Source organism: Emydura macquarii, unplaced genomic scaffold, assembly GCF_026122565.2.
Source record: "Emydura macquarii macquarii isolate MOO-44397 ecotype Brisbane River unplaced genomic scaffold, CSIRO-AGI_Emac_v2 contig_2636, whole genome shotgun sequence".
Taxonomy (NCBI): domain Eukaryota; kingdom Metazoa; phylum Chordata; order Testudines; family Chelidae; genus Emydura; species Emydura macquarii.
In genome coordinates this window covers 41,326,156-41,398,244 of record NW_027132773.1, presented here as the reverse complement: position 1 = coordinate 41,398,244, position 72,089 = coordinate 41,326,156, and the positions used below count along the sequence as shown (strand labels likewise).

Genomic DNA, 72,089 nt, shown 5'->3' with positions numbered 1-72,089 from the left:
AATGATTACTTAAATTTGGGCCAATATCTAATTAATAGTTTTCAATATAGATTTACACGTGTGTTACTACTGAAATATCTACACATTCACACACAATCACATCTTTAAAAAAAGTTAGAAAAAGAATCAATAAATTGGCAGGTATCCCTGTACAAGTATTCTATTCAAAATAAAGAAACAAAAAGAAAAAGGATCTGCTCTTCAACTTGCTTCATTTTAGAAGTGTCAGAGTCAGGAACTGCCGTTGATTCTGACTTCAGTACCTTATGGTGTACAGCAGGTTTCTTCCGGGCAACTGGCTGACCAGGCATGGCCTACCCCAGGGAAAGTAGGGGCATCAGCTGACCTTGGGGTTGTCATGGCAGCCTGTGAGAGAAACACTTCTTCTGTGTTTTCTGCAACCTTTAATTTTGCAATTCGAGCTGTGGGTGCCCCATGGAACCTCCCAAGAAATCTTCTGAGTCAATCGAGGGATCAGATCTCTCATCCCAACAGCACAGTCCAATCCTGGCTATGTGTGGTCAAGCTTAACCTTTGGTCTGTTTTGGAGGCTCTCCCCCACAACTGGCAGCTCTTTAGTTCTAGACCACAAGCATGTGCTTAATTTCAAAATAGAGAGGCATGAGATCAACAGGAGATGATGCCACAAAACAGCTTCAACCTCCCCTGCCCTGTTACTGTTAACCCTGGGGTACACCTGACTCAGTCTGTTGAGGCCATGGACTTGATTTATGACCTACAGAGAACTGTTATTGTTTCTAGGCCACTTACATGTCATTCAGAATGTTCTTAAAATGTTCTTAAAATCCCTCTCTAGGGACTCAGCAAGCAAGAAATGGGGAACTGGGCATTTGTGACTTAACTAAGTAAAAGGTTACTTTTACTTTTGACCAACTATAAAGGCAGGTTGCTTTTATAATCCTGTTAATCTAAATAAAGCACATTCAAATTTACACACATTACTATAGGCCCATATGCCTTATATTCATGGCTTATCCTCATGGCTGTTCAGCCATTATACCCAAAATAAAGCTTTTAATCTTTTTCCCCTCATAGTCTCCCACTCCTTCCTTTCTCATTCACCATGGACATTGCCACCACCCTTCCTATCATTCAGGGCCATAATCTGGGCATCATCTTTGACTATGCCCTCACTAATCTCTACATCAAAGTCAACTCAGTCTTGATGCTTCCTGCATAACATATCTAAAACCTAACCTTTTTTCCCCATCCATGTAGTCTGATAAATAGAACTGAAGAAAGATGGTAAGTGGTCAGATTTAGTTTAGTGACACAAGGGGCTGAGGAATACAAAATGGGATTAGGCTGCTACCAGACTAACTGACCTCTCATCATATAACGGTCTCTATGCATACTCAGTAAAGATCCTTCCTCCATCATTTATTGCTAATGAAACAATCCACAAGTAAATTTTTCATCCATGTCCTCATCATCATCAATTACTGCAACATCCTTCTGGCCTTGGCAAATCTTATTTTGCCCCACTTATATCCACTCAGCATACATTTATATCCAGACTCATCATTTTGAGTACACCACCTCTCTGCAGAGAATCCAGGATCTTCAGATTTAAATGTATGAAGCTCTGCTGCCTGAGCTAAATGTTTCAGATCTCTGAGCCAAGGCTGTAGCAACCCCTTTATATATGTATCAGCCAGTAGAGGGAGACAGAACATCACACTGAGTAAGCATGGGTTACAGCAGCACAAAGGTTACTGAAATAACAAAAGCAATCCTATGTAGAAAGGAATGACGGAAGGGAAAGGCAAAGCGAAGGTTTTCTGCATTCATAAAGTCTTTAGCCCTGATGAGGTAGTGTCTGTGGGGCAGTTGGGGGGTAAGACAGATCATTATTTATAAGGCAGGTTTTAGAACACGACTGTAGATCCTTTTCAGATGTTTCATCTCAGGTTTCAGTTAAATTAACATCTGCTCTAACCAAAAATATCTGTAACGAAAAATGCCTTAGGAACCATTCTGATTGTTGATGGAAATTAAGAAGAGGCATTTAAAAGCTGCAAGGTCTCCCCACAATATTATATTTGAGGTAGACGTAATGCTTCCATCCCAGATTACACTTCTGGGGCCCGATTCTACCCTCATCTATACTGGTGCAATTCATTAATCATTCCATTAAAAATCACTGGAGTTACACCATCATGGACCAGTGTCAGTGAGAGGAGACATAGGACCCTGTTCTTTCAGGGCCAGATCATGTAAATCAGCACATGGCCCAAGTAGCAGTGGTGCAATGGTATCAGTCGAGAGGAATCCTCTCTCAAGCTGAATAGCAGCTACAAAGCCTCTTCACAGCTGCTTTTGCTGTCTTCAGACTCCAGTAGCTCCATAGGTTGCCTGTGACCACAGCACAGAAGTACACCCCTGGGCCCATCTCACACCAACCTACCCATGCACAGCAACCCAGGGTGGAATTGGATGCCACACTCGGAGTGTGTACATCTCTTGCAGCCCCTACCCAATCCTGCCCCTGGCACGGTGGATCTACACAGTTTCTGCTTTCTGTGGTGCCTTCTGCACCACAGGAGTGCAGTTTTCTCCTTAAAGGAGAGGAAAACAGTTACTCTTGGGAAGCATCAATTACAGTCTATGGGATCATTTTCTGCCAGGCTCTGTGAAGAAGATGCTAGTCAATCCTATATATATATAGATAGATAGATAGATACACACACACATACATACATATACACACACACATATATATCCCCAGAAGAAGTTTTTGTTTGCAAATGAGGATTAGTGGAGATAGTTTGGACCCAAGAGAACAGGTGACAGACTGTGGGTCAGAACTTTGAGTTTTTCCTCTTCACACGTTTACTGTGACATCAGACTCTCAAATTATGATGGCCCTGGATCTATTTCCAGATATTGATATTGTAGGTGGAGATAGAAACAGGGAAGCATCTAGATGAATATCCTATACCGTGTAATCATTTCCCCCCACTCCCTCTTCTCACCATTGTTCTTCACACACATTTTCTGGTGTAAAGTTGTTTTATTATTAGTTTTCATATTCCTATAGATCACGTTACAGGGAGTCAGAAAGGGCATGATCCAAAGCAGTTAGTGAATAAATTCCCATTAACTTCAACGAGCTTTGGATCAGAACCTAAGTGAGAATTTTGGATTCTAGCAAGGAACCAAATTAGTTTAGTTCCATACCCAGATATTGCTCAATACCCCTTCATATGTACTGGTTTTGACTGGAGATTGTACAGTTACAAAATTTTGCCTTGTTGCTTAGATGAAGGGGACCGTACACAGGATGAAAAGATAAGCAATTCTGATCTGTGTATTTTTGTTAATATCTTCAATGCCCTATTCAAGTTTTGCTAATCTATTGGATTCCTTCAAAATAAGCCATGGTGAGCCAGAAATGATGCCTGATTTTTTTCTCTCTTTAATATTTAGTTTGTTTGGAAAGACTTTGTCAAAATGATACAGTGGGCTGCACACTTTTGTACTGTGTACTTTGACTCAAGATTGTTCAAAGTATCTGTTAACATATTCTATGCTGATAGTGAATGGGCCAAGCTCTGCTCTCAAACTGGTGTAAATCTGGAGTAACTGTTGGCATCAATAGCTACTCTGAATTTACACCTCTGCAACTGGGAGTAGAGTTTGGCCCAGTGAATCTAAAACTAAGTTTTGAAGAAGAAGTGTAGAGTAAATCTCCCAGAGCTTGAATATCTGGAGGAGGAGAGTGGAAGAAAAAACTACAGAAATTCTACATTATTTGTTCTAATTTACTATTTCAGCTAGATCCACCAAAATATCTCCCTAATGTAGTTGCTTGAACACAGCATGAGAAAAACTTGGGAAATGACACATTTCCCTGGTGCAATTTAACTGTCATTTGAACAAATTGGTTATATTAACTTTAATCTGCTCTGTACATTTTCCCTTGTGTACGTGTGTGTGTTACGATAAAGTCTCAGATACATTTGACATATGCTCCCATACAGGGTGGGAGTTTTAGATATGTATTTTAAAAAATTTTTAAAGAACATATTCAAATTTGAAATTTTAGACAGATAGGGCCAGATTCTCCAGTCTGATAAGGCTATTTTGTGTCACCCACAGTTATGCAGTCTTAAAACTGTCAGAGGTAACTGATGAAGAATGCCCTTAGTGAGGGGAATGGTCTATCAGCAGAAGCATCTCTTTCACCTCGTATACCAGCTGCACTGCACCCCCAGCATAAGAAGAGGGAAGGGAATGACAGGGGCATTTGATTGGTAGGGCATGGATGGGCGTATAATTTGCTTCACTAAAGTAAGAAATTCCAGGGACACTGGAACTTTTAAAAGTGAGAGTTCACTGGATACAATTTGTGGGGCACAAATATTAGTTTTGAAATATCTTTAAATCTTCTGAAATGCAAGAAGTTACATCTATTATTACAAAATTTCTGGGGGAAGAATAAGCCGCATCCCTTTTTCAGGGCCTGATCTAAAATACTTTGAAGTCAAGAACAGTCTTTCTATTGACTTTAGTGGTCTTTGGATTAGGTTCTTAGTTTTCTTCTTTCTTGTCCTCGCTTCTCCCATTATTTCTAATGTGGCTGCACTATGGGATATACCAGTGTTTACTAAGGCCTTGTCTACATGGGAAAGTTGTACCCATATAACCAATTTGGTTGAACCAATGCAAATCCTTGTGTGGATATTCTTATTTCAGTATGAGTGCCTTATTTTGGTTTAACGTAATCCTGTTCCCAATTGGCTTAAATTAATTGGAAAAAAAATTGTGAAACTGAAATAAGTGTGTCAACATAGGGGTTTGCACAGATTTAACTAAATCAGGGTAAATTCACACCTTAGGTTAAACTGGTGCAAATTTCCTATGTAGACAAGGCCTTGCACTGATTGGATATGATGCCATTCTGTAAAGCATTAGTTTTTAGAGACAATACTTCCTCAAAGAAGCCTGGGCAGTTGTGAAAACAAATAAAAATGTTTTTCATGATTAGCAGCAGCACATTCTCCTAGTCACCATGAACAGCCAGCTGAAATGTACTTTGCCCCCGAGATGTGGCCCACACAATGGACTGTGATGGTTGACGGGAGCTGCAGACACTGACTTTTGAAAAAAATCAGACTGCTTTATATAGGCACTTCTTTTATGCCCCAGAAAGAAAGTTTTTCATTTTAAGAATGTGAAAATGAAATGTTTCGGCAATTTTGAAAGATTTTTTCTCTCAACATCTTTTCAAGTCAGGAGATTTGTTGAATTAAAAAATTTCACAAATAGCCTTGCTTTTGATAAATTAGTATTGAAAAAAAAAGTTTCATCAAAAAATTCCAAACCAGCTCTACTGTGCTCCTGCTGGCAGGGAATCATGGCCAGTGGGTCTATGTAGTGGAAACCCACCTCAGCAGGGTCACAGTAAGAAGTCCCTTACAGAGCTTGACACACACAGTTAAGGAAGAAGGCTGTGTTGATTAAAAAACACAATCTGGGTTTGAGGGGAAGTGAAGGGAGCTGTAAAATATTTTTTTTTAGTTATATATAGCAAATAAAAGAAAGGGGAAGTTGATCATAATGAACCTAAATAAATAGTTAGGAATTGTAGAAAATTGATATTACTAGATGGAAATGGTCGTATGATCAGTAATAATGAGAAAAGGTAGACGTGTTCAATAAATATTTCTGTTCTGTATTTGGAGAAAAACTGATATCATATAGTTATAAGACTCTTTCCATTCCACTAGTATCTCTGGAGGATATTAAACAGAAGTTACTAAAATCAGACATTTAAAAAAAAAATCAGTAGATTCAGGTAATTTGTATCCAAAAGTTTTTAAAGAGCTGGCTGAAGAGTTCTCTGGATCACTAATGTTGATTTTCAATACTTCTTGGAGCACTGGGGAAGTTCCAGAAGGCTGGAAGAAAGCTAATGTGACAATTTTTAAAAAGGGTAAACAGAATGACCCAAGTAATTATAGGCCTGTTACATGGACATCGATCCTAGGTTAGATAATGGAGCAACTGATATATGACTCAAATAAAGAAATAAAGGAGAGTAATATAATTAATGCTAATCCACATGGGTTTATTGAAAATAGATCCTTCAAACTAACTTTTTTTTTTTTTTTTGAGATTACAATAGTGTTGACATAATAAACTTCTGTAAGGCATTTGACTTGGTACCACACAACATTTTGATTAAAAAACTAGAACGATATAAAATTAACATGGTATACATTAAATGGATTAAAAACTGGTTAACTGATCAGTCTCAAAATGTAACTGTTAACAGGGAATCATCATCAAGAGGGGATTTTGCAGTGGACTCCCGCAGGAATTGGTTCTTGGCCCTACACTATTTAACATTTTTATTAATGACCTAGAACAAAACATAAGATCACCACTGATAAAGTTTGCAGATGACTCAAAAATTGGAGTGGTAAATAACAATCATTGATCGTTTTGAATCTCTTGATAAACGAGGCATAAGCAAACACTATGCGTTTTCAGACAGATAAATATAAATATATACATCCAGGAACAAATAAAGTAGGCCATACTTCCAGGATGAACTATACTCTGGGAAGCAGAGTGTCTGAATAAAAGATCTGGTGGTCTGTAGTGAGGAGGCGTGGCCTCCCTCTGAGACTGACAGGGAGGGATCACCACCTGTCTCCTTCCAGGGAGGAGCCAGGAAGTCCACGCCTACCACACTGGAAGCAGAGGGGCAGAACAGAAAGTACAAAAGGCAGGCCTTGCAGCTCAATCGGGCTGGAGCTTCCTACCTGCTGCCAGAGCAGGAGTCCGAAGGAGAACTCTGCTGTCCTGAGGATCCACCTCAGCTGCCAGACGCTGAGGAGCTGCTGGGACTACCACAAGTGGTATACCTTAGGGAGACTCAGGATGACCCCAGGACTGAGGTACCCCACAAAGGGAGGGTAGGAAGTAGCCCAGGAATAGCTGACTGTAGTCCAGCTGCATTGCTACCTACATATGGGTCATTATGTGGCATCTAGATCCCTGTTGACCCTGTGGCAGAGCCTTCCATCACTATTAGGGTCCTGGGCTGGGACATGGTGGAGTAGGGTAGGCCTAGGTCCCCTTATCCTCTGCTGTCAACCCCACCCCGGGTGAAAGCCTCCCAACCGGAAACCAGGAGCCTGCAGGAGCCTCTTCCCTGCCTGAGGGCCTGGGCCCCGAGACTATTTACAGCTCAGCCTTTCCCAGAGGGCTTGCGCTCTGGAGACAGCTAATTTTCCCCTTTTTACAGACCGCCATTATAAGTGTGGGAGAGGAAAGAGGCGTGACCTCCTCCCCAGATTGACAGGGAAAGATGGCCATGCATTCCTACAGGGTCGTGATGGATAATCAGCTGAACATGAGCTCCCAGTGTGACATTGTGGCTAAAAAACTGCTAATGCAATCCTAGGATGCATAAACAGGGGAATCTCAAGAAGAAGAAAAGAGGTTATTTGGCCTCAGTTTTTAACACTGGTGCGACCGCTGCTGGAATATTGTGTCCAGTTCTGCTGCCCACAATTCAAGAAGGATGCTGATAAATTACAGAGGGTTCAGCGAACAGGCATGAGAATGATTAAAGGATTAGAAAACGTGCCTTATAGTGACAAGCTAAATAGATTGAGCTCCTTGAGTCTAACAAAAAGAAGGTTAAGGGATGACCTGATTGCAGTCTATAAGTACTTACCTGGGGAACAAATATTTAAATGGGCTCTTCAGTCTGGCAGAGAAAGGTATAACAAGATCCAGTGGCTGGAAGGTTAAGCTAGACAAATTCAGACTGGAAATAAGGCAGAATTTAACACTGAGTAATTAACGATTGAAACAGTTTACCAAGGGATGTGGTGGATTCTCCACCTGTGAAAATTTTTAAATCAAAATTGGATGTTTTTCTGAAATATCTGCTCTAAGAATTATTTTGGGGAAGTTCTATAGCCTGTGCTATACAGGAGGTCAGACTAGATGATCACAATGGTCCCTTCTTGCCTTAGAATCTATGAATGCATAATCTGTCCCCGGTCTCAGAATTCTCCTTGCCCTCCATAGCTAGATGAAACTTCAGGGGGAATTTTAATCAAACTGTAATTTGGTCAAGATGTGAATTTAGAGTAGTAGTAGATTATTTTTTCCAAACGAGGGAAAAAAGCAGTAGGAACACCATCTGCAATCAAGAAAGATTCATTCTGTAACTGGTGGATATTTAAAATTGATACATGCAAATGTTTTAGCATTTTTTTAGGTCTATGGATATGAGGCTAAGGCTCCAATCCAACAGTTTGCAGAATCCAGGCCTAAGGGCTAGAGGTGCAAGCTACGAAAGCATTTAAGCACCAAAATCCCTTTTTTAGGCACCACTGCAAGCCAAAAAAACTCCCACTTGGCTTCTGCCTAACCATGTAGGCATCTAAACTCACGTGGCACCTAAATTTCTGCCTCTGGGCATGCTCAGTGCAGCCTCACTTTAGGTGTCCGGACACCTATAGCCCACCTAAGCCCCAGAGTGATCACAAACCAGGGAAGGCAGGCATGCAGCCTCCTAAAATGCATGCTGGGCAATATCTCCTAGTCATGCTCACAAGCCTTACCAGATCAGGTCCTTCTGGTGAGTCCACACAAAATAGCTGGGAGGCAGGACCTTATTACCTTTAGCTGCAGGATGTGGGAGATGCCTGGTTCAAGTCCCCTGCTCCTCCTGAAGGGAAGAAGGAATTTGATCAGGAATCTGCTACCTCTGGATGAATGACCTCACCATTAGCCTATAGAATATTCTGATATGGGCCACTGAAAGAGTTAATGACTCTATAACTAGCAGTTATGGCACTCACTCACGGACGTGGCAGAGCCAGATCTACCACATCCTGAGTGAGTATCCTAACCACTAGGCTAAAGGTTATAAGGGAGCTTCTCCTGGCTCCCCATGCTTTCCCCCACCCCCTTCAGGCTCTGCATGCAAGTTTGATGGCCAAATGCCTACCTTCCCCCCGTTTGTGGGCTGTTCAACAGAGATAGGTGCTGCAACTTAGGCACTGAACTTCATGAAAGGGATGGGATTTAGCACACATTCTTCATCAGCATCTCCCATGAGTTGATTTAGGCAACTCCCCCCTGTGATCTGGTTTTGCGTCACATTCTAAAATGCCCTATTCCCATTGATTGTAAAGGTATCTAATTCAGGCTTTCTAGACTGCAGTTAGTTCCTGTGATTTCTATATGCTACAACAGTTAATGTCTCAATGCCAGAGTCCCTCTGTGGATCAAAGGTACTTAAGATCCCTAACTTTCATTGAGGATCTAGACTCAAATGACATGGATATAAAGTTATAAATTCTACCAAATATGGCATATATACACATATCTAAACTGCTATAGCTATGTGCTACAGCCGTATGTTAAGCTAACCAGCTTGGGTAAGTGCTGTATGTAAGAATAAAAAGTTCTGCTAATTGGTTCAGCATTCAGCAACTTCAACTGTATACCATTATGTTTTGAATGACATGCCACTGTGCGACTGAGATGGGTAGTGTTGGCTTTGCTTATGAGAAGATCAGTTAGCTGGGGGGTAAATTGGTACCATAGTAGTTGATGAAGTACAGGTAGGAAGTGAAGAGAAACAGTCAAAAGAAATGAGTCTCATTCAATTATGTCACATGAAGGAAGACAACGAAATATAGACAAATTTTACCAGTGCTTGTATACAAATTCTAGAAGTCTAAATACTAATGTGGGTGATCTTGGGTGTGTGGTATTAAATGAGGATATTGACATAATAGGTACCACAGAAACTTGGTGGAATGAAGATGATCAATGGGACATGATAATACGAGGGTACAAAATATATAGAAATGACAGAATAAGTCACACTGGTGGGGTTGTGGTACTGTATGTGAAAAAAATAGTCAAATGTAATAAAACTCTTTAATGAATTAAACTGTACTATAGGACGTCGGTGGATAGAAATTTTATCTTGAATAATGAGAATAGCAGCAGGAATATACTATTGACCACCTGACCTGCATGGAGACAGTGACTGTGAAATGCCGAGGGAGATTAGAGATGCTACAAAAAAACAAAAACAAAACAGAAAACCTAATAATAGTGGGGGGATTTCAACTATCCCCATACTGACTGATAACATGTCAGCTCTGGATGGGATGCAAAGATTAATGATAATTTTATGACTGCTTCTTCGAGCAATTAGTCCTGAAACCAACAAGGGGAGGGGCAACTCTTATTTAGGACTAAGTGAAGTACACAATCTGGTCCAACAGATGAATATAGGTGAACCGCTCAGTAATAGAAACCATAATTACATATAACATCCCTGTAGGGGGGAAATGCCAAAGAAACCCACTATAAAAGCACTGAACTTCAAAAAGGGGAGCTACACAAAAATGAGAAAGCTAGTTAAATGGAAATTGAGTTACAAGACTGAAATCCCTACCAGCTGCATGGAAACTATTTAAAAACACCACAATAGAGACTCAAACTAAATGTATACACCAAATAAAAAAAAAATTTAAGAGGACCAAGAAATGCCACCATAGCTAAACAGTAGAGTAAATGAGGTGGTTAAAGGCAGAAAGACATCCTTTAAAATTGAAGTCAAATCCTACCAAGGAAAATACAATGGAGCATAAACTCTGGCAAGTCAAGTGTAAAAATAAAATTAGGGAGGCCAAAAAGGCCGGGAAAAAAAGAATTTGAAGAGCAACTAGCAAAAGACACAAAAATTAAACAGCAAAAAAACTAAGTACATCAGATGCAGGAAGCGTGCCAAACAATCCCTGGGGCCACTGGACGATCAAGGTGCTAAAGGAGAATTTAAGGACGACAAGGCCATTGCAGAGAATTTAAATGAATTCTTTGCATCAGTCTTCATTGCGCAGGATATGAGAGAGAGACCCACACCTGAGCCATTTTTTTCAGGTGACAAATCTGAGGAACTGTCCCAGATTGAGGAGTCAGTAGAGGTGGTTTTGGATCAAACTGATAAATTAAACAGTAATAAGTCCCCAGGACCAGATGGTATTTACCTAAGAGTTTTTAAGGAACTCAGATAAGGAATTGCAGAACTACCAACTGATATATGTAACCTATCACTTGAAACAGCCTCTGTAACCAGATGACTGAAGGATAGCTAATATAACTTTTTTTTTTTTTTTTGTAAAAAAAAGGGTTACAGAGACAGTATTGGCAATTACAGGTTGGTAAGCCTAACTTCGGTACCAGGGTACATTGGATGAAACTATAGTAAAGAACAGAATTATCAGACACACAGAGCAACACAATTTGTTGAGGATAAGTCAACATCACTCTTGTAAAGGGTAATCATGCTTCACACATCTATTAAAATTCTTTGAGGACTTTGTGGACAAGGGTGAAACAATGGATATATTGTGCTTGGACTTTCAGAAAGCCTTGGACAGGATCCCACAACCAAAGGTTCTTAAGCAAAATAAGCTGTCATGGGATAAGAGGGAAGAGTCCATTCATGGATCAGTAACTGGTTAAAAAGACAGGAAACAAAGGCTAGGAATAAATGGTCTGTTTTCACAATGGAGAGAGGTAAATAGCAGGATTCCTCCAAAGATCTGTACTGGGACTGGCACTTTAACATATTCATAAATGATCTGAAAAAAGGGGTAAACTGAGGTGGTAAAATTTGCAGACGATACAAAATTACTCAATATAGTTAAGTCCAAAGCTGACTGTTAAGAGTTACACAGGGATCTCCCAAAACTGGATAACTGGGCATCAAAATGGTAATGAAATTCAGTGTTAATAAATGCAAAGTAACACACATTTGAAAAAAATAATCTCAACTATACATAAAAAAAATGATGGGGTCTAAATTAGCTGTTACCACTCAAGAAAGATCTTGGAATCACCTTGGATAGTTCTCTGAAACCGTGTTTAGTGTTCAACAGCAATCAACAAAGCTAATAGAATGTTAGGAACCATTAGGAAAGGATCGATAAAACAAAATAATGCCACTATAGAAAGCCATAGTACACCCACTCTAAATACTTGAGTGCAGTTCTGGTCGTCCCATCTCAAAAAATATCTGTTAGAATTGGAAAGGGGCAACAAAAATGATTTGGCATATAGAACAGCTTCCATATGAGGAGAGATTAAGAAGACTGGGACTGTTCATTTTTTAAAAGAACTGACTACAGGAGGATATACTAGAGGTCTATAAAATCATGAATGGTGTAGAGAAAAGTGTTATGTACCTCTTCACATGACTCACAAAGCAGCAGTCATTCAATGAAATTAATAGGCAGCAGATTTAAAACAAACCTAAGAAAGTATTTCTTCACACAACAGTCAACCTGTGGAACTCATTGCCAGGGAATGTTGTGGAGGGCAAAAGCATAACTGGGTTGAAAAAAGAACTGGATGAATTTCTGGAGGATAGGTCAGGAAGAGGGTCAGGAACTCAACCCCAAGGTCTGGGTGTCCCTAAACTTCTGCCTGCCAGAAGGTGGGACTGAACAACAGGGGATGGATCAGTCGATAATTGCCCTGTTCTGTTCGTTGCCTCTAAAGCATCTGGCACTGGTCATTGTCAGAAGACAGGATACTGGGCTAGATGGACCATTGGTCTCACCCAGTATGGCCACTTTTATGTTCTTACACAATATGACCTCCAATGTGGCACACACCAGGGTTGATACCCTAATAAAGAATTTCTACGAGCTGCCCAAATGAGCCACAACTGAAAATCCTTAATGTGGAAGTAAGGCCAGGTGCAAGGAAGGCAAGGCCTGTGCTGACTGGACCACAAAACCTGTGGATTGGAAAAGCCACTAGTATGCTGTGAAGGAGGATGGGCATTTGGGGAGACTATTTTCCCCTGTAAGGATGGTATTGCTCCGCTCTCCAAAGCCTGGGGTTGGAGCTAGCAATTACTATGTGGATAAACTGAACAGTCTAAAATATTGTTCTAGGAAATTCCTTTTTATTGTTACCAAAATGAGACACTGGTCATCTCCACATCACAGAAACTGCGCCCATTTTGTTCAGCGTGTCATTCTGCATGCTCAGATTGATCACTTCTGCTCAGAACCAATTGGGTCTGATTACCATTCCAGATTTAGTATGTTTGTTATTATTTTGGTATCTTTACTGAGCAGCTTTGAAATTACCTCTGTTTCTAATCAATTAGCCATTCTCCTACTTACATATGCATAAATACTCCTGTCACAGTTCAGGGCAACTGCTCCTGTACTTCCCCTTTGTGGTTCAGCAAGGATACCCAACCTCAGGTTTCCAGTTCCCCAGTCATTGCCTTTCTTGGCTGCAGTCATCTCTTTCACTTTTGACTGGGGTATTTCCAGGCTAAACAGATCCAACTCAGTTGTGTTATTCCCAACAAAAGAATCTTCCTAAGCACACCTGCTTTGCTTCTCCCCTCAGAGACTGTACACAATGTAATTGTCCCAGTTATAAGTTACCACACAACAATACGTCCTATGCAAGCATATTTATAGTTAGGATATAAGCATTACAGGGTAAACAATAAAAGAACCTACACACATGCTAATAAGCTTACCCAAGATCCCACTAACTGTCTCCAACATGGTTTCTGGTACGTGAGTCCTTCAAAAAAAAAACCCAAAGGGATTCTTTTGTGGTCACAAGTTCATAAAAGGCTCAGCTCGGAACTAAACACACTCATGACAAGTTTAATCCATCCTTTATACAGTTCAGAGGTTTTTGATCCCGAGTTTCCAGGAGCAGGTAATCAGTAGATAATGGGTTTTTCTCCCCAGATCTTCAAAAGGCTTCCCTAATACCTCCTAGGAAACCAATTTCACACACATTGTCCCAAACAGTAAGTTCCTAACATATATGATAGCCAGATAGCCACATCCCTAGAAAGTTACATAGAATCCTACAATAACAGATAAGCACTTGCATTTTTAATACAAAGGACCCCAAAAGGCATTAAACCTAATTCAATAAGATTTAACTTAAATTCGGTAAAGTTCATTCAGGTATTGCAGGAAATTGCCATCTGTCACAACTCCAGTTCAGACTTTCTATACATTTCCAGGGAGCCTTGCCATTTTTATGATAGACTTCTAACATGTAGAGAAAATAGTTGAAAAAAAATGGATGTAATTGTCTCAAGAGCGTAAGGCACTATTGGAATGGAACTTGAGATCCGGGATCAGTTCCTGGCTCTGCAACAAGTTATGTGACCTTAGGCAAGTCACCTAATTTGTCTGTACCTCAATTCCCCGTATGTAAAACAGGATGAATGACTATCTGTTTCTCCTTTGTGTTGCTTGTCTATTAAATTAAAAGCACCTCAAGGCAGGAACTCTCTAGATGTGAGTGTAGGGCTTTGTACAATAGGGGTAGGTCTACACTACAATTAAAAATCTGCAGTGGGCCCATGTCAACTGACTCAGGCCATGGGGCGCAGGCTGCGAAGCTGTTGAATTGCAGCATAGACTTCCAGGCTCAGGCTGCAGCCTGGGCTGTAGGACCCTTTGAGGTGAGAGTGTCCCAAAGCCTGAACAAAAGTGTCTACAGCGAAATTAAACATCCCCACAACCTGAGCCAGCACAGGTCAGCTACAGGTGTCTAATTGCAGCGTGGACACACCCTTAGGCTCTGATCTCAGCTGGAGTTTCTAGGTGCTACTGTTATACAAATAATACACATTGAAGGGTCAAACCTTGTTTTGGAATGGTGTGCCAGTATATTTTTTGCTTTGAAAATGTGGTCACCTATCCCTACTTACACTGAATTGAGCATAATAATCTAAATAGGATATCACAGATTAGAGCAAGAAACAAAACAAAAACAAAAGCATTCAGTGCTGGAGGTTGCAGTTTTCCATATCATGAATAAATATAACGAGTTCATTAAAATATAACTTGCAACAAAACGTCCAGCTATTACTGCTACAGCTTGTGTCTGCAGTATACTGTACACTGGTCATAAAATTGTTCTTTATTCCATGGGTAAAGACATGATATTTAGGATGGGCCATTTTCTGGAAGCAATGTTGCAGTATATTGCCATGTTAATATAAGCCACACTTGAGAGTTGCAGTATAAAATCATTTCGATTTTTTCATAAAACCTCTTGGCAACTGCTTCCCATCGCACTGATTTTTGAAGAATACTTCAGATTCTCTCTCCCCCATCATGGCTTATTAACATACAGTAATTTGCAAAACACAGCTATTTTGGGATATTTTTATATCAATATTAATTAACTCTTGAGTGCCCTGAAACACAGAGCAGCATGCAATGAAAGGAAGTGAATTTGACCTTCTAGACATTTCTGATGAGCTCTGAATTGTGTGTTTCCATAAGGGCAAGAGAATGCAAGTATTTGAGTTTCCCAAGCTCGCATGCTAAGTGTGAGCAAAAATAAAGTCAAGGGGGAGGGAACTGACTAAAGAAAAATAAAAAACTAACAAAGAAACGTGTGCTGATTGTAGGAATCATTTTAGGGAAGTTAGGTGCCATTTCCAACGGATGACATTAGGAGAGTTTGGCACCCAATTCTGTTTTCTACCTTTGGAAAATCCCATTTAATGGATGCTGTTATACTTTGTGTCCCCTGAGGACCCCATATCAGGAACAGCCTGCATTCTCTTGCTCATGTTGATATAGAAACGGTAACAGATGCAACATAGTCTACCCAAAATGGATAGGGATTGAACATACTGTGCATAGCACATCAGCATTCTTCTAATAGTCAGCATAGAAAATTCACTGAAAACCTCATTAGATGCTTGCTGCATTTTTGCCTAAAAATGAATGTAGCAATCACACCTGCTGTGTGTGCGAAGGAGCAAGAGTATAGTGGAGATTTGGATACGTTTTTACTTACTGATAAATTTTACAATAATTGTTGCTCTGGAGAGGTGATTGAGTCCTGTGTGATCAATGGGCCTACAAATTTACCCTAATTGTGAGCTCAACTGTAAATAGTAAGTAAAGTTTATAGGTTATTGAGAAATTTTATAATAACATAAGTTGATGGAAAAAGGTACAAGAGGGAGACAGAAGAACTGAATTAGTCCAAACAAAAAGTTTAATATAATTCAAGGACTATGTTATGATCACACTGAGTAAACAAACAAAAATTAAAGACAGAAAATTAATAAACCAAAATTGGTATGTCAAATATTAGGCCTAATGGTGGACAAAATAATCAGGAGATGGGCTATTTAATGCATCAGCGCCTTTTGAGGTCCTTACAGAAAGAACTTGGTTATTGGAGCAGATTAACCATCATGGCTGCCACCCTCACCATCTCCTGGGACCCCAGACCTTCTTTGTCCGAATCCTGAAAGATGTCCTGACCACACTGGGCCACAGAGGGTCTCAAATGACACCACCAGCTCTAGCTAAGTCCCCACCACCACCTGTGAGGTGAGACTGTCTCTCTCCCCCTTCCACCAATGTGTTCTTTTCTTTCTCCACCTTATTTCTTCCCTTTGATATCCCTCTCCTTTTTCCTTCTGGCTTAGCTGGCCAAGACTGTATATTTTACAAACACTGCTCTAAGGCTGTGACCCGAACAAGGCGATTAAAACCAATGCCCTAAATAGTACACTACTGTTTCTCCACCAATGAGGTTGCAAGTGAAAGTAAACATCAGACACAGACTCCATTTTCTAACTTTTCTTTCTATTCTTTTCTCTTCCTTTTTGTTTTGTTTTCTAGGAAATGGCATGGGATTTTAACAGCAGCTCCAGCCTTTCTTAACTAAAAGTCCCAAAAAGGGACAGTTATTACCATCTAAGACTTTCCAACAAGGGTTGTTTTTTTCCCTTTTCACATACTGTTTCACTTACCTTCTCTACCAAACCTTGTTGTAGTTTTACCCCTTTTTAATTTTCCTCTACCTTGATGTCTTTTCTCAGGCCATTGGGTACTTGCCATTGGGTCCTAGCCCCCATATGGCTTCTGGGTCTATTCCTTGGTACCCTGCCCACTCTGGTCCTGTTCTTTCTGGCCATTTGATTCCCCAGGCATTCCTCCCCCTCCTTAAAAGGAAAGGGATCCAATCTGTTGCCATTAATACCAATTAGGGAAAGATCTTGACTACCCCAAACTACTTCCATCTAAATGTTCCCTGAATTTCCATAGGCACTTGGGCCACTTGACAGCTTTTCTCCTCCCTGTGAATATATGTCAGTTTTACTGTCTCTCAGCAGCATCCAATAGTGTTTCACCCTGTCTCTCCTGACCAACGAGCACCCAACAGCAGAGTATATCAGGGTCGTTCCTAGGCTCACAGAGATGGTGAGTGTCCATTTTGACTGCCTGCCAGGGATTTCAGTCCACCCATAGAACTCAGCAAAGTTGCAATCTACACAGGGGCAGTCACTTTTCAAGTGTTCCAAACCCCTGCATTGGTAACACACAATTTGATAGCGTGGGCATGGAGTCTCACTGTCCTATTTTCTTTTCCAGTGTCTTTATAGACACTGAACCAAAACAAAACAAAACACAAAAACCCTAAACTACCAAACATGGCCACCTTCACCAGCTCCAGCTAAATCCCAAATACCACCTGTTACGTCTTTCCCTGCCCCTCTCAGGTGCCATTTTTCTTCCCCACTTTTCCTATCCCACTCCTTTTTCCTTCTGTCTAATAAAAGTCTGGCTTAGCTGACTAAGACTGTACATTGTACGGAACACACAGGCCATAACATTTCATCAAGTAATTCTTCCATGAAGCCCGGTAATTTTTGTGGTTGAAGGGCACAACGCATGTAGCTGTCAACCATTTGACTTGATCAGTACAATATATTTTGCTCATTATCTGGACTCTGGAAAAGATTTTCATGGAAAGTTGGACACTGCACACACATTTGTGCCTTTGAAAAAAATCTTCCCCTCTCTTTATAGGATGGCATACAATATTTTCTACAGATAAATTCATAATAAAGATGATGCTATTAATGGTAGATATAGCAAATTCATTTTCCTCGAGGTTTTAAACTGTAATTTCCCTAATGTTTGTTGACATTTTGAAAGCCATTGTATAGATTCAAAGGAGTGTAGCACATTGTCTGATTTAAAAGCAGCTGGAAGAACCATCTGAAAACAGGAGAAATTACAATAGATAATATTGAGATCCCTGGAGGAAAATATCTTTTCTGTCTGATAAATGATAAATGCAAAAATCCATCAGATGTCAACAAATGGTGAAGTACAAAAAAAATTATTTTATATCCTTGTTCCCTAAATCTCAAAGCTAAGGTTCTTTTTTTGCTCATTGACATGTATGGGATTATCTTAATTAGCTTTCCACCGATCCCAATAATCTTCTGCACTTCTTTATATTTATGTTCTAAAATTGGGGACTAAAATCCTGTTATTTTCATCTGTATATAATCACCTCACCTAATACATTCCATCAGGTGGGCAGAACTAAGTTGTTCATATGCCAAAGTAAAAGGGTTTTTTGGAGGGCCTAAGTAAGGCTTCACTTATCCTCCTTTAATTTAATTTCCACACAGTGCTCACTGGAGTGGACACATGGCTGAGTCGCTTCCTTGCATCAGATTCTGCCTACTCCACTTTCCCCTCCCTTTACCTCTATCTGCCTTGTGGGTGCCATTTATGTGGAAAAGAGAATCGGTGTGTAGAGATTACTTTACTTGATATTAGATCTGAATGCTACATCCAGGCACTGCTCTGATAACAAGTTAACCATGGATAATCTCTGAGGCCTTGGAGAATAAAACTACCTCTGCTCTGGCAGACTTCTCTCACCTTGGGACGCAGAACTATGATGGGAGAATTCTACCACCAGAAGCAAGGGATATGGCATTACTTCTTCACAGGAAGAGATTTTCTCACTGAATAAAAGCATCCTTGCCTATCTACGCTGAGAATCTGTGTTTCCCAATCCTCTTTTTCTTTGGCTGTCCCATCTGTGCAGCAGGTTCTCTCAGGGATCAGACCCTATACAACCTTTGTTTTAAGAGGTTAGTGAGCCCATGTGCAGTAACAATAGCGAACAAGCAAAAATTCATTCTAGGAGGGTGTGACCAAGGGACCTTTTCATGCCAACTAGCAGAGGGCACAGAGGGTGCATAGGGTTTTACAGGGATCCCCAGGTCAGCTATATACATATTTCACTTTAGTGTGGCATGTGAGGTCTCTACTGAGAGCCAATAGCCCACTGATCATAATCATTGTGAAATGTTTGTATGTACAGATAATATTATTTAAGGAGTTAAGTAGCTATACTGAAAATTATGCTATTAAGATCTTGAAGAGAAGTCAGGTCACCAGAAGTAACATGCCTCAGACATGCTCCTTTCGGGCAGGATGCAACAGACACATCTCTCCTTGTCTGGTCGTGTGTATTGTGTATTGTCTGCTTCACAATGGAGATCTGTTTGCACGCTGAGCCAGGTGCCAGTTCAAAGCATACAAAAACTAGGAGAGAAGATCTACAGGAAGACACCAACAGGGAAAGGGGGGTGCTCTGCTTATGAAGGAAAACAAGAGATGGAACTTGTACATTGTGGAAGGAAAAGGAAGACACTGGGTCCCTTCACCTAGGAGACAAACAGACAGCATGTCTCTCAGAGGCTTACAGCCAAACTTGTCTGTAAAATGCTGCAAGGATGTTGGATGAGCATTATTCTACAAGACATGAGTATCTAGTTAATTAAGTCTAGGCGCTAAGGTGTGTGTTAATTATATATGTAACCGTTTGTTTCTAATACTTCTACTTGAATCTCTATGCTTTGTTAAATAAACTTGTACTTGATTTTACCATAAACATATCTAAGTGCTGTGTGTTAAGCGGAGCGGTGGTTTGAGGTGGAACTGATATGCTGGGGTGTGCTGTCTCTTTAGAAGCAGCAAATCTGTGAATGCTGTAAGTGTCCAGTGAGGCAAAGAGCAGGACCCCCCTGGGAGATGCTCAGAGGGCTCAAGGGATGTGCCTATCACTAACCTGCAGAGAAACGGTGAGGCCTGTGCAGGCCTACAGGGAAGTGCTTGTGTTGCATGTGGCCGGTGGATTTGGGGAGCTGAGCTCCTGCAGGCAGCTCCTTCACACTGAAGGCAGGTGGGTAGCAAGGTGCCTCATGTTTCTGGGTACACTCGGGAAGCACCACAGAATGTTTTATATTCATAAGCAAAAGACACCTGACACTAATACAACAGACAAGATGATTATGTGCTTTGCTGCTGAGTCTGGCCTGGGATAGAGTGTGTGGGCCCACATATCAGAGATGACCAAATACATCACCAATAAGCAAAGATTTCTGGAGTATCCTGAATCATTCAGTTTGCAAGAAGGTTTTTGGTTTTTTCCCCAGGTTCTCTGGAAATAGAATCCTGTACCACTGAAGGGTGGTGGTGTTCGAGGCTTTTTTTACCTTGGTTCTAAAACTAGCAGTTCCACTCCTAAGGTCCCTAAAATTAAAAATGTTGATCTTCGACATTTTAATGTCATTGGAGCTAGAAAAGCTGCTACCATTACATGTGAGAACTACAGCGCACTTATGGACGACCTCTTATGCCATGAATGTATGGAAGGCAAAGAAGTCAAAAACCTTTCTAGAGCAAGTTAACCACTTCAGTCTGTGAACTCAGCCACTGGTTCTCTACCCAGCTATCACAGGCCATCTGTAAACCAAGAAGGGGGAAGCCATTGATATGGGCACCTATGGGCCACCTACAAATTGTTGAAAACAAAAGGGAGTTCTACCAAACCAGTAATGGAATGGCTTAGCAGAGGAAAAATAATTTCCTCTGTAGTTCCTTTAAAGTTTGAAGATGAAAACCTTGCTTCCACAGGCTAGTGGTGTCCAAACCTCAATAGTCCAGGGATAATGTTTAATACGAGTTATTGGCCTACTTTCCAACTACCTCATTTCCAATTCCAACCCCAACATTACAGACCAAGGTTGTGACCAGCAATCCAGCTTGAACTGACAACTAGGGATAGTCCTTTGATCATCATGGGTGGGGGGTACATGAAATCCAAGCACTATAAGCATTGGCATCTCCAAAGCCACTCTGGTGAGGAATGTCTCCTCTTCAAGCCGAGACCCTGCAGAGCAGTCGGAGGAGGGGGTACACTAGAACTTAGATTTAACAGGACAGTTATGTGCAACTGTTTCAAAATTATAGGCATCTCCACACTATTACTTTGGCACAACACATAATTCCACCCACTTTATGGGATTCTGCATTTATGAAAATGAACATCTCTACTCTTCCCCCAAAAACCGACTGGCTTATTTTTTATATAAAACGATTTTTTTTATAAACTCTCTCTCTTGGTTGGTATCTTCTTTCCTCTCTATACAAGATGGATGTGCACTGCTTACAACTAGTCTACTGCACAGATGGGAAAGATTAGTTGGATTCCATATAAAACTTTTTCCTTCCAAACATGACAAAAAGGAAATTAATACAACAGTCTTATTGTATTCCTTTGTTAGGGATAATGAGACGGTGGGGTTTTTGGGGGTTTTTTTTGATGGCCTGTAATGGCTAAAGGTGTTACTACAATCTAGTTACTGTTTAATAGTTTTAAATAAGGTTAGGGGTCTGGTATAAAGAGACCTTAGCTTGCTTAGTATTATAACAAACACACTATTGATTTTTATTAAAAATACAAAAAAGGAAAAAAGTTAAAGCATTTGAAATGTAACTTATAAAAGCTTTTATGTGAACATCTTTTTATATACAATACACAAGGAGATCTGTAGAAGCACGTTCCAGAGAAATTAAAAATATATGAACTAAAACAAAGGACAGATTCATAAAAATATATTTTAAGTTTGCTTTGAAAACAAACTTCAGCCTCTCCAAAATAGCTAAAGGATTCACAATTATGGAGAAGTTTAAAACTAAAAGTTATTCCTACCACTCTCCAACAACGAAACATGGGAATTTTCAGCCCCTGTTGCCTATAGATTGAAAAGGAAGTGGGCAGACTGAAAATATATGGATGAATAAATCAAACGGTATTTTAAAAATAACCAATAGAATTTCTAAATGAATCGAAAAACTTGCAGGTAATTATTATAGTCTCTTGAAAGCATGGTGTGCGATGTGCATGTGGATTCATGCACCAGTTCAAACACTAATAGCCGCAGCATTCTGGATAAAATTATGTCTGAAGAGAACTGTCTGGGAATCTATTAAACAATGGAATATAGTACTCCAGTTCTGAAGCAAGAAAGGCATGAAGCAGTGTTGAAATATCAGAGAAATGGTTTCAATTTAGCAATATTTCTGAACTGTCTACACAAGAGTGAACCCTTAATAAATCTAAAGGTCAACTTGAGTACCATAAAGAAGTGTTTTGTGATAATCTTGGGTGCATGAACATTACTCAAATAAGTCCATGAATCCACTCAAATACAATTCAGTGTTAAAGATATGAGTTCAAAGCAATATATGGCCATCCATGACTGAATCTCAATAAGACATGCCAACACAGCTGAGTTTGACACAAAAGAGGAGACTGTTAATAACAAATCTGCAAATCAACTGCATAAACTGTGAAAATACATTTTTTCTGATTAAAATAAAAAGGACAAAACAAGCTGTGTCCCCAGACAAAAAAAGGATAGAGTTTAGGAATTAAAATCCTAGGGAATGCAGCTGGTTACTGGAGCATAACTAAATCAGCGATTGCCCATGGTAACAGGAAATTTCAGTGTGCAAGGTATGAACTGAGCTGATTCAGGAAGGTTCTTTAAAACACATGCCTCTAAATAGACTAGCAAAATGGCAGGATGTATACCATCAAGTGCATCACAGAGATCCAGTCACACAAGTACAATGATTAAACTTGAATTTATCAGCAATAGATTGTTTGTGACCTTGAAGGAGAATACTATGATGTGCTTTAAAGCCACACTGAAATTTCTCATAAAAAACCATTACTAGACAAATGAGCCTGCAGCTGAAGGGCAATCATTTCTATAATATCAGACAGAGACAAAGAGGAGGGAGAGAAATAGGTCCATTGCTGGCCAGGCTCTCTAAAGAAAGTAATAGCCCGTACAGACGAGCAGGGAAAAACTATGTTCTATATATCATGAACTGTCCCAGCAATCACAGAGCCAACAACATTAGTTAAAATGCTGGACCAAATGCAAGTAGCAATTTTTCCAATAGCCATCCTAGTTAAAGACCTAGATAAGAAGTCAAGTAGAGAGAGTTCACCAGTAGAATAACCTCAATGGGAATGACAATTAGAAAATGTTGATCTGGTAGATTAGGGCACCAGTAACACTTCTATTGAGAATCCAATTGTGCCATGCTTTCTTCACAAATAACTCCACTGAAACCAGCTGACCTCCTGGGAAAGTAAGATACTATTCACCATGAGTAAGAGTGGCAGGATCAGGCCCTCACTGATTTATTGATGTGGGACCATAAGTGTGCATGATCACAGTCACTGTGGCTGTTATGAATTCCTCACACCTGGCAGCTAAAGGATTGCTCACACAACATGGGTTTGTCTCCAGTGTCATTACTGGTATAAGAACAGACTTGACATTATTTTATCAGCAATGAACTGAGAACTAAAACTAGAAAAAAACAGCACAGTATGGTAACTAAATTATGCAGTCATTTTCCTCTTGGCCTCAGCGCAGTAGGTATATAAAATACTGTGTATTGACCTATTCATTCCATTCATATTGGAATTTACAGGAAGGAACCCTTTAGGATCAAAGAGGATCAGAAGAAAATTAATCCAATCACAGGAATCCTAAATCACCCAGGGAGAAAAAAAAACAAAACCAAGAAAGCACTAGGCAAGTATCCAGAGGCCCTCTTGCCTCCCCAAGGGTAAAAACTACCTCTGCACAAAGAGCCACTTAACTCCCACTTAACTTCCTGGGAAAGAGATCCAGACTTAAAAGAGAGGGATTGAGAATAACTGGAAAAGTCAAAGCCAAATGAATAGGTCAGAGCTAACAAATCAGACGGGGCCTTGCCAGATGACTTTACCAGATTTATCTATACCTGGTCAGTTCCACTGTTGCTCTGATTACACAGCCCAAAGATCCATGACACATTAAAGTCCTGTGGCAAAATATTCTTCGCTTGTCACAGTTCCACTATGCTCTAATCCTGTGTTGGAGATGCTCTTCAGTTGGCCCAGCTAATGGGTCAGAACAGCTCTATCCATAACAGGTTAATTCCTTCTTAAGAAAGGTGACTAGAGACTTTCTGAAAGGAAACATCCTTAAATCTGAGGCAGTCACAGGAGTATGTTGTACAATTCTTAACACTATTTCAAGGGCAAAATAAAGTACATGGAACAAAGTCAGAATGGAACCTGCGTAAACCATGTTACTAAAAACAAGTGGCTAGAAGATGTATTCATGCTAATAGAAAGACCAGAGCGATAAGGTAATCAAGTCAATCTTTTATTGGACAAGCTTATGTTGGGAAAGAGAGAGACAAGCTTTCGAACCACCCAGTGTGGCTTGAAAGCTTGTCTTTCTCTTTGTCCCCCAACACAAGCTGGTCCAATAAAAGATATTACCTTGCCCGCCTTGTCTCTCTAATATCCTAGGACCAACACAGCTACCACTACGCTGCATACAATAGAAAGGCTAGTTACAGGGAAAGAAAGATCACACACACAGTCCAAGAAGCTGATGTGAATGTGTTCTGAGGTGGAGAGGGCTGAAGACAGATAACACCCTTTTTATTTTGTTCTTATATCCCTTCAGGTCAAGTCCCCAATCCCAAGGACTTAGATGTCATTGGCCAGTGGTTTTCTGGTTTTGATTCATTTGAAAATACATCATTCTTTTTTGAAAAATCAAATTTGTATGCATATCAGTAACTGATTTCAACATATGCTTGGAGCAGTCTCTTGCCTGTAGACTTCCCCCCTGCTATTGTTGATGAATATAAAAAAAGTCCTCACATTTAGTCCTGTACTGGAGGTTCAGGCATAGGTCATTCAAGACCTCTTTGTATCACCATTTGAGTCAAGTACCTTTGGAGAGCCCTGCAAAAGAAGAGTATTTCCTGGCCTCTACAGCATTTTAATACACCCTTTCACTCCCAGATTGCAAGTAAGTTCAATATATTTAGGTCTTATGTACACATTGCATAAGAAAATTAGAGAAACAAATTTCAGGGCAAAGACATCTGGTGCCATGAAGAGAGACTGGCTTGAGGAGCTAGAGAAAGTGAAAGCACATGAGCCATTGCTGCAGTTTTCCAGGAGATTCAGATGTGTATTGAGAGCTGTGCAAGTGGATGTTTTCTCATTCCCAGCCAGTCTCAGCAACCTCACTTCCATTGCTTAAGTTGCAGGGCCCAATATCTGTCACATCATAAAGGCTGGAACATGATACCAATGAATTCACTTCCACTGGGGTGTCCCCAATTCACGATGCAGCCACGTATGCCGTAAGATTTCTAGTCAGAGGCACTTGAGGGCCAGCAAATGGACCATTGCTGATAGAGTTATAGGCTAAAAGCAGAGATTTGAGTAGGACCCTCAGTTATTTCAGCTCAGTGTTTGAAAAAGGTTAGGCTAGAAATTGTTGGATTTGGCTCACACTCAAGCAAACCCACTCATTTCTGAAAAATCCTCAAGTACTTTGTAGTAGACCCACATCTTGTACTTGGGAACAGTAAAGAAAAAGAAATAAGGTAAAGTATGACAACAGCCATGGTTTTCTGGTGTTTTTACAATGGCTCAAGGGAGAGAAGAAACAAACCTTCCAATTCCTTGCAACCTGGTCAGAAAGAGGACTAATGTGATGGAAGGATCCACCATCTCAATAGCCTCATTAATAACACTCATGAACTGTGATCTAGTTACTAGCCAGTCCACATGAACAGCCAAGCAAAGCCGATATTGGTATTCCTATACAGGTAAAACTCCCATTGACTAGGTGAGAGTTTTGACTGATTAGAGGACATAGGATTCAGCCTGAAGAATCCCAAATAATCTTTCATACTTTACTTTCTACATCATACTTTCTACCTACAACATTTACTTTCTGCATCAAAGATAGCTAAATCGGTGGCCACTGAGCAAGTTGCATTTATTCTGGCATTGTATGCTCAAGATTAGTCCAGTCTCAATTTATGTTGAGTAAATACAACACTCAGAGCATTCCACTTAACCAAACCTTCCCCTTTTGCAAAGTCACATAGGTGCCCTGTGTAAAACTAACAATCAGTAAATCCACTCCATAATTCCTATTTCCAGCTCTCAGATGGAACTATTATGAGCAAACATTCCTAGGAGTAAGTTTCCAGCCCCTGCCTTCCTTCTTATATATGGGCACAAAGCATGGCTCCATAACATACATGTGTGTCCATACAGGTAGAATTCCACAAAAAAAGTGTTCAAATTGGCACCCTCAAAACCTGATGAGGTAAATGGATTATGCTGATGCTTTTTCTAGTCCTTGCTCTGGCTGGTGTTAAGATGCTTAGATGAGGGTGACAAGAATATATATGGAATAGAATAGAAACAAATAGATCTGATGCACACAGGTGTTAGAACATTTAGAGGGTACAAATGAAAGCCACATAGAGACAAATGAAAAAGTTGCCCTTGCTTTCTTTCTCAAGTGGGGAGAAAATATTACAGTCCATACAGCCTTAAATTCTCCAACAGCCATAGAAAAACAAGGACATGGGGCTGGAAGGAACATCCTGGGTCATGAAGTCCAATTGAGGCAACTCTGTCATATAATCCTGTTCATAAACTTATCAAGCTCCATCTTAAAATCAGGTTTTGTGCCCCCACTATTCTTACTGGAAGGCTGGTCTACACCCTCTCCCCTCCAAGAGTTAGAAACTTAATTTCCAACCTAAATGTATTCAGATAATCTAGATGGGAGTAACAATAATTAAAGTTAAGGTTGAAGTGTGTTTCCCCACTGTAAAGCCTCACCTTTTTTATTCAATTGCTCACAGTTTTATCCAACAAATTTCTGTTTTGCTGAAGTTTTTCCATGTTTGCAGTTAGCCTATTTTGGAAACAACTTTGAAAAAAATTGTTTGAGATGACTTTGAGTTATGCAAATGTGAAGAGATACTTTTTTCTAATGTATTTCAGTACAATGACCCACGTAACATGAAAACAAAATTAGTGATAGAGCTTCAAACTTAGCTTTGTTGTAGATTACTAACAAGCAAGAAAGAATATGAAGAACTTGAAAGAGATAAGAATGTTTAAATTCTGAAATTTTGTGCAATGTTTCTAAGTTGTTTTTAAACACTGTAAGGATGGTTGCATTATGATCTAGCTAAATAGATATGTACCTACCTACCAACCATACAGATGCAATGTGTAAAAGAGATGCAAGTCATCCTCCATTGCAAGAATTTAGATGTGTGATCCTGCCTCCATTTAAACCAGTGGCAAAGGTTTTATTCACTTTAGTGGTGCAGGAGCACACACTTAGTTATGTGTGCTGACAGTTGTCGCCTGATTTTGGGGATTTTAGTAATTTGAATGGGGTTATAGGCTCGCTAATTGATCTGATCAGAAAATAATGAGGTTCTTGTCCTGGAATCAGGCTCCAGAAGAGTTTTATAGAGACCCGGGATGCACTACAGGAAGGTTCACAGTGATAGCCAAATTTGTATAATTTTATAAGCTTTTATTAGGATAACTTAAAAAGATAGACAAAGAACTGATTAAAAGAAAATGAATAATCAAATGGATAATGGATAGGATTAGTCTTATTTTAGAGACTCGTGACTGCATGCTTTGGATTAATATACTCACACCTTCCCCTGATGACCTGGTTGAGAAAGATGTCTGGTTCCTCAACTCCTGAGTAGAGGAGTGAAGTAGGCAATGCTCGAGGACTAAGAGCTATAAGGCTAAGACTAACACTACAAAGTATAAAAGAAGAACAAACTCTTAACACTAACTAAAAGAAGCTTCAAGAAGGAGTAGCTGACGATTGCCCCAAGTAACACGATTTCCCCTTCTTATACCCTGACCAATATGGGTCCTCCTTCTAAGTCCAAACTATTAGGGTACATTTATTCCATAGGCTGACAGCTTCGTGCGTATTAATGACATATCCACATCCTTTCCAGATGGTTCCAGACGGTTCGTTTATCTCACCTTGGTTATTTCTGGCCCTTTTGTGGGTTCTGTGGTGTATCTGTGAAGTTTACTCAAGGCATAACCTGAGACAGACCCCCTGTTTTGATGCCTCCTGACTTACCTAGAGTAAAGGTTATAACCATATATGTCTCATCCTTTAACTCATTGTTACTTATCTGGGCCAAAGGTCCCAAACATATGCATGCTAACTGCCTTAGCTTTCATTCAGGATGTGCCGTGTAAGGTACCTTGCATTAGAGCTATAATACTTTAATATAAATCTATGACTATTATAATCACACAACAATACTTGAATCTATAAGGAAAGATATATATCTATAAGGAAAGATATATCTATGCAAGCAAGCAGGCTAGTCCTGTAGGCTACTCAGTACTCTCTTACAATTGAGTTCACCTAAAAGTGCTATAACTCTGCAAAGGGAATTACCTGCATTCCACTGATTTTCTGCAGAAAAGTGTAACACTTGCAATCACACATTTGGATAACATGGATTCTAAATAAACAAATGCAAAAGGAATAAGAATGACAGGATATTAATGTCCCAAAGCTCACCAAAATATGTGAATCATTGTAAAAGGAAGAACTAAAAAGCATAATCAGTTGCCATATCAAATGAGACCCAGATCTTCTGATGGTAGTTCCTGTGGGGGAGGTCAAGTTCCTGTGGGGGAGGAGGGGTTACCTCTCTTCAGTGGCTGAAACTATTCATTCAATTGATATTACACACTGAATAACCATATTCCAGATGCTTATGTACAAAATCCTCTACAGCTAAAAGCAAAGAAACCAATCCCTGTTGTACGTACAAAGATCCTGGTGTAGATCTCATTTTAACAATGTTGCTACCCTCTCTTTGGATCAATGCATTAGAGAGTTCTGACACAACGGTGTGTTGGCCCAATAACCCAGTAAGGCAAGGTAATGTAATGTGAGCTGTGTAAATGTATCAGTGGCTAGATATAGTCTATAGGTGCAAAACATCCTAAAATAGTTTATGGAAGTGGATCAGGTTTATTTCCTTGGACAGCTGATACATAATTCAATATAATATTAATCTGTGTAGGGTCTTTCTCACAAACTGCATCCCCAAAGTGCTTCACAGCATAAATAATAGGATTACAGTCTGGTGGGGAATAAATAAGTGATCAAATATTTTTTCAGCTGAAATTTAAAATTAGATGGCAAGTTAAAAAGAAAAAATACTGAAAGTCAGTTTCATGTGGCAGGAACTACAGTGAAGGGTCTTAAACCAATAACAGCAGGACTGACTGGGGGTAGGGGGAGGACCAAGGAGATGGCTAGCAACAGACAAAGGGATGAAAAAGGTGAGGAGGCGAGAGAGTGAGACCCGTGTGGTAGTCTGGATTATTTTAAAAGTCAAGAGCACTGGTTTTCGGAGGTGCTGACAATTATAGCTCTCAGGGACTTAAAATAGGATGTTCGTCTGTTCCGAAAAGTGTGTCCAAGAAAAGTAATTCTCAGCTGGATCCTGAAGTGAAGCGGGAGCCTGTGGTGAGGACGGAAGATAGATGTGATATGGCTTTGTTTCTTTATACAGGCCTGGCAGCCGTGAGCAGCGTTCTAAACATGCTAGGGTCTGGTGAGGTGAACTTTGAGGAGACCATAAGGAGAAGCGTTGGAACAGATGAAATGCGAAAAGAAGTGGATTTCAGCAGAGGTGGAGTGAAGGCTCCGGTGCTCATATGTAGTGTTGCACAGTTGGTAAGAGGAAGCAGGGCCGTATTATCCATTAGGCACAATAGGCACAGTGCCTGGGGCCTACGAAACTTTCAGGGCCTACGAAAAAAAAATTTATACATAATTTTTTATTTTTATTTACAAAACTATTTATTAATCGCTTAAAATCAAATTAGTTATTTCAGTCGGGGGGCCTACGAAGGCAAGTGTGCCTAGGGCCTACGAAGGTCTTAAAACGGCCCTGAGAGGAAGGGCTGCAGGAACAGGAAATATGGGAGGAGATAGACTTCAATGTACAATTGACAATAATAGTGTACAGTTCATAGCCAAAAGCCTTCAGTCGGATGGGTGGGTCTCTGAAGTTCAGTGTGAAATGCTTTCTTAAGAACTTCAGAGTCCAGCTGGTATCATCTTGGCTGTTAACGGTACTTAGTGGCTCAGTGATTCCAAACTAGCACAGGGGCCTCCAGCCATACATTTAACACCTATGCCACACATTTGTCATTTGTTCCATGATTCAAAATCCCAAAACACCATTCACAATCAGAGGCGCTAGATACAGGCAACACCATTTATCAGGCAAAACAGATCATCCCCAGTTGCTCATGCAGGAAATTGAAGCTCTTTCTTTAGTTTCTATCTGGAACATAATGAATAAATGTGACTAAAGTTACGGTATTTGTACATGGGGAATTAATCACAAATTTGTCTCTTGGAATGTTCATTGTGATTTGACAAATCAAAGGTGAAATTACAGGCTCTTCAACACAGTTGGCCCGTTTCTCCTCTCACTCATATTCGTTTGTCACTGGTGTAAAAACACTGATTTCAGTGAGGTTTTACTTTTGATTTAGCTGAAAGGAGAATCAGACCCAGTGGCTTTGCCCGGGCTCTCTTTCATATCTGTACTCAGGTCTTCAGCAAAGTAAGAGGTTATCCAGCTAGATAATGGGATAAACATCTCATTGCGATGCTGCTTTCCCATGAAGCATTACTAACATGGAGTAAATCCAGAATCCCAGCTGAAGACAATGAGTTCAGAGTCAATGTGGAATACATATTCATATATAAGGCCAAAAGGGACCATTGTGATCATCTAGTCTTTCCTCCTACAGGAGACAAGCCACAGAATTTCACCTAAAGATTCTTTTCCCAAGCCAAATAATTTATGGTTGAACCAGAGTGAACATTTAGAAAGTCACTAAGTTTTGATTTAAAGACTTCATATTATGGAAATTATGGTCCAATATGTTCTGTGATACCAAGCAATGGCTCCCTGAGCAGCAAGAAAGTTAACGAAATAAAAGTACCCAGCACTTTGAAAGTAAACCATTAATGAAGCGATTTGTCTCAGTATTTGCTTATGTTATACAATTCGGTCAACTTTGTCTGAAAAATTCCACTGTCTTAGAATCTCAAAGTGCTGAGATTCCGGATCCCAGCGATACTGGGTGAATAATTTAACATCCATTCCATAATGTACGCAACAAATGTTGCTAAATTTCCCTAATAAAATGCTTGTCAAATAATTGCTTTCAGTATTCCAGATTCTGTTGTGAAGAGAGTTGAACTGAAATTTGGCTTTCAAATTCAAACAAATGTTTACGAATCAATTGTGCTATTTACTGAGCTCTGCTTCTGGATAGCTTAGCGGTCATTTGTATGACTATCAGCTGTGTACATTGTACCTGTGTGGGGGAGACGTTGCACATGGCTGACACATCACAGACGAACATTTAAAGATGAGTGTATATTTGTAATAAATTCTTCAAGTTGCTAGAATCTCCTTGATCAGATCACGAGTTTGACAAATGCATTAGATTTGTATCATTATACACATTGTTTTGGAAATGGTTTAACTCTTGGGACTGATCACTGTTTTTTCTGTGTGCGCACACTGTTCATTCTTAGAGCTGTGCCCATTTTTATGTATATGTTTAGGGCTCATGAAAGTGCTGATAAGGTGCAGGGAGCTTGCAAGGGCTCAGGTACCATTCTTATTAGGAGAGCTGGCCCGTGGGCCATTGTAAAGGAGGAGCTTCATGTTTAAAAACTAAATGTTTAGGTTGTCATAGCTCTATTGAAGTCAAGCCAGCTGTGTTGATTTACATCAGCTGAGGAGCTGACCCTTACCTTCAGTTTCAAATTTAAAGAGTGCATCTATACTGCTCGCCTCTCTCCATGGCATGTACAGTACGCGCCGAAGTAGCCCCAATCACACATGTAAAGCAGCGTAGCTAGTGGGGCTTAGGTGAATAGAGCAAAGACACATCCAATGGGTGTGGGGATGTATGTCAGTTCCTCAGGGAAAGGCTCCAGCAGCTCCACACTATGGAAAGGCTCGGCCTTTCCCTGCTGTCTCCCCCCTGCCAGAGCCTTGCAGTGTAGGCACATCCTGCTTTACACTGTAGCATGTACCTGCCCTTACCCCATACGCTACCACCAGTGGTGCATAGTGTCTCTGCAGCCTGAGATTCTGCTTTGCAAGGGCCCACAGGCTAACTTTTGTAGCCAGGGTATTTATTACTTGAGCCCCAGCTGCTTCTGCCACATTAGGGTATTTATGAACCTCAAACTCACATGAAAAGTGAAGAGACAGGAATGTTCACTGCTGAGAGACCTTGACTCCATCTCATCGGCCCCGGAATTGCCATTAAGCCCCTAGGAGTCAGCTACTAACTCAATGGATAGTTTTCTATAAGTGACTGACAACCTTGACTGCTCCTTCCCTGGAAAAGGTTAGTGACTCCCCAAGGAAAAACTCCTCACAGCCTGCAAGATGGTGCAATAGAGTCAGACCCTTTTGTCAGTTAACCTTTTAACTACAAGTGGATCAGTTTGTTAATGGGAAGGTTCCATTCGTTAAAGCCTGTGGTATTGGTTTGGCATGACTTGTCCTTTGAAACATTTATCTGATTCAGTCTCGCTTGTGACCTCCTGTAATTAACATGACATTATCTTCTAGGTCACACACATAAAGCAAGTTTCCTTTAACTTAATAGGCTGAATGTAGGGAGATATTTTCCCTACAATTCAACTAATTTAAAGACGATTTTAAAATATGAGATCAAGGAAATAAAGAAAAATTCCTATATTCTGTTACATTGTGGTCTAGTGATTAGACCACTAAATGGGGAGCAAAGACTCCCGGGTTCTGTTCCTGACGGTCATTGACTTGGCAACACTGGTGAACTTGGGCAAGTCTTTCCATTTACGTCAAACTCTTTCCATTTACGTCAAAGGCTTATTTTCCATGAAATAGATATAATTATCCTTACCCACCCGACAGCAGCATTGGAGAGTTTGGATTAATGGGCCAGATCTGCATCTGTGAATGGTCAGAACTCCATTCAAGTCAATAGGAGCTACACCAACATACACCAACTAAGGATCTGGCCACTCCTTCTAAAGTGATTTAAGATCAGAAATGGAGGGGCATGGTTTAGCCAGCATCATAGATAAAATGTAGATAGCATTTGCTGCCTTCCTGTGTTCCCACTTGATCCCCTCGCGTTCAGAATGACATGCAGTTCCTGAGGTTTTCCATGCCCATCTGGAACTCATCTGATTTGCGGTCAACAGTGGAAGATGATGAATTTCCTGGTTGGTGAGCTGGAAGCTTTATTCTCCTCTCACGCTCTCAGTAACTTTCTTCATGAGCTTGAGATGTCATGGGAACTTCTAAGAAGGCTTTTAGTCCGCATAAGCAAGCAGCTGAATCTACCCATCACACTCATTACCATAATATCTGAGTCTCCACAGTATCAGGCACCTGAGACACTCCACACAACCTGCAGGGAAGAGAGACAGGAAGAGCAGAAAGGGAAGGCAGCAAAAGGTCAATAATAGGAGGCAGCTGTCTCGGATTTATATGCAAGATAGAAGTTGCTGTTTAGGAGATTAAAGAAGAGTAAAAAATCCTAGAACAAACAATATTAGTGGCTTCTGTTTTAAAAAGGAAAGAAAAGTGCTTTGCAAAGCACAGAACAAAAAATGCTTGTTTTCTAAACATAAGTCTTTTACTAAGAAGCAGAAAGCAAAGCTAATATATTTAATAGGATCGAATTGCAACAGATCACTGATTCTGTTCTCACTTACACCGGTTTAAACCAGGAGTATCACAGGATAACTTGTCCCTGTAAAACAGGAGGCCCAATTGCCCTGTGTCAGAGCAGGTGGGCTTGGTTGAGCCAACTAACAGGGGCAGACTACTCTAGGGGGCTATAAAAGCCTGTCAGATGGTAGGAGAAGGAGCAATTGGGCCATGATGTGTCTGGGGAGCGGAACTACAGAGCCCCCAGAACAAGGGGCAAGGTTCCCGTAGAGGTTGCTATTCCAGAAAAGCAGCAGAGCTGGCTGAATAAGGCGTGGTTGAGGAGGGAGCTGGCTGGGAGTGGGCAGTTGCAAGAAACAAGATTGCCAGAGCCCCGGAGAGAGGAGGCCATGAAATCGTAGGGCAAAGGGTGAGCTAAAGATCTGTGAGTTTTTAATTTGCTTATATTTGGACAATAAACCTTCTTAAAGAAGATTCAGTGTAGCTGTGTACATTTGTCAGGCTGGGGAGAAGCCTGGCCATGTCACAAGGAGTGATTCCACTGATGTCAATAGTTACATTGGTGTAAAAGTTGTGCAAGTGAGAACAGAATGAGGCCCACAGTACAGGAGGAAAGCCATTCCTGCGGTGATGCATTGTCACGATTGTTTCAACAGGCACATAACTGGTGTATGTTATCCTGTTCCCTATGCTGGTCGATACCATCTCTTAATATAGCAAAATCACTGTATCTGTTCCTTTTATGCCTGTTGGTGGGTGGCTAAGGCAGCATGATGGTGACCTTCTCTTAGGCCAAATGGTGTAAGCATCCGACAGGTGAGGCTCTGCAGTGTCAGAGAAACTGCCAATCATATATTTCCTCTGTTGCAGAGCCTGCTATTTGTGCCACTGCAGCATGGGAGCGGACATGTGGGAGTGACTATCCCATGGGCTCTCACTTTGACAAATAACCTACATGTTCCGTCTAACCTGTGATGGTCTGTTCCTCTAACAGGGCTGTTGGTAATTGATATTCACTCTAGAGGGCCTGCCCCTTTGTGTGACTTCACTGACTGAATGAGTGGGTGAGCTGGGGTCAGTGTCCCCCATCCTTCACTGAGGCCTGGTCTACACTAACAATGGTGGTCGACGTAACGTGGGTTACGTCAACAACCTAAAGTATGCATCTCCACTGGCATGTCGGGTCCGCTGATCTAAATTGCAGTAAAATTCGACTTAATAAAACCACCTCTGCAAGTGGCGTAGCACGGAAGTCGAATTCTATGAGTCGAACGAGCGTCAGTGTAGGCAGAGCGCAACGAAAAACAACGTCATTGGCCTCCGGAAGGTATCCCATAATACTCGGTTGTGACTGCTCTGGACATTCGCACTCTGCTGCACTGTGGCCACATAAACAGGAAGTAGCTCCTCCCCTCAAGCCCCGGGAAATGTTGAATTCCCATGTCCTGTTTGGTCAGCGTGGAGAGAGCTTTGTAGCTGAACTGCTCATAGCGACTGCACACCCCACACACACTCCAGCCTGGAGTCGACCTAAGGTCTTGGATTTTGGCAGCTTGTGGGGTGAAGAGTCTGCTCTGGCTCAGCTCCAAGCCAACAAAAGAAATTTAATATCTACGAGAAGATATCGTGTGGTATGTGGAGAAGGGCCACAACAGGGACACGCAGCAGTGCTGAGTCAAAATCAAAGAGCTGAGGCTGGCATATCAGAAAACCTGGGAGGCAAACAGTTGTTCTGGCTCGTCACCAAAGACATGCTGCTTTTATGAGAAGATTCATGCGATTCTTGGCAGTGACCCCCCACCACGCAGCATTGATACCTCCAAAGAATCCCAGTCCAGGATGAATGAGGACTCCGTGGACAAGGAGGAGGAGGACAGGGGGCAGGAGAGCAGGGAATCCATTCTCCCAGAGAGCCAGGACCTGTTCATTACCCCAGAGCAACACAGCCGAGAACAGGACAGTGTTACAGACGGATATGCTAGGGAAGGCACATCTGGTAAGTGTGTATAGCAAATCACATTTCTGTGGTTACTTCCCAGTCTAGCTTCTTATTTTTTGGGAAAAAGGAGTTTGTGTTTTTGAGGTGACGGGCTTCCTGGGGGTTGGTAAACTTCAGCAGAGGGTTACCCTCTGAACAGACTATTTATGTGCATAGGGATGCTCTGAGAATCCTCATTGGATATCTCCAGGAAACTTTCATGTAGGTACTCTGCAATCCTTTGCAGAAGGTTTCTGGAGAGGGCAGCCTTATTACTTCTGCCATGGTAAGACACTTTTCCCCGCCACTCTGCCATTAAATAAGCAGGCATCATTGCGGAACATAGCACAGCAGCATAAGAGCCAGGCCTGTACCCTGATGCTTGCAGCAAATCATCCCTTTCTGCCTGCATTACCCTCAGGAGACTGATATCACACATGGTCACCTAGGGAAGATGGCGCAAGTTTACAGTACCCTACCAATATACTCACTGTTTGTTATTCCCCTACTGTGGATGGTGTCTCTGGGTCCCTACACAGACAATTCCTAGCCATGATATTGTTGGCATGGGCATTATGGGTCCGGGAACTGTTGCCCCCCACTTTTTTTCTCCCCACTAGAACATTTCACCCACACCCTCTTCCAATCCCTTTTGATCAAGTCCTCCAAAACCGGTCTTTGGGATGTTAAAGGGGAGCTCAATGATCCTTCTCCTTGATTATGTGTGGATTGGGGAAATTAGTGCTATACAGATTTCCCTGTAATGGATGCAAGGGCCCCTTTCTTACCATGTCTGGAACAGCACTCCAACCCGTGCGGTGGGTACAGATTGGTATGCGGGTCTGGCTTTGCCTTGTGAATATGTAAGGACTTCTTTTTACATTGTAACATTTCTTTTATTCCATGGGGTCAGCTAGGAATGGCAACTTTGTGCTTTTCTTGCCTGACAATGGACACCTGGCCTTCACCCCATCTTCTACTTCCACCGAGCGCCTTTCCCAGATCAGGAAGTGGGAAAAAAAAACAAAAACCCAAAAACGAAGTAATGCACACCTCTGCAGCTGCTGACACAGCTCAGAACCTGTAGGATGTCCTAGTCAGAAAAACATGGACATGGAACACAGAAAGTCAGCACAGGAGCAGGAGCGTGCAACGCAATAGGAGATGTGTATTATGAGGGATCAGTCTGACATGTTGAGGCATCTGGTAGAGCTCCAGGAAGAGCAGCAGCAGGACAGACTCCATCTGAAGCCTCTGCAAAACGCTCCGCTAACAAGCTGTTTCCCAGTCCCCACCCCCAAGAGCTCTAAGAGGAGGCTGAGCAGGGTGCAGTATGTGCTGCACTCCACGCTGGTGAAGGCAAGCAGAAAGAGACGATGGCCCCTTTAAGAACTAGGAATGTGAGTGATTTGCTGTTTGCACAGTCATACTTTGCACTGGCTGCCCAAGCAGCTTTATAAGAATGTTAAATTAACTTCCTTCCCCTCCCCCGCCGCCCGCCGCACCCCCCCGGCGTAACTGATCACCAATCAAACTGTACTGCTTTAAAAAAACCTCTTTATTCATGAAGAGCTTGGGGATTGCCAGCAAGAAAAGAAGGGGAGGGGGCCAATGGTGTGAGGGTGAGGGATGGGAACGGAAGGCACAGCACTGACAGAGACGTACATTACTGTGGTTCATTCCAAAAACGGGTTTTCAATGCTTCCCTGAGGCTCAGCGCTCCGCGATTGGCTCTTAGTGTAGCACTGGAATCTGGCTGTCCAAAATTAGCAGCCAGCCTTCCCCCCACCCCAGTTTGGGAACCCCATTGCAGCAAACCCATCCACTATGTCCCAAAGCCACTACCCTTCTTGGCAGAAGTCTATTGATGGCCCTGCATACTTGCATCACAGCAGGTCCCACGGTGAATTGACCAACTCCAAATTGATTCTCAACAGACCAGTAGCAGTCTAGGGTTGCCAGCTTCCACAGAGCAATGGCCACTCACTTCTCCACTGTCAGAGCAGGTCTCAAGCGAGTATTCATGCACTTCAAGGAAAGTGGCCTTTCGCATATGAAAGTTCTGCAGCCACTGCTCATCATCCCACACCTTCATAACGATGTGGTCCCACCAGTCAGTGCTTGTTTCCTGGGACCAGAATCGGCACTCCACCGACTGAAAATGGTGCATGACAGCCTGCAACAAACGGGAATTGTTCGCTTTATGGCTTGTAGCAGGGCGGCCTCAGTAACATCGCAATTTTCCATGCTGTGTCTCCTGTGTCAGCCTTGAAAGTACTGCAGGATAAGTCGTGAGGTATTTGTGATGCTCACAATGATAGTGCAGAGCTGAGCAGGCTCCATGCCCCTCCGACAATGGCGTAAGCATGGCAGAGACTGAAGGGTTTAGAAAAATGGCACGAAAAAGCGTGTGTCCGTTTGTTTGGGACAAGAAGGGAAGAGGAGGGAGGACGTTGCATCATGGGAGGACGACAGCCTTCCCAAAAGCCTCTGCATCTAATTGCACTCTGGGATTGCTACCCACAGTGCACTGCTTTGATTGTCGACCCAAGCGAAGCTAGTGGGGACACAATACCCCAACACAATGAGCGTGGTGTGATCACGCTCCTGCGACTTCTAAAATTCGGTGGGTGAAAGGCAATTTAAAATTTACTTCACCGCACAGTGTTGACATAGCCTTAGATGAGCAACACAGATGCGTTGACACTCAAAGGGAAGCTCTCTTATGTTATCCAGTTGCCTCCTAGTTATGTGTGGTGTGATGTCTTGTGTATGTGAAAGCACCTTTATGAATAGAGGGGAAGTGAATAAACTGTTCATGAATACTACATTGATATTCTCACACTCAGATGGCAGCTTAGTCCAGCTAGTACGCTTGTTCTGGTGGATGGGTAGTCATATATGGTTTAATCTCAGACAAACAGCTCACGTACTATTTTATCTTTTGTTTTGTCCTTCTTGCTGCCACTTGCTACCTAGAGAACAATATATGTGCGCTCTAGGCTTTGTGGACCCATTCTAATAAACTTGCACCTGGTGGCTGCAGATGCTGTGGCATTTGGCAGTAACTCATTAACTCATGACTACAAGCAGCAAGTTAAGAAGGTGATGGCAGCTGCAGCGAATACATGTGGCAGCAAGGGTAGGAACTCTAACTACAGCTACTCATGGAGCATACTAAGGGAAGATGTGTCAATATTAAGCACAGAGCACATATGGAGCTGCTGTGAGGCAGAAAATCATAACAGCTCACACTGTAAGGTCCTGATGGCCACAGAGATTAAACTTTTAGATTAAAAATTAACTAAATAAGAGCTCAGCATGAGATGAGGGTTCCCACAGAGGAGTGTTTCACAGCTATTTCACATTCCCTTTGCACAGGCACAGATGTGAACACTAGGCATTGGAGAGTCAGGTTCTAATCAACTAAACTTTGGTTATATGCACTAGATCTCCACTAGGTGAATCTACAAGGCATCAGTCATTGCATAAGATAAGAGATTACTATTCCCCGACATGGTTTAAAATGCAGTCCCCAGAATAATGGTGCCATACTGCAATACAAAACTTCAGCTTTTTTTTACAGTTTTCCTCCCTTTAAAATGGGGAAATCCCTAACCACTTTTGTAAAGAGAGTTCTGAGGTTTATTGTATTTTGTACATAAAAAGAACAAGTTACTTACTGAATAGTTGTGTGTGGTGCATAGAAAATATTTTGTTCTCAGAGTTGGGCCAAAAAAGCCAGATATTAATGTTCTACTGGTTTTCAACAGTCATGCATACTCTTACACACAGATCTTAAATCAACATGCATGCAGATAGAGTTAGCTATAAAAGAATGCTAATACACTACAATATGAAATCAGCATGGTTTAGTCTGATATCAGGCATCCTTAACAGACTAACTAAATTGTCAGCTGATCAGTGAATCTTATTTTTAAGATTTACTGTAAGGACCATAGTAGTTTTTGAATTGTGTTGTAATGGCATAAACAAATGCTTCTTTATGCAGTGTAGTAGCAGTGTTGCTCCCGGGAAATTAAAGACAAGGTGGGTGACGCCATATCTTTTATTGAACCCACTTCTGCTGGTGAAGAACACAAGCTTATACAGAGCATTGTAGATATTGTCTCACCCACTTTGTCTCTAAATGGTTATTTATACCACATTATATCACATGGCTAAGTAATTAGTGTGAAATTATGTGTGGGTGTGTAAATTATACATTTGTATATAATTCTTTCTATAGACAGGAAACTTTCTAGACAGGAAACTGAGGAACAAGGAAGCTAAGTGACTTGCCCAAGGTCACACAGGAAATCTGTGGTGGAGGAGGGAATTGAACCCTAGGTCATGCCCTCGCCACTGGACATATGGCCTAGAAATCTTTCCAAGAATTTTGCAAACTACTTAATGCAAAAATGGGAGGTATAACAGCACAGATAAGGAATCCTGCCAATTTTCAGATGACCGATTCACATTTGCAATATTGCCTAAGTACTGGACGCTGCAAAAATCATTCAAAATGGATCCAAAGTCCATTGAAGTAAGTAGAAATACTTTAATGAGCTTTGGCTTAAGCCCTGAACACAGAACACTTCAGTATCATACCAGCACTAGTGCAGAGTATTTCAGCCTCTTTCCTCTTTAAGAGGAGGAAAATTTTAATGCAGCATTTGCAACACATGAGCCTTCCCAGCACTTGAAAGTTTTGGTTTATTTAATAATTTGTATTGAAAATTGCTATTTAAAACTTCTCTTTAACCTGAAGTGAGCTGCCTTCTGAAGCAGAGCGATGAAAAATTCAAAGTGTTCATGGCATGGTGGTTTCAATTAAAATGTTCAGTTTCCTTTCTAAACCCACTCTCCCTTCCCAAATTCCATTTCCAACAAATGTTAATGTTGGAGAACATACAAAAAGCCAGGTTTCCATATTTTTGATGCAAAGCCAGTTTCACTCAAATGTGCATCCTAATTACACTGTACATGAAAATGGAATGATCATCATGTTTATAGTGAAATGCCAGGAACAATGATCTGAAGTTTGAACATGACTGTTAATCCAGCAAAAATCTGGAATCAACCAACCCCTGAATTAAAGTATGTAAACAGCTGAGCATGCCTTTTTTAGTCCTTCATGATATTAAGATACTAGCTCAATACCTTCAGAACTGTGTCAGGTTTCCCAGGTTCACAGTCTCCCATCCTACCCTTCTCCAGGCCCCCTGGACTCCTGTCCTCACTGAAGGTAATTGCTAGTGATTCCAAGATTGTATCTGTTAGTTCCTAACTACCCAAGGGTGACTTTCATCAGGCCCTTCTGACTTAACTACAGATAACTTACCTAAACATTCTTTAACCCGTTCTCTCTAGTGTTCCTTCCCCCTTGTTAATAATAATGTACCGGTCTTAAGCATCTGATCACAACTAAACTTTCAGTGAAGACTGAAACAAAATAGGTACTTAACACCTTGATGTTATCCACTATTAGCTCTCCTTCCCCACTAAGTAATGGGCGTGCACTGTCCTTTGTTTATCTCTTGCTCCTAATGCTATGCTGATCTTAAATAAGCTGCTGAGTCATATGACAGGCAAGTATCCTGCAACAAGCCAGCCTTCCCATTTAAAGACCAGGTGGCCTTGGGCCAATCATCCCAGTTCAATTAGTCTTGCCCTGCTGCATCTGTGCTGGGTGTTGGCTCAGAGGAAGGAAGCCAGCCCAGCAGTGGAAAGCTGGCTAGACAAGAGAGCACAAGGCAGACAGAGCCCTGTGGAAGACTCCTGGTAGAAAGGATGGGGAGTTACTGCTCAGGAGAGGAGGAAGCAATTGAAAGGAACTCAGGAAAGGAGAAATGGAAGAGTCCATGAAGGGGGAAGCTGAGCCCAGAGGGTGGATGGAGGAGAGTTTGAATTAGAGAGGAGAGAACATGAGCACCTTGGGAAGAAGAGACTAGGATGTGTTTTGGACTTGAATCCTCTGGAAGAGGTGGCTCTTTGTTAAAGACTTAACTGGAGGGCCAAGTAGTGAGTCACCTCTATGACTGGAAAAGGCTGAAGATAATTGTGGGGAAACAAGAACAGTAACTCTGGCCATGAAGGAACATTCCAGGCAATTAGTCTATAGCATAGCCCATAACCCTGTAGCCTTTGATTAATTTAGGGTACAAAGTCACTAACAACAGGTTCAAGGTGGCTACTTGAAACTTGTTATAGGAAATGAGATTGAATCAAGTATCTAAAAGTCATTAAGACTTTATTTAGTATCCAAACACAAACATGTATAATCACAACCATAGAAAAGTAAGATAATTATAGTAAAATGACCCCCTCATCGAGCACACTTACTTATGGAGATAATCAGAAGCAAAGATGGAAAGAATAGGAAGTAGAGACGTATAAAAATGGGAGTGACAAGGTTTTCACTGTCCTGTCATCTCAATGTCTCAACTAGGGGTTGGTCTGACAATCTTTTAAGATGGTCTCTTTACATCCCCACACATCCGGCCCATACTTGATTAGGGCTCATTCGTTCTTCTGAGGGACCATAATTAGGGTTCAGGCTACTCCTATTAACTATTGTGTCAATGCATTTCCCAGTGGTTTCCATACATTTTGTGGCTACGTGTACCAAAAAGCTCCTAAAAAAATCTGCTAATTTAAACTGTTGTGATAAATACAAGCTGTAAATTAAGACACATTGATGTGTGGACATAGCCCAAGGTCAAAACACTTGGGGTATAAGATTTAGCAATTAAAAACCCACGGCTGGTCATTGCCAACAGGCTCGCAGGGCTCAGGCTACGGGGCTATTTCATTGCTGTGTAGACATCTGGGCTCAGACTGGAGCCTGGGCTATCTGACCCTGAGAGATGAGAGGGTCCCAGAGCTCAGTCTACAGCCTGAGCCCAGATGCCTACATTGCAATTAAACAGCCCCACAGCCCGAGTCCTGCGAGCCTGAGTCAGCTGGTATAGGCCAGCCCCGGGTGTCTAATTGCAGTGTACACATACCATTAGGCTAACTCCTAGGCTTTGTAATAAACCTGAGGCCTAACAAGACCTATTTCAAATATGTTTACATCTTATTTTCTCTTACTTGCATTATAACTTTTCCTAACATATAAACTATAGTTTGATCCTAGGTATGGATGCCCCAAGATAACAGGGGTTAAAAGTTGACAACCCATTCTTGTTTCCCCTTGTTATACTACTCTTGAAACTAATAGATGACCATAAACAGAAGGTTTATAAATCCAAAATTAAAAAAAATAAAATAAAAATCAGCTTCTCTGGATGCATCAGTACTTTTGAGTAAGAAGTCAGGATTTATTGGTTTTGAGAGTTGTCTTTGAAGATATCAGTTAAAAAAAATGAGTGTGTCAATTAAAATCTGAATATTGTCAGGAAGTGTTTTTTGGTTTGTTACCCCCTTGCTGAAGGTATCCCAGTGACAAAGTGCCCTCAGACATGGCCCTTAATGGGCCAGCACTGATCAACCTTCATGCTATAGTTGCTGGGATTGGAAATAGCAGCTATAAAAATGGGAGTCTGAAATAGATTTGAAAAGCAAATTGTGATGTGTTAGACTACTATTTATAATGTCTCTATCGCACACAAATAAGTATTGATTGCCACTTGTCAAAGTCAAGTGTGTGCTGTAATAATAATAAAGTTCCTAAACATTAATCACATGTTGTTTCCTAGAAGGTAGCAGGTATGGTTTTCCTGTCAGAGAAGAGATTTAAAAATAAGTTCTAACAAAGTTCTGTATGATGCCACAAGTACATATCCATTAACTGATACTCACACTTCCAGCCCTGCCTTCTTAATCTGCTCAGCCTAAGCAAGCTAATCATTCTGTACTCAGAACAGTACAGTGCTCACATCTTTTATTTAAAGAAATCAGGTTCTGATAGCTATCATTTTAAGTCAGCTACGATAGTATGCACTTAAAGATGATCTGGAAACCTTTTCAACAACCAAAACCTGAGATCAGGTTTCTGCAACAGCTGATGACTGTCACAAATACCTCAGGCTACAGTTAGACACCCCTCCCTCCCCTGTTCATTTTGATGGGACTGCTCACATGCTATAAATAAGGCATGTGCTTAAAATGACTTGAAGTAGCACATCAAAGTAGAAATAGCTGCACTCCTATATTTTATTTTTTACTAAATATTTTGCACTTCTGTAGCTCCTTGCATCTAGAGATCTCAAAGCACTGTGCAAGCACTAATGACTTAAGCTTCACAACACTTCATTAGTTCACAAATCATCCGCCCCTTTTGAGTAAACTAAGTCACAGAAAGGTTAAGGCCAGTATTTACAACTTGATTGCCTAGAATTATGTGCATAGAGCACCATTTTCAGATGTGGGTGCCTAAAATTAGATTCTTAAGTCCATACTTGGGTATCGTAAATGAGGGGTCTGGGTTTTCAGTGTCAATGAGTAACCACAATTCCTAGATTCCAAGGCCAGAAGGCACCATTAGGATCATCTTATCTGATCTCCTGTCCAACACAGGCTATAGAACTTCCCCAAAATAATTCTTAGAGTAATGCAAGTTGACCTGCTTAGCACCTCTGGGGGAAAAAATGCAAAAAAACCCTCCCCCAAACTCAGCCTTTGAAGTGTGAAAATTTTGGCCAAAGTGGCTTGCTCAAGATCACCCAAGAATTCAATGCCATAACTGGTAATGCAAGCTAAATCTCCTGATACCCACTTTTGACATCAGCTTCTGCAGAAATAACAATTCTTACTGAAGTCTTCATAGGTACCGCGTTCAATTTTTCAGTGTCATTGTCTCAGTGGTTTTCCTTATTTGAAAGTCTTCTCAAATATTTTATTTCTGATCTGGGTCAAACAATTTGCTTTGCTTTTTGCTGTTCATTTTAAAATAGCTTTTCAGTCCATCTTTCAAATACATTTCCCACTCCCCCTACAAATTGCAAGTATCAGTGCATGTACAGGACAGTTTATTTTCTTTATATCTGTGCTCATAGTATAGGAAAGATAATTGATATTAGCAGTGAATCACTCCAGCACTACCTTTTAAAAGGCATTTTGAAACTATATTTATAAAACTTTATATTGTGACCATTATCCATTCTTGCTCAATGCACCATATAAAATAGGAAACAAATAGGTCCTCTTGAAACAGAAGAAGTAAAAGCCTCCAAGTCTTACTACACTTACTTTTCTTAAACTAAAATTTTCTGCAACATGACTATGCTGGTATTTGGCATAACAGGAGAGGAAGGATGGCCAAATAGTTGGGGTAGCCTACACCTCAGGAGACCCAGGTTAAAGTCTCAACTCTAGAAAGACCTCCTCTGCCTATGCCTTACTACTTCTGTAGATAAATGAAAGGATTGTAGGGCAAAATTCTGTGCTGATTTACACCCCGTAACAGTGGGACAAGCAGCACAGAGTTTGGCCTGTTAGGGCCAGAACTAGAGACCCCTGAAGTCAATGGGAATCTCTCTGTTAACTTGGATGGGCTCTAAGTTATTACTGCTATTATTATAGTAGCAGCTAGAGGCCTAACTGAGGCCCTATTGTGCCAAGAGCTGTACAAACAAAGTAAAAGTTCCTGTCCAGGAGAGCTGACAACTTAATAGACAGAAAGTAAAGCCCTGATTCTTTAAAAACCTTAAGCACTTAACTTTAAGTCTATTGTGACAGGGCCAGCCCTGACGGCTACAGGACGGTGCTGGAAGGCATATATATCAACCCCAGGCTTAGCAAATCTTTGTTCCCTGGGTGATCCTGCTGCGGCCACTCCAGGGCAATTAGGCCAATCAGGCCAGCTGCGGCCACTCCAGGACAATTAGGCCAGCTGGGGCCAATCAAGGAACTTGCCCCAGCAGTTAAAAGCCTCCCAGTCAGGCAGATGGGGGCAGCTGAGAGGGAGTGGAGTAGAGCTGCTATAAGGTGTGGAGTCAGGAGAGGAGCGGAGCGGAGCGGAGCGGAGCGTTCTGCTGCTGCTGCTGCTGCAAGGTGTGGAGACGGGAGGAGAGCTTGAAGGAGAGCCACAAGCTGGAGGGGCTACAGAAGAGCAACCCAGGGAAGGTAGTAGCCCCTTGGACTAAACTGTTTGAGGCTACTCCTTGCAGGGTCCCTGGGTCGGGGCCTGGGGCAGAGGGTGGGACCGGGCCCCCCCCCCTGCTCCCACCCAGCTGCACCACCGGCATAGCTGTAAGGAGTGCAGACCCATGGGGCAAAACAGGCCCGCCTTGCCACACTATGCTTAAGTACCCTGCTGAATCAGGACTAAGTGGCTTGCCCAAGGCCACACAGGAACTCTGTGCAGGGTCAGGAATCCCCCGAGTCCCAGTCTTGGGCCACAATAAGGCCATCCTGTCTCTCTGAAAGCGGCCCTTAGTCTGCTGGATGGTCAAGTGCTTCACTACAAATCTCAACTGTCCATCAAAGGCAACGGAACTTTTGTAGACATGGGGGGGCATCAGCACCAGAATCAGGGGGATCAGAGGACCATGCCCCCCCTTTTTAACATGGGCCTAGTTTGGGGGCAGGGGACAGTGTTGCTCCCCAAAGTGCAAGCCTAGGGCAGGCCTGGAGCAGCTCTAGCAAGGGCTAGGCTTCATGGCAGGGGAACTGATAATGCTGTCACACCTGCCCGAGGCCTGCCGTTTGGGGGAGCAGTGCCACGTCCTGCCCCCCCAAACCACACCTATGTTAAAAAGTGGGGACCTTGGCCCTCTTTCCCCTTCCCCCCCCCCCCCGGTCTGTGGCGTGGTTGCTGTCCATCGTCTTTTCCCCCCCTCTATATAAAGAAATTTCATGCACCTAGAGATCCTAACAAATGGCTGAAAAAACACTATCTTCACACTGCAGGTACAAAGCATTGCAGAACTGGGATGGTGACAGGAAAGGTGTTGAAAGAATGTACTTCAACACAATCATTAAACCTGTTATTTCACCATTGTTCTGCAGCAAATTCAGCTTTACAAGGTATTCCTGAGAGATGGTGCAATAAGAGGCTGCTCCTAGAACACTGGCACCTACAATATAAGAAACTAAAGAATGTCTTGGATGAATCACCTCTGAGCTTTTGCTGCTGCTGAAGAATACTGATGCACTTGGAAAATACTGATTTTGAGTAGTGGAAAACAAATAATGCATGGCAGAGCAATATTTTCACACGCCAATAGAACTGATCTCCTCTTCCTTGCATAGCCTGGTGTGCGCGCATGTGCAATAATATTCTGGGCCAACTATTTGTCTCTGATTCAACAAAGCAGGAGCATGTGCGTCACTGATCTCTTGAATGGCGGGGGGACGGTTCATGTTAGCAGCATTTAGCAGCTGTCTTTAAAATTTTGGATTTGACAAAATATACTATCTGCTGTTTGCCAAATTACCTTCCAACAAAGTCAACTACTCCAAGATCCTTCCAGTTAAATTAACTACTTTCCATGATAGATTAAATCCACTATTGTCCAAATTCTTGGAAGTCGTGAATTTACATTTTAAGTTATTCATTTTGATACATAATATTCACCATATTAAAATATTAGCAATGCTAATCTAAATCTGCTAAATGCTAAATCTGCATAGGAGACAGAGCTTTCTCAGGGTACATTTACACAGCAACTAGACGCCTGTGGCAGCCGACTCAGATTCATAGGGCTTGGTCTATGGGGGGCTGTTTCATTGCTTTGTGGACTTCCAGGCTCAGTCTAGAGCCCACGCTCTAGGACTTTTCCTTGCTGTGCAAATATATGCTCCGGGGCCAACCTAATTGTGGAATGAACTCTCAGGAATTAAGAGCCACTTTGAACAGCTATCCCTTCACCTAGCCTAGAAGGCATCACAGAAGTGGGTCTTGGGGATTTTTTAGTTTGATTCACCCACACTGGTACCATCTGCTCTCCATGATGTCAGCTGCAGCAAGGAAACTCAAGGGTTCCACTTCATGGGTCAGGCATCAGCTGGTGGTTAGGGAAGGCTTGTTTAGGTTGTGGTTATGGCTTCACCAGTGGAGACTTCCATAAAGATGTACATCCCTTGGTCCTACTGGATGTATCTCCTGCCTTGCCAGTGCGACTAGCTTCCTAGGCTTCCATAGGAAGAGATGACCTATCTGCCGCCCCTGGCAGAGTAAGGGTTAAAGGTGACTTGCTCTATTGCACCCCTCCTCCTCCCCAGATTAAACTCTCTGTAAACACAAGCCTTGCATTGTGCTTGTGTAACCAAAGAATGAATTTAGCTCCCTGAGTGCAAGTAAGGTTTGTGCTCACCACCCACATTCACCACACGGCTGCAGATCACCACACTGCTGTGGGAGAAAGAGACACAGATATGACAAAGAGAATAACTGGAATAATTAATGATGTGCAGGTCTACTGTCATCTGCTTCACTGGATGGTGGGCTGCTGACAGCCCCCCACCCCTTTAATCTGGTCTCAGCACAATTTCTGGGACCACCTTACACTCCTCTCACATGAGGGTTATCTCCTTGCTGCACCAGACATTAGGAGTCCTAACCCCATTCCCCACCTTTTAAAAAAAAAGAAGATGCCTTTTCCTAATCTACTTCCAGTTTCTTAGGGAAACAGGAACTCCCCCCTACCCCTGCTGAATGATTACATATGATGGGCACCTGCCACCAAGCAGTGCCAGAAATTTGCTTGGCTGCCTCCCACCTCTGACCCATGCTAGATTCCCAAAGTGTTAAAAATATCTTCCCCAATACCAGCCAGAATCATATCCACTCCCCAGTGGGACAGGGGTACCACTTCTTCCCTGAAGAACTCAGGTCTTGGGAATATGAAGTTTCATGATGGGCAATCAAAAGCTTTCCCACTCACATAATTTAACCACCAGCTGACTTACCCTTGTCCCAGTGTTGTCCGCCCACAAAAACCAGGTGGCTCCCCTGCCAGACCTTCTGCTATAGCATCTCAGGATAGGTTATAGTTATGTCATGAAAATGACCTGACTCCACCCTTCATCTCTGTTTGTCCTAATCCTTAACTCCACCCCTTTACTAAAATTCCAAGTTGTTTCCACCAGGTGCATGTAGATCCAGTCACATGGCCTCTATCTGGCCAACTAATATAAACGTGCCCTGCCATCCATCCCAGTGATGAGGCATCAGAGTTGAGGCCCAGAACTTCCAGACCCACAGCTTTCAGACATCCAGTGCTAGCATTCAATCCTCTCTTCAAAGGAAACCCTATCACCCTGATTTGGGAACTCTCCATCACTCAAATCCTCCATTTTTTAAATTTTCCCTTAATAAGTTTGGTCCGGCCATGACTGAGGAGATAGCTGACTTTCAAGTGCAAAATACCCATTGCGAGGACACCACTCAGCATGTGACAGTGAAGATCACCAAGCTTGTAGTTCATGCTCTTCTTGGATGACCCAGCCCTTCTAATTAACTCCCACAAGACTGCCAGTTTATTAGCAGCGAGTAGAGATACCTGCCACTGTCCACACTGATGCCGTGCTGAACTTTTAGAGGCCAAACATAAGCATCCATAGGCTTGGCCTGTGCAAACAACTTGACCAGCAGATTAAAGGCCAACAGGTATTGGAAGTAGACAGCTGCTTAAAGTCAACATTGCTTCTGGTCGTCGAGCCCTCACCATACTTATAGCAAGCTGAAAGGAAGAGTAAGATTATTCTAGATCTTTCCCACCATTCACTAGGGTCCTCACAGCAAAGTAGTAGTTCAAGGGATTGTTGCCAGGTCCCTTTTTGATTACCTTCTTCAACAGAGAGACTTGCAAAGCCACCATCATGAAAGGCCCTGCAACTTTAAACAAATAAAACATACCTCTGACTATATGGTGTAAACCCTCTGAAGACGTCAGAAATCGGGATCATTCTATCAAATGCATGCCTTTATAGGAGATCTTTAGTCCAACTAAACGCCCCCCCACACCATGCTCCCCTGTCATGGCAATTCCAAAGGAGTAACCCGAGCACCTGGAGTCCCACTGCAGGGGAGGCCATTCCCACACTCCCATGACTGACCACCCAAATTACCCCAGTCTTGTTCTAATGGAATGTCACCTCCCTTGGGGGACCCAAGTCAATGTGTGTGTTACAGGGTGCCCAATATTCGCGCAAGTTCCAACAATATTTGCCCTCAGTTAGGGCCCAGCATAGTTACTTGTGAAAATCAGGTTTCTGATCTGCCTGCCATAGACCTGTAAACCTTTGTCAGTACAAAGGATGACACCAGACAATCCAAAGTCCTCCATTATAATCATATTTCAGTTTCAGCCTAGTCCCACTTTGTTTCCATGCACATAGCAACCAACAAATCAAAGTTCCTCCAAATGGACCTGTGCCATAGCCCTAAATGTACTGTGGTCTCCACAGATTAATTTGCTATGTTTTGACAAGGTCAAACCTCTGATTATTTGTTTGACATCCTCGACATGTCAGAAGAGTGACACACATGCTTTTCCAGATCCAAATTACTCCATTAGTCTCCATCTTTCCCTGCCTCACCTTCCATCATGGCTTCCTTATGCCCTAATGAGATTATTTTATCAATTGCCCTTTAAATAGTATCTCTATTAGCTTTGAGAAGGCACACTCTGATTGCAGCAGCCACCCCAGTTTAATCTTGCCTCGTTGAAAGATTGGGACTGCGAGCTATGGTGGCACCCACCACACCTTATGTCCCTCGCCATGCTGAGGAGCCTTTTCAATGGCCTTGAACCCCTGTCCCTACATTCCTTTTAGGAGTTGGATTCAAGGGTGTTTGAGCTTTAACATTCTGCCTGCTGGAAGGACCCAGACTCTGTTGGCTGCTGCCACCACCTTAGTGTTGCAGCCAGGCACGGCTTACAGGGGGCCCGTGCCTGGATTCCATCACAGAGGCTTGCTTTGCCTATCCTGCAGTGTCTGAGCCCTGGCACCCAGGAAAGCCACAATCCCATCCTAGTCTGGTAGCCCAGCTGCTGGCAGCACAGAGTCTACACTACAAGCTGCTGCTGACTCCTGGAGAATCCAAGGAAAATAAATCTCCTTCAATACCCAACCCTTGTGTATAGGAGCCCCAGTCTCCTGCCCAAGAGAACACCAATGGGCACCACAGCTTCGAGGCCACCGCCACGGTCCCTGAGAAGTCCCTAACTTTCCCCATTTCTCTTCCTGTCCTGCTTCCAGCTCTAAGGGGGGGAGGGGCTCAGTCAGGGTATCCAACCACCCTGCCCCTCCAGGGCCCACTCCCACATCTTCTCAGCGCTCCAGTTTCAAGGCCTCCTTCCAAAGTCACTTTGCAGCAACCTTTGGCCCCCAGAGATCAGTGATTCCAGCCCCTGAGACAGTCCCTGCCTCTCCCGCACTTCTTCCCAACCCCACACCTTTGAGGCATGGAAGGAGAGCTCAGCCATGGTATCAACCATCCTGCCCTACTCCCCCCCACACCACCCAACTCCTCCATCGGGCCCATTCATCCACCCTAGCCAAGGAGAAACCTCCGCCAGAAGGAAAATGCCCGTGCTCTCCTGCCATCTTCCTCTATTTCTGCCTAGGACAGGCAGGGTGGACATCGCCCCTGCAAGGGGAAAGCTCTGGGTCCTGCAGTGCGGCAGCCTTCCTACCACATGGCTGTGCCTTTTGGGGTGGTTTCCAGCCAGTCATCACTGGGATCCCCACTGGTCACCCTGGGACCCAAAGTCGATGGGCTATGTCCCATGGCACATGTTAAGTATGGCAGGCTCTTCTGCCTGCTTCTTGGCAGCTTTCCTTCCTGGCATGGAATGGTACCCCAGGCACAAGAAAGGCTTTCAAAGCTTTGGGTGTGCAGGGGTCAATAGGCTTATGCTGCACCTCTTCTGTGCAGCCAATCAGGCCTATGAGGAGGCTGATAGTCCTGGCGGACAGGAGAGTGCAATCCTTTAAGGGCATGTCTATGCAACCACTGGGAGCATGCCGCCCAGCCTAGGCAGACAGACTCATGCCAGTTCTGCTTCAGCTAGTGCGCTAAGATGGCGGCGTGACTGTTGTGGCATATATGGTGGCACAGGCCACTTGTGTCCAGGCCCGCCCAAACCCCTGGATGCATACGTGGGTGGTTAGCCTGAGCCGCTGCCCTTGCTGTAACATCCACAGTGCTTGTTTTTTTAGTCTGAGGGAGTTAGCGTGCACCTGTCTACCCGGGCAAGGCCTTCTTCCAGCTGCTGCATAGACATGCCCAAAAGGGACCAAAGGTTCTTTCACCTGCTAGCCCAAACAAAGCCTCCACACCTCTGAGGCTACAGAGTGGGGGCATTTTCTTATTACTGTTGTTACTAAAGCATTATATCACAGCAGTACCTAGGAGCCCCAACCATGCCCCCCTGTGCGAGGTGCAGTGCCAAGAGAACAAAAGGCCGGGTACAGAACTGGATTTTGTTTGACACCTTTACCAGGCAGAGTGGAACAAACAGTGGTTGTGGAGATTTGAAATTTTGGTTCCGTGCTAATTTAAAAAGTTCTTTCCTCTTCAATGACATTTTACTGTGCATTAGGAGCCTGCAGCTCTTACACATCAATTTTACAACGATGTTATCTCATTGAATTCATTAGAATTACTAATGATTTAAGCGATGTAAGGGAGAGAAAACTCAGGCCCTAGATAACAGGGCAGTCTTTTTACTTGTGTGCTTTTTTTATCATGCTCACAAATAATGGATTTCTTTACGCAGAAATCCATGAATTACAATGGCAGAAAGCATCCCATTACATCAGACCCTTAATATGAAGAATGTACTCTTCATGATATTCAATGACAATCATCAGCTCCAAAGTAGCCTTTTAGGTATACCCTGTCAATGCAGATTAAGTGGATATTGACTTCTAAATAAGTGAATATCAAGATTTATTGACTGAAGAGTTAAACATTGACTGAGGAGAAGCCAAGGCCAATATTGTCTTAGACTTAGACCAACCATAAATTAGGATGTTCATAAAACAAAACAAAAAGAGGAAAGTCACCATCAATGGATCGGTTCTTGCAGCTACTGGAGTTAGTGGGACAGATCCTCGCCTCAGCTTTGACTGTTTTATGCTGCACAGGGCAAACAAGGTTTCCCTGTGACAGAGGGGAGACCTCAGGACATCTGCCAGTGGTGTGAGGGAGGAGGAAGAGCCTACAGCACTGCACCTGAACCTCACCTAGCAGAGCAGTCCCTATGGAACCACTCTCTGGGGAGTGATTTAAAGCAGCCCTGAGGCTTTGCTTAGTTATGCTGGTGACTGGTTCAGCTTTTGGCCAGCCCAGGTTGGGTGGAGCAGACAAGTGCTCCCTCATTGCTCGCCTCAGCTGTTTTGAGGTTACACTTTAGTCCAATGAGCTCAAGTACCCGAGGCAGAGGAAATTTCTGGTTTGGATTCAGATTGTGTGTTGTACCTCTAGCCTCTCTGCTTCTGAGCATCTGGAAGTTTGCCTTACAGTCACAAATTGCACCGCTTTTACTTTGAAAATATTCTGAAGTGGAAACTAAGAGATAAAGGGAACCCTTTCCCCCACCCTACCCCAAATGCTTCTCCTCTAAGGAATAAATAATAGTTTTCAAGGAATTCTCTGCAGTCAGAATTTAACACTCTCATAAGTGATCAAGTAATATTATTTCCTTCATTTTATACATGAAGGCACAGAGGATATGTCTATACTGCAATTACACACTCCTGGATGACTTGTGTCAGCTGACTCAGGCTTCTGGGGCTCAAGCTACAGTGTTATTTAATTACAGTGTAGACTTTCAGGCTCAGGCTGAAGCCTAGAATCTGGGACCTCCCTCCTTGCACTAGTCTGGTCCCTAACACAGATATTATCAGGGATCCTAGTTCAGCCCCTCTCCAATAAAAAAAAATTATCCAATAAAATAAAAATCCACCTTTTTCCACAATTAAAATGAAAGGTTGAAATTTAGATTCCCATAGCCACGGTTTATACATTTATGTATTAGTTGAACACCGTATCTTGATACAGTTACATTTTTACACACGTTTGAAGCCTACCAGTGCCATCAATTATAATACAATAAATATAATTGCAATTTGCAATCTACACCCTTGCTGCATACAGCACAGAACAGCACATTACCATCAATGTGAAATTTGTCCTGGCCAAACTCAGGGACATGGTCTTTAGGGATGATTTTTAAATTTTTGGCATCTTTTTGTAACTTTAATTAAGTGAAATTTGAGCTGCAGTAAAACACAAATCCCTATACGCCATCAGGTAACCTCTATACACCAGAAGCAGTTTATTGGAGGATGTTTAGCTATGTAAACTCAAAGCGCATTCAAAAATAACCACAAGAGGGGGAGGTTGCATGCACTAAATAAGTGACATTGGTACTTTCAGTAAAATTTCATTAATACAGGTTTGGGTTTTTCCACAAAATGTAAAAACTAAAGACTCTCTGTAAAAATGCAAATTCTGTGTTTTTCTGCATTTTTCTGTGGCGAGTGGATTTCTACGATTCCTGGATATTATCACTGATCAACTTTATTTCTTTGGTGTAGACACTAGAATCCCACTAATTTGTATGGAATAGGAGTATGGAATTTTTTCAGATAAGGGATTTGAGATAGGAGGGGGAGTTTGGAATTGGGTTCTCCTTTGACATGCATCAGTTTACATGTTACAGCTAATTATATGTACTAGTGACATTTCCTTCTCATGCACACAATACAGTCTTCAAGATTTTGTTTCTTTATTTACTGCTCATATTGTTTCACACTATGAATAAACACTGTTGGAGTTTGTTCCTTTTGTGCTAACTGTGTGTTTAATGTCACAGGTGGGAACCTTTTAATGCTAGTAGATTCTGTCTTCTTATCTCCTGAATCATTGCTGTCTTTCTCGTTTGTTCCATTTTATCATATGTAAGCAATCAATTTTCATTTCCAAGCCTTTAGGCCCTTTTATAAGGGTCCACTAAAACGCTCATTTTCTCTTTTCTGCTGGCAATGTTCCCTGTGTAGAGCTCAGACTCCCATTCTGGGGGAATCAAGGAGACGACTGGAGATTTTCGATGTATTTGGTGCTTTAAAGTTCAAATCATTACATCAAGGAAACCACATGAAAGATTTAAGGGGAAAATTGCCAAATAGAAAACGCAGAATCTAGTACTCAGCTGAGTCTTATAAGCTGTACTATATTGAGTAAGGGAGGCAAAAACAGAATTATACCAAATAAACCCGTTTGTAGTTCAGTGTTTCAGTGTCTGAGGAAGATAAATGGTAGATCAAACTTTATTCATAGTGCATCTCTTTTACACTGATATCCATAATGGTAACACCGATTGAGCAGAGAGATAGGGAGATGCAAGTTGTTTGACTTGGGAGCACCGTCACTGAATTTCAGTTTCCAGCTAATTAGACTTCACTGAAAATTGACATTTCTGAACATTCAAGATAAAAAAAACAGGCAGTAAAGCCCTATGAGAACACAAGTTTGACAGATTCATTCTCTGCAGATTGCCCAGCCTGCTATGGATAAAATTAAAGGTCACAGAGAACCTGCAGAGAAGATCCAGCTGATTTAGAGGATATATCCTAGATTTTTAATTGTTTTATTTTTATTCTTTTAACTGAATTTAAAGTTCTGGTAAAATGCTAGAGTAGCAGGCAAGAGCGTGAAATCCTCTCTCTACCCACTACAGAGAAACTGCGGAGGCAGTAGCCATGCAATCTTCACTGCACAGACTAACAAGAGCATCACAGCCATGACCTCATGGGGCTATTTCAAATGGTTTCCATATCCACTCAGCCCTGGGCCACTATGCAGAGATTTTCAATAAGTGTACCAAACATGGAGGTGGCTTTCATGAGCTCTACGATCATTAAACTCTGCTCTTATACACCAGGAAACAGCCAACAAATGGTAATCAATGTCAGTCACAGTTTTCCTGATCTGGATTCAGGCTGTTGTTTTAGACCCCAAACCAGCAAAGCCCTTAAACATGTGAGTAACAAAGCATCTGAGCAGTTCCACTGAGGTAATCCAATTGGGCTTTGTGTGTAATCCTTCCGTGGGACTACTCATGTGCTTAATATGGTGCACTTGCATAACTGCTTTGCTGGATGGAGACCTCAGGCCCCCCGTCTGCAATGAACTCCCCATAGACAGGTCCCTGTGTCTGTATGAAGCCCAGCTGATTTGACTGGGTCCCTGCACAGGCACTAGCTACTGATCACATGAAGGTCATTCCAGGTTTGGGGCCGTTGCATTGAAAGTCTCATTCACAACTCAGGTTTCAATTTTTCAAACATTTGAGACAAAATTGCTCTGCCCTCCTTTTTTGGGTGTTTCCTTAATTTCTAATATATACAAGGCAGGTTTTTTTCTGTAACATCCCTTCAGAGAGCTTGATTCACTGATGTTACTCCAGTTTTATGTCCTGAAAAATCCCCCAAAATCCATGGAGTTAAGCACAAAGGTGAATCAAGGCATTGCACCTTTAGGTTAGACGGTGTTATTCTTTGTAGTACAAACACTTATTGCCAAAGGCCAGAGTAAATCTCTGAACCCCATTTAATCTTTTTATCAATTTTTTTTCTACAGGTTCAATGGATAAACACTTCAGATTGGTTTTCTTGATAAATGGGAGGAATTTGCCTTTTTATTTAAGAATGAAAATGAAAGTCTGAGAAGTCCATTGCTCCCTCATTTTCTGTATAGGGATTAACATCCTCCTTACACAATCATGCAACAGATGGCAGTGCTTAGATTTTAATGCCATCTCACATGGTAAAACCCAGGAGCTATATAATAATCAAGAACTGCAAATCTAAACTCTGTATTCAAGGGCCAAATTCTTATCTGATTTACATCAGTGTAATGCCAAAGTAATTTCATTCACTTCACTGGAGTTATTCTGTTTTACACTAAGGTAACTACAAAAGAAAATGGTTCTTAATTTCAGGCTCAATGAAAAAAGTCATCAGTGAATTCCCTACTCATTCCACAAGGTATTCATTTATCTTGGAGTTTGGGAATCGTTCCAATCCCATTAAACAGTTATACTTATTAAAAAAAAATGTAGATCAGATAATATAGCATTTTCCAGTTAAATGAAGGAGACAAAAAGACTTCTTTATAAAGTTCTGGAATAGGTGATAGCCAAACAAGCATTTCAAACATTTCACTGAGAAAAGTCCATCTAGGAGTGGCTAATACAGCGACACTCCTCTGCAGGAATGCCAATTACAAAGCTCAGAAGGATGCTTAGGAGAGCTGAGGGCAAAGCATTCTCAGCTGAGGAGATCTGGCTGTGGAATGAACTAGATGAATCCAGTGTCTGTCTATCTTTAACAAACATTCCTTGACAATAAAAAGCTTTTCCACAATAACCAGAACACTTAAAACCTCAGCAACCCCCAAAATCATCACCACCACCAAACAAAAAACCGTCTGCTGCAAGCAAAGCTTTTAAGAACGTGAAAAGGGAGAAAAGCCAGACTCAAGATGACCGTTATAGACTTTGCTATTGTGTCAATCTCTTTTGAGTCCATTATCATTAAACACTCCATATTTACTTGCTCTCCTTGGGTAATCTGAAAATATGTAGTAGCAAATATATTTATATGCTAATGTCATGCAGGTGTCTTTTAAGATCACTTCTAATCTTTCTTCCACTTCTATCATTATATGAGCTTTTCCTAAGAAAAGGCTTGTCAGTCACCAGAACCTATTAAAATACAATGCTAATAAAAATTGACTATTGAAGTGAACTGTTCAGCTTCCACATTTCATTTGTGACAAATTTTCTTCTTTTGGTGGTTCTGCTATCACTACCATCACTCACTCCCTAGAATATTGGGGTTCTTTTGATACCCATAATAATGTTTTAAAAAGCAGCTTGAGAAAACACAAATGCATTGACCGTAATTTGTACAATGAAAAAGGTAGGCCAGATCCTAGGCCAGTGAAAATCAACATGGCTCCATTGAAGTTAGATTGACTTCTTACAGACATCAATTGGCACAAGATACATTGGAGGCATTTTCCAGGCTCTAAGGTTAAAGGACCATTGGAATATTAATCTGCAGTATGCAACAAGGATCAAATGTACTCACCCCCACAAAGGGTAGGGGCAAGGCCTTTGTAGTTGATTGAGCCACGGGCAGTCAGGCCTAGTGATGGAAACAAGAGTTCAGCCTACCGGTTAGAGCAGGGTCCAGAGTGGGCAGAGTCCAGGAAACAAGCCAAGGGTCAGAAGCCAAATGCTAGAGTCAGAGAGTCAAGCAGACTGATAACCCAGAGGCAGAGCTGAGGGTTCAAGCCAGAAGTCTGAAGCCAGAGGAAAGCAGCAACTAGAACAAGCACAACTGCAGGTATAAGACAGAACGAGCAGTCAGAGATTTGCTGCGGAGGCCAGTCTTATAAGCAGTGCTGCTAGTCCACTCTGTCAGTCCCATGACAGTGCAGCTGGGCTCATTGGTTACCCAGCAATACGGTTAGTCAGGGAGCAGGCCAGCAGCTGGTTGGAGCAGGTCTGGCCTCTGATAGCCCTTTGCACTGCAGGAATGCCACATTAGCTACTGCAGAGTGGGGGCTCTGCTCTCCTGCATTTGACATGAATGGGATGGGGCTCTAATGACCTCAAGTCGTCTGGTATAGAGGGACTGTTGGGGGCAGACCTTTGGAAAGGCACTGCCTCTTCAAATGCACAGATCAAGTTGACCAAAACCCTGCGCCATTACCCTAACCCTTAGGTCAGAATAACAGCCAAGGAGGTGTGGCCAAATTCCACTCCCTCACACCTCCCCCCTACACAAAACCAAATTATTCCAAACCTAGGTGAGAAGGGGTGAATTGAAACTATAATGTAACTATTTGTCCAGATGGAATAGTCACAATCCAAAGGCTTTCCACATTACAGGATGAAAGATTCATTATTTCAGTGCTTCTGCCTCTGTACTAACACAGCTAATTGCTTCACAGATTCTTAGCTATTATTTTATGACTTACGGAGAATGTTACATTGCAACTTTTGAAAAGAAAAGCTCAGGTGAAAGAAAAGTTTCATTGCATTTTTTTTAAAGTCCCAAAGGGATGGAAAATAATTCAGTGTGACAAATCTAGGTTTATTTCCTTTTGATACTTTCCATTTTCATTTAGAGTTCTCTGTGTCAAAAGAAAAATAAAGGGGAGGGGGGCAAATGAGAAACTAGTATGTTAAATTAGTAATCTTATTAAGTTTTGTCAAAGTCTTGGCTCATGCTTTCTTAAGAATCTACACTGCTATTCATCTGAACTAATCAACTCAAAACAGAATGTTTTGAAAAAGAGCTTTTTGCCCAAGAGATAGAGCTAAGAAATTGGCAACTGAAAACAGATACAGCATTTCTTAATGGAATTAAGATGGGCTGCCTCAACAAACAGGTCAGCACTTGGGAGCACTGTTAGTATCCCTCTGAAAACAATTACAAATGTGTCCGCCTTCTGTGTCTGTTACCTGCATTCCCTGTACAATGGCAAAATCAGCCTTGTTTCTCACTCCTTGTTTCCAGAGACGTTACAGAATAGCATTACCCAGTGCAAACCCCAGGCTTGTACATTTGGTGTTTCCAAGCCCATGCTTGAGCGTCCTCACTGCATTGTGTACCATGGATTTACAATTACTTCATCCAAGTCTCATAACCACACTAATATGTCCATACGGCACTACACTGACCTTCTGACTTGGGTCTGCAGCTTGACCTGCTTCCACATTAAAAAAATGGACCCAAGTCACAGTGTGACTTCTGCTCTGACCCACTCTTCTTAGCAGGACCCTAGGACCTAGGTCCTGAGTGTTTGCTGACCTGAGTCAGACTGAGTTGTGTGTAGACAGAAATGGGGCTTGGGTTCAAACCTGAGTCAGAGCCCACGCTTAGTGTGTAGTGCATCTACCCTATCAGGACAGGATATAGTACTTTAATAGGGAATTTAGCAAATGTCAAACTGTCAGGCTATAGGCTGGGGAAGACTCAACAATTTAATGCTACAGGGTTGCTGCTCTCTTTCCCTTCATACTGCACACTGTGATTTTGTTCCATCCCTTTTCCATGGGTAAATCAATTTCCACTATACTCACAAATTGTACTTTCTGATCAGTTTTTCATTTTGATGTTGCCTGCTCATCCTGGGCTCACCCTTTGCAAGCATGCGCAGGGGCAATGGAGAGGAGGATAACAGGAGCCTTTCAGTCAGTTCTGTCCCTACTTGGCAGCCAGCCACAAACCTAGACTTCCCCCTTGCCTGAACACAAAGACCAGTGGGATCACTAGAAAACCCTAACAGGTAAGTGGAAAGAGAGGATCCCTCTTCTAAACAGGCCTTGCAGAACTGAGTGCACGCGTGTTAAAGGGCGCCATAGTACTTAGCTCTTAAATAAAACTTTTCACCTGTCATTTCCCAAACACTTTACAAAAGTGGATGCCATTCATCCTATTTAACAGATGGGGAAACTAGCACTGGGGGAAAGTCATTTCTTACCTACCTACAGCAGGTCTGGCATAGAACTGGGAATGGCCTGTTCCCAGGATCACTCTCTGTCGCTGCTGAGTGTGTGCATCCAGTGTCCCCAGAGACATTGCCCTGACGTTCTCCTTACAATCCCTTCTGAAAACCCACCTCTGCCATAGTGCCTACAAATCACAACTGACTGGTAAACAATGTGTGGAGACTTTTATTTCTCCACTAAATTCTGTTCATTTTGCTTCCTTGTCCTCCCAGCTCCCACCCAATTTGTCTGAATTGTCCATCTGTCGCATCCTAGATCATAAACCTGCTGGGGCAGAGACTGTCATCTTTGTGATTTGTCTGTACACTGGAAGCCCAAAGCTTGAATGTGTTCCTAGGGGCTACCGTCATCATCCTATCGTATCACTCCAAAACCACTGCCAAGATCTGGTGTTATGACTCATCTCAAATAGTTTCTCAAGAGTACAGGAAGTTGGCAGAGGGCACTGCATTGGGCAGCACTCAAGTGTTTACCTAGTCTCTCCACATTCACATTGAGGGTCATTTCTCAGCTTCCATGCGGTCATATTGTCATCAGTCTTTGCCATTCCAGCTGTCGCTTGTTCGAGGTCAGCACCTGGAGGGAATTGTCTTGACAAGAAAAGAAAAGCAGGCCGCCAGCTTAGGCCACTTGACTTTGCTGGGAAGGTCGCACTGTAGCTAGGGAGCCGTGCAGTCTGGAAATACCCCGGTCTGAAGGGAAAGAGACACGTCTCCACCCAAGAGAGGTGATGGCTGAGAAGCCAGCAGCTTAGAGTGGGTGTCCCTGGAAGACCATGAGGGGGAATACAGGTGCAGTTGCTCTAAACTGTTATAGTCATAATGTGAACAAATCTGACACAACTCCAGGGGGCTACCATAATACAAATAATAATTATAACATAATAATTGTACCTGCTTTTTGGCACAATATCTCTGTATGCTCTTACTACAGTCTGGTTATATTAACAGAGCCCCATGTACAATATAAAGTAGTACAATTGCTGCCCACAGAAATCAGTCTGGCTTCTTCATTTTCGTACAGAATTGTTTTACTACAAATTTTGTTTCAGGATAATCCTGGTGATTTTCAAGACCTGGTTTCTAATGGCTTCCTGGTGAAATGGGAATTTAATTATCCTCTACTTGATACAGATCTTTTCAGTCTTAAGAACGATGCACCAAAAACTGTCCTTTCTTAAAATTTTCAAACTCATTACTCACCAGTGGGAAGGATTAGACTGGAGAAAATAGGGTTTCATTCAGCACCATATGCATGTATGGGGCACTATGCAACACAGCCAGAATCCTGTCCCTCCTGGAGTCATGGAGGGCTCCAGATGCAGTGGAACTGGTATGAGCCTACTGCATATGGGAGTCTGCACCTGTGCGCATGTGTGCTGGTATGGCTGTTGATCTACCTGTATACAATGGAGCAGTACTTCAGCCATTCTGATGCCAGAGGGGAAAAGGATACCTTCCTCTTCACCCTCTTAGGCCAAGCCCTAATACTTTGGTTTGAGGTGAGGAATGGAGGACATGATTTTGCCCAAGTAACAATTATGTCCAGTTCTGGGATGATAGTGTGACCTGCCCCAATGAGCCACCAAACTCATGTGTCTTGTGACCCCACCCATAGATTCAAAGCATGGCTTCTCACTAGGAAAAGCCTGTGCTCTGTCCCAGGTGCCGACTGTTCTCCCTCTTTATTTATATAGATTTGAGATTTCTGGAAGTCTTGTCTTCCTGCTTCTTTCGATATTTGTGTTCTACCAGAGTAACCCTTCCCAAATTTCTCTCTAAACACAGACTGTTCTTTCTGGGATTATCCTTAAGAAGGATTCTTTTGATTATCTTTTTATTCCTCTCACCCAGTCCCCAAAGTGTGTGTGTGCCACACACAGATAAACCCTCCCAAACACACACTCCCACACCGTCTGTGAAATCTAGCAGTCACTCAGAACACCAGCGCACTTTAAGTACCTTATCTCTTTTCTACCAATAAAGCGTTCTGGAGCCTTGGTTAACACATCTGGCATACAGATATATATACACATATAGCATACAGACTGGTAAATTTTATTCTATGGGTGACATAACTGCTTTTAGTTTCTATTTAGATCACTGGGTTCTATACTAGAATTGAGCAATACAGGAATCCAGAAATCCAGGCAGTGCATTGTGAGTGCATTGTGCATAGTATAATGCACAATGGGGTAAAATTGTGAGGAGAGGCCAAAGGACTTTAAACATCCTGAGGAATGTGGTTCCTCAGGGTGGGAAAGGCTTACCCTGTCTAAACTCAATTACATTATGATTTGGAAATTGGCATGGGAGCGCCACTTATGTGTCATTTCCACCTGCCTACTTTCAGATGTCACCAGCCTCCAGTGGTCTAATGAATCCACCCAGTACCCCTCTGAGTAAGGCAGCTAAATATGATTCACAGTTCGAGGCATAAAGGCACCTAAAGATGCAGAGCAGGGTCTAGTGGGATTTTAAAAACACCTCTTATTGACTTTCCATGGTAGTGAGGTACCTAACCTGCTTAGGCACTAATGTAAATCACACTAGGCATCTGCCTATCTGCATCTTTAGGAGTCTAAATACATTTGTAAATCCATCCCAAAGAAGATAAATTACTTTGTTGCTACCACACAAGTCAAATTAGAAATCAAAACTTCCTGACTCCCAGTCTTGCACTATAGCATGGTACACCATGAGAGCCATTTCACAATCTTTCATTGACACGCAAAGGCCCGGTCCTGCAAGGTGATGAGCTTTTCCACTGACTTTAACGGGTGCTGAGGATGTTCAGAAGCACTAAGCACTTTGCAGAATTAGAAAGAAAGAAAGAAGCTCCATTGCCTGTGTAATTTAAATGTCATATACACTGTATGGACGCGATCCTTCATTCCTGAGACAAATCTCCATTCAATGAATGGTGAATCCTTGAACAGGGTTCATCCTGATTACATTTCTGTAAATCCTCATTTCTTTTATATCAACCTGCCTCTTGTCTGCATCTTTTCTTGGTTCTAGGGAAGAGGTTTGGGAGTCAAGTCTACCATGTGCTAATCCTAAATCTGCTACTGACTCAATGTGTGGATTTGGGCAAGTCATTTTAATCTCTGCATCTCAGTTTCCCCCATCTGAAAAACTGTATTAATAACACCCCAATAATTCCAATGTGTGAGGCTCAATGAATCAGTACAAGCAAAGTGCTTAATGCTTCTTGAATAAAAAAACATAAGAACACACAGTTTTATCATAAAGTATGATTAAATAAGTTTATTTAATGTCAAATATTTCTATAACAGCATGGCAGCCATTTGTTATTTTCTCCAAGCAAATTTGCTTGTGAACAAGGTTATACTTTTCACAAAAAATACTTTATGGATGAAAAAATAAATAAACATTAAGATACAATCATTATGTATGTAACATATCCAAAATATGACAAATAATGCCAATGTATTGGCTAGAAGCAATAATAGAGGTAATACTACACATTTTAATTTTTAATTAAATCAGGATAAAACAGCATAGGTTTCTTAACTCCAGCTGAGCTAAGAATTTACCTCAAATGAGAATCTGGTCCTTTATGAAGTTCTTTCTGAGCTGAATATGTATACATCTGTTAAGTGACAAAAAAGAAGAGGGGACAGGATGGCTGTCTGATGTGTGTAAGTACCAGGAGGGAGAAGAATTGTTTAAAGTGCCACAAGATAATAATAAGGGGATAAAAACAGAAGAGCTAAGTCTGAAAATCAGGAGAAATGATGATAAGGTCTATTAGACTATGGAATAATCTCCCAAGGGATGTAACAGAATTCACATCTCTAGTCATCACACTGGAAAAACCATTAAAGAAAACACTGCCAAGAATTGTCCTGAACTGGCATGAGATGAACTCAATGTCTCTAACATGTCTTGTTCATCTCCAACATCTAAGTTGATACCAACATGGAAAGAAAACACACCCTATAAATATTCCAGATGTGCAGTCACCTACAGTGCCATCTTACACATTAACATCAGCGAGAATATTTCATATAGCTCTTGATCATTGCCTGGAAACAGTTTTTATTCATATTATGGATCAATGATAATCTATTATTTCTCTCTTCCCTCAAAAACCCCTAAGTTCTGTTTCAACAATAAGGTAAGCTAAGCAAAAAGTGTTCCTGCTATTTTTCTCTATAAATTCTGTCACCAGATGGATGTTATGGAAATTCTCTAGTCAGTGAAGTCCAATTTCCTCAGCACTTTCCTTTATATTGCAATGGATTTTTTTTTTTCAGCCTCAATAAGCATTGCCATATACTATTAGGGAGAAGAACATGTTTTGAAACATTTTGACTTCTGAGAAACTGTTGAAATTATGGCCTCTCGCTAAAGTGAGGCAATTAAAGTGAAGCAACACAGTAGTATTGTTCATTCATTGAACAAGACAATGCTAAGGCAATGAAATATTTACTGGTATGCTTGGCTAAGGACACCTGTAAAAAATTTGGACTCTAAAAATGTTAACCTTACAGGTACTATGAGGATTTTAGTTCTGAAAAGTTAGCTGAAGAAACATTCAGTTCCATATTTGAAGTCCAACTCTGAATCAAATTCCTCAATGACAGAGTATTTCCCTTCTCCCTCCCCATCAATTTATTCACCAAAAATAAGATAGGCAAGGATTTCTTTTTCAAAATATCTGATGTCCCTCTGCATATTTTCTTATTTTGAAAAATGCTGATTGTTTTCATTGATCAACTTTTGGGTGCTTTGAGACCAATATTGTGTCACACCCACAAGCTAGCTGGTCAAAAGTGTGTCAAAACTCAGCTGAAAAGCTCTGGATACACTTAATAATAAAAGTGTATAAGTCACAGTGTAGTTACGCTGGGGATTGTGTCTGTCTGTACATTTACTGGTCCACAGCTCATTCTGATCAGTATGCTGTGGTAAAGCCCCAGAATTTAAAAGCCAATGTTGTCAGCAAGAGGGATCTAAGGAGTATGTGATCTGGCCACCTTGAAGAATTTTGTAACAGGATGGCAAGCCCCTTTTAGGGCCAGGAGACCTGAGGCTGGCCAGCTCCATTAAACTAGCCCTTCCCTGCTATGACTGGAAATAAGGCATACATTTGAATAGTGAGGGTAATTAATCCTTGAATTTACAAACGGTGGTGGTGGATTCTCCACCACTGGCAATTTTAAAATGAAGATTGGATGTTTTTCTAAAAGATATGGTAGTGTTCAAACAGGAATTATTTTGGGGACGTTCTATGGCCTGTGTTATACAGGAAGTCAAACTAGATGAACACAGTGGCCCCTTTGGCCTTGGAATCTCTGAATCTCTGAATTTGCACTGGATGTTGGTCTTAAGAGCAGGAAAGCCCAGCAGCTAAAGGCTGAGAGGGGTGGAGAGTGGACAGACAGCTTAGGGACAAGAAGCCTGGTTGAGGGCCAGAAGCTGTGTGAGGAATGTGGCCAGCCAGAGCCCTTTGTAGGAGGGTGGGCCTGGACTGGATTAGTCAGTTGACCAGAGCCCAGATACGTGTTGGTGGGCACCGAGGCCTTGTCTACACTAAAAAAATAAGTCGACATAAGATATGTCAACTTACAGCCACCACTATAATTACAGCAATGGCTATCTCCTTGAATCAATGGAATGCGTCCTCACCAGGAGCATTTCCACCGACCTAAGGGGCAGGGTAGGACTTATCTCTCAGCTCCCTGCTGGGAATCCACAAGCTCCTGGGCTCACTGTGGTCTGGCCCCCCACTCTCCGGTCCCAGCCAGAAGCCAGGGTCAGCCGCACAGGTACTTCTCCCCTCCCTGGTCCCAGGAGGGAGCCAGGCTGCAGCAGGGAACTTCTCCTCTCTCTCCCTCCCTGCAGCAGCCCATGGCTTGCCCAGTCCCAGCTCACAGCCAGGAGTCAGGCTCGCTCCAGCCACTCGCATCCCAGCTGGGAGCCGGGAACCAGCCAGCCCAGCTTTCATGTCAGTTGTACCGCTCCAGCTCCATTGACACTGCGTCACCTTAGCTATGCCAACAAAAGCCCTACCTCTCGTCAAGGTGGTTTTATTTTCTTGAAAAACAGGGTCATTTTGTCAGCAGGGAGGGGGCAGTGATTGCAGCGTGTACAGCAGCACTGTTCTGTCTACAAAAGCTGACCTGTGTCGACAAAACGCTCTAGTGTAGACCAGGCCTAAGACAAACCATTGCAGCTGGGGTCAGACAATATGGAAGAGGGCTGGATGCGGAGCCCAAATAGGCTGAAGAACCATTTATTCAGTGCTTTTGTTAGACTTTATCTAAAGGACTTTATTACCTTGGAAGGGATAGAACCCTCTCAAGTGACTTGGCTGGAGGGTCAGATCACGTCTATGACTAGTGTAAGCCAAAGAGTGTGATGGGGAAGCTGATGGCAGCGTGGCTGCACTGCCACATGACGCTATGAGAGGGTGCTCTGAGACAGCAAGTACTTGCACAAATACAAAGGCCAGATTTTGTGCTGTGTCCCTGAAGGAGCACAACACAGAAGGTGTAGCCCAGTAGGAGGTGGGGCAAAGGTGGCTTTATGACACCTTGCACCTATCAGTTTCTGGGCTATTCTAGGCCCCATTGTGGATTCTGGGCTGCTCCAATGCCTGACTCCAAGTTATAGGAGTTCCCCATTGCTGCCAATGGCCACAGCCCAGAACTGAGGGAGAACAAAGTGCTTCAGCCAATCCCACCCTGCCTCCTCCTGCCCTTACCCCACTGTGGGAATTGTACATAGGGTTGTGTATAAAGACCCTGGGCTGCCCTTGTACTAGGTGAATCTCTCTAGGCTGCTCCAACCCCTTTACACCCTGTGCGCTGCTGGAGTGGTGTATGGAAACAAGAGCATGATACAGAATCTGGCACCAAGTCACCAAGCCTGCACTTCATTCCCCTGAAGTCCTGCAGCTGGAGAGAGAAGCAGGCTGCCACAGTTCTCCTTGATGAAGATCTTCCACTACCAAAGAGACAAGGGAATCAAATGGGCTGCCTGGGCCCCCCCTCAGGTGACCAACCACTAAAGTTTTGATGTGGAGCGTGGGCACGACTGGGATAGCCTCTTACATACTCTTCAAAGCAGAATCTGGACCATGATTGTACAAAAATACCATAATCTTTCCTTTATATTCTGTGTCGATAGCAATGCTGTTCAGCATCCCAATTTCCTTCCAAATTGTAACCATATATGATAGAGAAGATTTTTACTAAAATTCCCACATCTTTTTCTTAGGCCTTGTCTACACAGGGGCATCCAGGAAAGTAAATCCAAATTAACTAATGGTGTGAATTTGAAGTGGATGAGTTAAACCCCTATTGTTCAGAAGTAAAGGGCCTTAATGCGGTTTATTTTAAATCACTTTCAAAGGCCACTTTACTTCTGAACAACAGCATCCACACAGGAATTTTATGTGATTTAACTAATCCAGTTCAAATTCACACCTTTAGTTATTTCAGATTAATTTCCTGGATGTCTCTGCATAGACAAAACCTTAGTTAATATAACACAGCATCTTTTCATTTAGCACATAATAGATGTTTTACTCTACTATAGAGGCTCTACTATACAGATTGTGTATTTGAGTAGTGAATAAGACCTGCTATCCACTGCCTCAAATATGTATGTGACAAAAATTCTTTTGTTTCTGATTGCTTCATTCCTCATCCCTCCTTTCCACTGGCAAAAAAACAAAAACAAAACTAAGCAGACTTGAAGTGAGAATCAGAAATACAATAAGTTTATGAGAGTTTAGGCAAAATGTGCTACATGAACTGAACAAAGAAACATTGCCAACAGGGCATCTGAAACTTGTCATAAACTGCTCTCTAGAGCTGTGGACTCTTGAGTCTCTCAAAGCTCAAAACCTTACTTTTCACATTGCAGTTAAACTGGGCTGGAAGGGAATTTCTGGGTTGCATAAGCCAGAGTTACACACAAATTCCATTAGACCTCCTTCTTGTTTTGTCTCCTTAATCTATCTAGAGATAGTTCTTCAAAGACCTCCTGAGGTAAAATAGTTAATCACGTTATTCCTTGAATGTTCATCTGAGTGGCTTATTTTTAACTCAAACCTATAGAAACCAGTTATTAGTTGTACTGTGGCAGCATTCAAAGGCCCCAGACAGGATCAGGGTCCTGTTATGCTACACACTATATAAATGCATACTGAGGCATGTACCCTGTCCTGAAAAACTTGAGATTTACTTTAAGACAAGACACAAATGGATGAAACATTAGGAAGGAAGGTGGAGAGAGGGCACTGTAATGCTGCGTAAAGCGCGAAGGATTCTTTCTCCAAGAATCAGGCAGCTCAGACAATACTGAAGAGGTTTATTCACGATACCAGGAAGTCTGATAAATCAGCTTCAACTTCATGGTGTTACAGTGGTCAATTATATACGCTTTCTTATCGATTACATAGTACATTTTAAATTTTTTATCTATTCACTTACAAACACAGACATTGTCCCATCCGGAGAGAACAACAGTGGTAATGGTCGTTACATACATGCAGAGACACTTTAATCACTCTACTTACATCAAGGATCCTAGGGCTACACTCGGGGCGGGGATAGGGTGGAGGAAGAAGTGGGGGGGTCCTTACAGATAGGTGGCAGGTGAGACAGAAATTCTAAAAGCAAATGTGCTGTTCTAATTGGAATTAGAATCACTAAGAGGACATCTGGCTTCCTGAGCCATCGGATGCTTACATTAGCCATTGTCCTTGCGGATCAGGTTTGCTCGTTAGCCATTTAAATGAGTTTCGACCTACAACTTGTTAGCTGAAAACAACCTCAAGCCTTACAGCTGTATGAATCTATTATTGAAGATGACCATTTATATCATTTTTGCCACCACTATTATACAATTGCAACAAATCTTACACAAAGTATGTCATGTAAATTATCAATTGAAGAGTTGTAATCTGCTAAATATGATAATTCCATTTATAGGCATGTATCATCTATGTTTCTGAAGTTATGAATATTTGCTATGTATTTATATCTCAAACGTGTTTTGTTCTTTGGTGACACCCACAAGACAGATTTACATGCCTATAAGTAGCGTGGCATTAAAGGTTGGTCTCTCTGGTGGAATAAGGGCTTAAAACTAGATATAATCATAGAATCATAGAAGATTAGAGATGGAAGGGACCTCAGGAGGTCTTCTAGTCCAACCCCCTTTTCAAGCCAGGACTAACTTCAGCTAAATCATCCCAGCCAGGGTTTTGTCAAGCTGGAGCTTAAAAACCTCTAAAGATGGAGATTCCACCACCTCCCTAGGTAACCCATTCCAATGCTTCACCATCCACCTAGTGAAAAATGTTTTCCTAATATCCAACCTAGACCTCCCGCACTGCAACTTGAGACCATTGCTCATTGTTCTGTCATCGACTACCATTGAGAACAGCCTAGCTCCATCTTCCCTGGAACCCCCTTTCAGGTAGTTAAAAGCTGCTATCAAATCCCCCCTCATTCGTCTCTTTTGCAGACTAAACAAACCAAGTTCCCTCAGCCTCTCCTCATAAGTCTTGTGCTCCAGCCCCTAATCATTTTTGTTGCCCTCCGCTGGACTCTCTCCATCTTGTCTACATCCTTTTTGTAGTGGGGGGCCCAAAACTAGACACAATACTCCAGTTGGGTCTTCACCAGTGCCAAATAGAGGGGAATAATCACTTCCCTCAATCTGCTGGCAATGCTCCTACTAATGCAGCCCAATATGCTATTAGCTTTCTTGGCAACCAGGGCACACTGCTGACTCATATCCAGCTTCTTATCCACTGTAACCCCCCACGTCCTTTTCTGCAGAACTGCTGCGTAGCTCATCGGTCCCCAGTCTTTAGCAGTGCATGGGATTCTTCTGTCCCAAGTGGAGGATTCTGCACTTGTCCTTGTTGAACCTCATCAGATTTCTTTTGGCCCAATCCTCCAATTTGTCTAGGTCACTCTGTATCCTATCCCTACCTTCCAGGGTATCTACCACTCCCCCTAGCTTACTGTCATCTGCAAACTTGCTGAGGGTGCAATCTACCCCATCCTCCATATCATTAATGAAGATGTTGAACAAAACCGGCACCAGGACTGATCCCTGGGGCACTCCGCTTGTGACTGGCTGCCAGCTAGACATGGAGCCATTCATCATCACCCGTTGAGCCTGATGATCTAGCCAGCTCTCTATCCATTTTATAGTCCATTCATCCAACCTATACTTCTTTAACTTGCCGATAAGAATCTGTGGAGACTTTATCAAAAGCTTTGCTAAAGTCAAGGTATATCACGTCCACCACTTTCCTCACATCTACAGAGCCAGTCACCTCTTCATAGAAGGCAATCAGGTTGGTCAGGCATGACTTGCCCTTGCTGAATCCATGTTGACTGTTCCTGATCACCTTCCTCTCTTCTAAGTGCCTTAAAATGGATTCCTTGAAGACCTGCTCTATGATTTTTCCAGGGATTGAGGTGAGGCTGACAGGTCTGTAGTTCCCTGGAGCCTCTTTCTTCCTTTTCTTGAAGATGAGCACTATATTTGCCTTTTTCCAATCATCAGGGACCTCCCTCAATTGCCACAAGCTTTCAAAGATAATAGCCAATGGCTCTGAAATCACATCAGCCAACTCCCTCAGCACCCTCAGATGCATTGCAGCTGGCCCATAGACTTGTGTATGTCCAATCTTTCTAAATAGTCTTGGACCTGTTCCTTTAGCACTGCGGAATGTTCACCTCCTTCCCATTCTGTGCCGCCCAGTGCAGTAGTCTGGGAGCTGACCTTGTCTGTGAAGACAGAGGCAAAAAAGGCATTGAGTACTTCAGCTTTCTCCACATCCTCTGTCACTAGGTTGCCTCCCCCATTCTGTAAGGGGCCCACACTTTCCCTAATCTTCCTCTTGTTGGTAACATACCTGTAGAAACCCTTCTTGTTCCCTTTCACATCCCTTGCTAGCTGCAACTCCAGTTGGGCTTTGGCCTTCCTGATTTCATTCCTGGATGTTCGAGCAGTGTTTTTATAATCCTCCCTAGTCATCAGACCAAGCGTCCACTTCTTGTAAGCTTCTTTTTTGTGTTTAAGCTTACCAAAGACTTCTTTGTTAAGCCAAACTGGGCGCCTACCATATTTGCTATTCTTTCTGCACATCGGGATGGTTTGTTCCTGTGCTCTCAATAAGGTTTCTTTAAAATACAGGCAGCTCTCTTGGATTCCTTTCCCCCTCATATTAGCCTCCCAGGAGATCCTGCCCATCACTCCCTGGGGTAGTCAAAGTCAGCTTTTTTGAAGTCCATGGTCCGTATCCTGCTGTTCTCCTGTCTTCCTTTTGTCAGGATCCTGAACTCGACCATCTCATGGTCACTGCTGCCTAGGTTGCCACTCACTTCTACTTCCCCTACCAAATCTTCCCTGTTTGTGAGAGTGAGACCTATTTTTTACTTCATCCATGCAAACTGGCAGAATTCTGTGCCTTCTGAGCTCTTCCAAATTGGCATTGCTTCCTAGGCGTATTCCTCTGAGTCCGAATAAAACCATCAGAACTGAAATTAACATATGGAAAAATTTCACCAGGAACTGACAGAAAAACTTGCTTGTGCACAAACAGTAAAGTTGAGCCAGTGTTTAAAACTAGCTCACTCTGTCATGAGTTCATTCTGAGCACAGTTATGGTGTGAGGTCAGACTAATAGGTGGGAAAAGGAGAATGGACTGAGCAGTTTTGCACAACACAGTGGAAA

At 42.2% G+C, this 72,089-nt stretch overlaps 1 long non-coding RNA gene across 1 annotated transcript; it reads right to left on the bottom strand.

The window, feature by feature from the left end:
- Positions 1-32,474: 32,474 nt before the first annotated feature.
- Positions 32,475-58,129, bottom strand: LOC137163718 (uncharacterized). The gene is made up of 2 exons (XR_010922806.1): positions 58,005-58,129; positions 32,475-33,618 (listed from the first exon to the last, which is right to left on the bottom strand). It is a non-coding gene; the product is annotated as an uncharacterized lncRNA (long non-coding RNA).
- Between the last annotated feature and the right edge of the window lie 13,960 nt (positions 58,130-72,089).